Below are 50,611 nucleotides of genomic sequence, written 5' to 3'. Positions count from 1 at the left end.
CTGATAAAAACATATAAGGAGTGTTTCAGCTTGGACTGCTTTCTGAAACTACGCTACACTATGCTACACCAAAAAAATGCTGGTTCTTGTGACATAAAAAAAAAAAAAACAACACAACCCACACACAGTGAACTCAGTGTGAACTGAATTTTGATCATACACACTGTAGAGGGGATAGTGTTTTATGTCCTATTTATGAGTGTTTCAGTTTGGACTTCTTTCTGAAACTACTACAGACTCTTAGGTTTTTACAGAACTGTACAGCCATTTTCTAATCTGTTTTCCTCTTGTTCCAGCTTATCACCCCATCTTCTCCACAAACAATAAACACAGACGAAATGAAACAAAAGAACACAAGAATTTAATAATTCTGGAGTGAAAAATAGAGGTTTAGTGTCAGTGAAAGATTTTTAAGCTCGGTGGATGAAAATGTCGAAGAGAAACTGCTGAAGTTCTATCCCTCATACACAGCCTGCTTTGTTTTCCTTGCAGTCAGCCTCGAGTAGAAAGTCCCAGAAACGCACAGGGTGCTGTTTGCTTGCGCTCGCTCTCTCTCTCTCTCTGTGCGAGCGGCTCTCAGCGTCGAGGGGTGGACGTGATATTTCAAACATCAGATCAGCGCGTTTATGTATTGGGTGCCCGGAAATTTTTCCAAATAAACACAGCTTGATTCGACTTGGGTGGGCAAGACTTATCAACAGCCTAATTCTGTAAACAAATGAGCGGAATAAGAGAGCACGCCATTGGCTGCCTGCGAGGGGACACGAGGGCTGAGAGCTCAGCTTTACGCCCGTTTTCAGACAAGCCCCGCCCTTCCGCGCTGTGATTGGATAGAAGTTCATACACCACGTAGCTCTATATGAAGCCAAAGAATTCCGGTTTCTTTTGAGTGTGTGAGTGACTGCATGAGTGTGCGAAAATGTCCACAGGTGTGAATGTGTGAAAGGCGTGAGTGACATTCCTAGTAAACGTTTAAGCCGTTGATTCAACTTTGAAATAACCCAATGATTGCCGTCTAATCAACGTTTTCTTAAGGTTGAAAATGAAAGTTGAAAAGACGCCCAAACACAGACGTTGAAATGACGACTATCAGACGTATTGTGGACGTCCATTGACGTTATTAATTGGTACTGAAATAAATTACTTGTTTAAAACGCATTTTGGACGCCCATTGACGTTATTCATTTGTCGCCACTTAACTGACTTATTAAGATGAATTTTGGACGTCCATGTTTAAAATATGTCCTTGACGGACTGACTACATTTAGACCTATTATGAACGTCCAGGGACGTTCCTTGTTTACTGGGTTGGTGAGTGTGTGAAATTGTCCATAGGTGTGAGTGACTGGGTGAGTGTGTGCGTGACTGTGTGAGTGAATTGACCATAGGTGTGAGTGACTGGGTGAGTGTGTGCGTGACTGTGTGAGTGAATTGGCCATAGGTGAGAGTGACTGGGTGAGTGTGTGAAATTGACCATAGGTGTGAGTGTGTGAAATTTTGTCCAAATGTGATTATGTGAGTGACTGGACCAGTGTGTGGAATTATACTGAGGTCTGTGTGTGTGAAATTATCTACAACTGTGAGAGTGTGTGACTGAGTGAACGTTGATGCCTTGTGATAAAGTGACACCCTGTTCAGTAAATTACGGTAGCTTTACAGCCAGTCTAATTGGGAATTGCCTGAAAACGGGTGGGGAAAAGAGTGAATACAGGTGGAAAGGAGCAGCTTTGCGTTGTGTTTACACTCGTAACCAATCAGAGCGCAAGAAGTGAGTCGCTGTCTACGGAGGGCGGGGCCTAGCGGAATACGGGTGGGAAAGAACAAAACAAACCGACCCGGTGCTTTCCCCAATGAAACTCTAATTAATGTGGGTGGGCTTGAGAACGCAGCGCGTGTTTATCATGAGCCGATTTATTTTCCAGCGCTGAGTCAACATAAGACAGAAATCTGGCGGAGCGGCGAGCGCCTCCTCTACGGGCTTGAGGCTCGCGCTGTGTCGGAGCGGCGGGTCATGAGTCTGTACCAGCAGCGGTCCGCGCTGGAGCTTAGTCTCGGCGGCGCGCCGCTTGTGTGCGTGTACGGCGGCGTGTTCCCTGCGCTCGTACGTCGCGCGGAGCCGCCGCAGAAGCCGCCTTACAGCTACATTGCCTTGATTGCCATGGCCATCAGGAGCGCTCCCGGGGAGCGCGCCACGCTCAGCGGCATCTACCAGTTCATCATGGACAACTTCCCCTTCTACCATGACAACAAACAGGGCTGGCAGAACAGCATCCGCCACAACCTCAGCCTCAACGACTGCTTCGTCAAAGTGCCGCGCGAGAAGGGGCGCCCGGGCAAAGGCAGCTACTGGACCCTCGACCCCCAATGCATGGACATGTTCGAGAACGGCAACTACCGACGGAGGAAGAGGAAGAAGGGCCACGACAAGGCTCCGAAAAGGGCCCGAGGCCAGGGACCCATGGAGAAGAAAGAGAAAGAGGGTCTCGCGGCGGACGCCAAGTGGGAGAGCAGAGAAAAGGAGGGCGAGGAGATTCCCAAACTAGTTTCCCACGACAGTGACCCTGGCCGGGGCACGCTCCCGTCGGACGCGCGCTCCAGCAGCTCCATCGCTCACGCAAACCTTAGTGTTCTGGAAAGTCCAAAGACAGAGCAAGGGAGTCCCGCTGCACGTGAGCGCGCCCCGCAGGCCGGGAGCGCGCACGAGCCTCGGAAAGCCACGGACAGAGCTAAGGCGTTCAGCATTGAGAGCATCTTAGCGCGCAAAGTCCAGCGGAGCTGTGGGTGCACGCGCTCGGAGGGTGTTTGCGCGCCACCGTTACATCAACCGCCGCCGCCGCTCGTGCTCGAGCCGTTGCGCTCGTACGCGAGAGTGACGTGGCCCCACAGTGAGGAGGCTGCAGTGAAACTATACTGAAGCGACACAGACATTCACAGGCTGGACTCAGGTGATAGGGAACATCAGGTAGAGGACACTTCATAGAACACTTGCTTATTGCCCAGATGAGATATGACTGTGTGAATATTAACGCCTAGTGTAAACGAGAACATATCCACTGTGTGAAAGCTGGGTTCCACAGGGATCATTAAGTATTATTTTACAGAAACCTCTAATGATTCAAGAACCCTTTAAAGGCATATGGGTTCTTCCAAGAACCTTTAATAAAGCACTTAAAGCGTTTTGGTGGGGCTCAAATGTTCAGAGAGTACAACAATCAGAAGAACATCTGAAGGATCTTCTAAGCGGCAGTTTTTAGAGGGTTAAAGTATTCCTTACACTCATCTTTAAAAGACTTGGCCTTAATGGAACCTTCTTTAAGAGTGTTGATGTCTGCTGTCTCTCTGTAGTCTGTGGTACAATTTGTTCATTTCAGTGTCTTCAATGGTACAGAAGTGTCCCAGATGTGTGCCTTAAATTATCTTTAAATGTGACCTAATTTCAATAACATTAACTAGAAAAAGAGAATAATTTGTGCTGTTTCATTATTCAACTTTTATTTTTTATTTTTATATTAAAGAAAAGTCCAATACGCAGCTTTACTTTTAAAAGGAAACATCCACATGTCCAAGGCGCTGAAGATGTCCTCTATTAATGACAGTTCAATACGCTTTTCTTGAGAGGGAACCTTCTCTATATTATTAAATGAGCTAAAGGAAGTACTGTCAATAAAACGTCTCTGTAAGGTACTCAAATATAAGACAAATGGAATAAAATGGACTTCCCACATTCCCACCCACTCTGCCTTGTTTATAATGGCCCTGGCTGCAGTTAAAGGGAATAAGAGGACAATTCACAGTGTCAGTTAGCGTTATAATCAGCTTAGTACTTTATTACCAAATATCTGTCCTGTCTTGATGGCTCCAAATCTCTGAATCCACCTCTTATTGCAGCCTCAGAATTAAGTTGGCATTTGAACTTACGTTTAGTCTAGAGATTTATTATAAAAACCAGAAGGGATTCTGTAATATTAATATTTTGACGAGCACACAGAAATGCTTGAAAAAGCCTGTCTGTTTTTAAAATCTTGCCTATTATTGTTATTATATTGCATTAGTATTATGAATATTATTATAAGGCCGTGGCTCACTCAGCCTGGGTGGCCTGATGGCTGTCAGACAGCAGTGACTGTGTTGATGAATGACCAGTGGAGAGCCGCCGACGCAAGCCCTTGCGGATGTTGCTGTGTAAATGTAAATGTTTATTTGAACTATGGGTTTATTATGCTTTTTTCTGTGCTTGTAATAGGAATACAAGACAAATTACAAATTGTATAATGCCGTCGCTTCTCTCCTCTCTCCTCTCCTCTGCTCTCTTTAAGTACCTCATGGATGAAAACAGCTGTTAACATTTTTGGACAATAAAAAAACCATAACAAGTTAAGGGATGAAAGACTGGGATGCAAACACAACTGCTTTAAACAATGCGTACTTTACAAATAAACTGGTTTTCACACAAGCAAACAGATCTCTGTGTTAACACCTGGAAAAGGATTCTTTATGTTTTCGCTTGTTTTGGAGAAGGACAGAACCAGACCCTTGAGAACGGGTCTCATGGCTATGTCTGAAAAGGTGCACAGTGTGACTGTTGAGGGGATGTCTTTGTTATTATAGTTAGTGGACGGTGCTCCATCACTCCAGAAAATGCATTTTGACCACTCCACAGCCCAGTGCTGCAGGGTTTTATTAACAATAAAACACACACTTGTTAATAGACTTGATGGCATTAGCTTCATGTGCACAGCTCAGCAATTCATTTAATTCCTTTTTGAGGAGAGGTTGAATTCATAAATTCTCTACTTGTTAATTACTCAGTAATTGAATGTAATTTGTCGCAATAAAAACGAAAAAAGTTTTTCAAAAGTGGTTGTTTTGGAGAAACTTGTTTGACATTGTACAGCAATAAAAGATAGTTTGGTCACAGTTCTGACCTAAAATGAGTTGCCCTTGACCTGAAGTTGCCCTGGGTCCAGTGTCGGGTTTCCAAAATAGTCCAAAATAACTAAAAATGCTCCAAACTTTTAGAGCTGAAATGATTTTCAAAGAGACCCCAAGGTCTAATGAACTTTATCTTTAGGACAAAGTCTAATCTCAAAGTGAGGAAGCAGCCCCCAGTTACCCGCCATGTTCACTGCCTCTATATATAGCCATGATTCTCACTGAGAGCAGTGGCCTCACACTGCAGCCTCAGAGAGTGCGAATCAGGAATGCTCATGGAAATAAATAAACTTCCCCACGTTTGAGCAAGGGGAACTCACATTCACAAGCATTTCCTGTGTATAGGATTCTTTTGGTCAGAAGTGTAAATAGAACGACATCCACCCCAAAGGTTTAGAGAGGAGGGGGTGGGGGGGGGGCAGCGTCTCTCAATCTGCGGCTCTCATCTGTCCTCCTCCTCCTCACAGATGGGCTCCTTAGATGGTGCAGTGTGACGCTGTTGCTCTCTAGGCCCAGGCCACTAAGCCCACTCCAAAGTCCTCCAGGACAGTCCCATAAGACCGTAATGAAAGGAAAATTATGGTCATTTCAGTTCATTAGGACTTGAAGTCCACATTTACACCCTAAACCCTCGACTACAAATCGTACAAATTGCTCTTGACTTCTCAAGTCTAATAAACAGGGACCTGAGTTAATGACTGAGCCTGATTTCATTGGACACGCTTAATTAGAAAGGTGTGTTGTTCCCTTTGGGGTGACACTAAAGAAGAGCCACTTCTATAGAAGTTCCCAGAAGAACCTTACAATGAATAAGAATGTGTGAAGAACCAACATGAATCTTCCACATGATGTAAAGATTTTATACAGTTTATGAGAACTGTACGTGCAAGACACAGACCTTTAGTTACATGAAGAAGCAGTTGTAGGACTAAGAAGCTTAATGATCCAATGAATCCATTAAAGGTTCAGTGTGTAAGATTTAGGGGCCTCTAGTGGTAAGGTTGTAGATTACAAACAACTGAATACCTCTCTCTTTCCATACTGCAGCTATGTAAAAACTCATTAGGCAGAGTCTCCAGAGCCAATGTTTGCTTTGTCCATTCAAGGCTAATGTAAAAACCTGGTGACACAATATGGTGGCCTCTGTTGTGATGCCTTGGGATGAACTGGTCCAGGGTGTGTCCTTGCCTTCTGTTCAGTGATACCAGGTAGGTGCTGGATCAACTGCCTTTATCATTGTCTTTAAGCAAGTAGGAATGGTCTTGGAATCACAGTCAATCTGTACCATCCTGTGAATGACACTTCAATGAGTTGTATTTACCAACTCAGTTAAAACCACGGGTTGTCAACGGAATTTAAAGGGTTTCTTTTTATGGCATAAATTCTAATGATCTTAAACTGCCATGAAACTAAACTCAATGGCTTTAACTTTAAGGTGGAACTGAGTGTCCATTACTACTTTGGGAAAACGCTAAATCTGGCACTCATATAAACATGCGGGCAGGACATTTTGCCAAAAGTCCAGAAGCACCACTGTTTCTAGGCCACAGTGCTCTTATCTGGTCTTTCTTGGAATGGGTTTTCCACAGCAAAAGCCTATGCACCCGTTTTACTTTATTACACAAGTGTGAACTTTGTATTAAAATAGTGGCTGTACTTGAACCAAGAAGAAACTACTGAAAATATTAAGCTTCTAGACTGGCCAACAACTAAATTAATTTATTAAATTATTATAAAAATACAGTCAAAACTGGATTAAACTGAATGTGGATTATCTTCACCATCTGGCCACATCCAAAATGTCTTCTGAAATGGTGGGTATTAGTTTTAGGTATAAAAGTCCCACCCAAACCTGGGCAGTTGTACACTCCTCTTGCTAACTCTTAGCATTGAGTATCTTGACCTTAGCCTCATGCATCTTTTCTGAAGATTATACAAACTGTGCATGAATAATTGAAAATCTGTGTCAAAACAGCTGCAAATAAAGTAGCAAAATTCACTAATTACAATGAGTGTCTCAAAACATTTGGACAAAGGTTGTATCCACCTTTCTGTGTGGCTTCTCTGCTAGGATTATATCTGTGTCTCAGATTTTAGATTACACAGAAATCTCCCTCTTCATCAAACAGGTCCAGCAAAGCAAACAGAATGGAGTCTAATCAATAACATTGCTGTTTTATGAGTGGACGCAGCTTTATACAGCCACAGGAAAAGGGCTTTCTGAGCCATGCCTCAGCCTTCCTTTACTTTCCACAAATGCAATATTGCACTCAGCAAATGTTTTCTCAACAACTCAAAGTTGATGGGCCACAGATTATAGGGGAGAACTGGAGAAACAACATTTTCAGTTTGGGTTCACTCTTTCTGCAGCTTCATATTAAAATAAACACGAAAGGGAAAGATGATCCTCGTAAGTGTTTAAACTGTACAAGATCCACGGTTAAGTCTCGGAGAGGGTCGTCCCCTTGTTCTCATTTATTTTGATGAGAAACAGAGCGCTCTCGCTCTTTCTGTGCTCAGAACCACAAGTGGTTTAGTGTGAGAAACGTCAAATACAAGCGTGAGGTTCCTGTTGTTTCTGCTCAAAGAGCTGCTAACAGAGAGTGCACCACTGAGGATTTCTGAGGCAATGGTATTGCTGTATTCTAAAGATAAATAATGTTTTTTTTTAGTTTTTTTTTTTTTTTTTTTTAGAAAAGAACCATTGACCTTAACTTAATCTAAAAAAAAGAAAAGAAAAGAAAAAAAAACCCAAAAACAAAGGCCTTTGTTAGTTCTGTGTCTTTTCAGTAGAGACTCAAATAGAAATTTGGAAAAAGTAGCTTGATTAGCTTGACTGTACCTATGTGTGTGATTGGATGTATCTGGATGTTGTGATAACACAGAGCATAAACACAAGTCTAAGTCTCTGTTGAACACACCCTGCCCATTATCTCATCTCCAGCTCCTACTCCCCTCACATCTAGAGTCATGAGCCCGTGAAGAAGGGCAGAGACACATAGGATACCCAACTGAAATCTGCCTCTCACCGTGAGTGACTGGTGTGTCAAACTGACCAACGGCCACTTATGAGAGATAAAGAGTTTGTCAAAACTGACTTCAGGAACGAACAATCTCTGTCCTCAGCTCTCTGGTTCAAACGGGGCTCTGTCCACAGAGAGGAGAGACTGCTCTTAACAGTCTGATACAATGGCGTAGATTTGCTCTTGACATTGGTGGGGACATTTGAATCTGCATGCCCACCCCACCCTCCTCACACACACCCCCACCTCCCAATAGCTTGCCTTTTATTTATTTATTTATTTTTAATATATATTTATAATGTAAGAGAACTGACAATTGGCAGTTTGCTGTGTTATTTATAGCTACATATGATATTAGCAGGGCAGCACGGTGGCGCAGCAGGTAGTGTCGCAGTCACACAGCTCCAGAGGCCTGGAGATTGTGGGTTCGATTCCCGCTCCGGGTGACTGTCTGTGAGGAGTTGGTGTGTTCTCCCCGTGTCCGCGTGGGTTTCCTCCAGGTGCTCCGGTTTCCTCCCACAGTCCAAAAACACACATTGGTAGGTGGATTGGCGACTTAAACGTGTCCATAGGTGTGAGTGAATGTGTGTGTGTCACCCTGTGAAGGACTGGCGCCCCCTCCAGGGTGTATTCCTGCCTTGCGCCCAATGATTCCAGGTAGGCTCTGGACCCACTGTGACCCTGAATTGGATAAGCGGTTACAGATAATGAATGAATGATATTAGCATGCTGTTATTATGACGGGCTCATTTCATTAGCGAATTTGGCTTTAAGTGACTTACACGTTTCTTTGAAATATAGCCACCTTCTTTTTTTGCTGCCATCCTCACTTGCTTTTGACACCCATGTGTCACCCACGATGCACCTGAGTCTTGCACAGTAAGCCTCGCTTATGACTGGAAAGTTTTCCTTCCAGTTGTGGCGCTGCTAACTACAAACTACAAAGACTCACGTGACAGAAGGGAAAGGCACAGACAATCACACTGGCCATATGCGTTACATGAAGGTAGGACTCGAGTACAGAACCTGATTTAACCCTTTCTGCACCTCTAGACTAATGAGACATTGACAGACCATTTTTTTTTGTTTATTTTGAAGAGGATCAAATTATTGGTGGGGACAAATCAATAATCACTGGATATTGGTGGGGACAGGTTAATGTACTTGTTCTGTATCATTGGAGATCACTGATTTGATCCCAGGTGTTCCTGGAGAAACATAGAGAGCTCAGCTGACCTTACTCTTTGGCTGAGCAGGATGGTCCTCCTTCTCCTCTCATCACTAACACACTCCTAAGCAGCACATGCATCTCTTAACTTACGATAGATCTGGGTAGTTAGTGTTCTCCTTGAAGCACATTGAGCTCTCAAGTGGTGTTGTGTTTGCATCTACATTTCTTGAATTTTGAACATGATGTGACATTTCTTATGTAACAGTGAACATCCTCTGGACCTGCTGGAGTTGCAGTTTCCTCTGTATTTCTGCAGAGAAGTGATCTTCCTTCATGTCATGTTTTTAATTATGACTAAACATACAAATACACATTTTCCTTATTGTGTCTCAAGGCAAAAATATAACTATCAGAGCCAGAAAATTACACAAGCCAGACGTCTACAACCCTCAGATCTCTTCATTTAACAGGTCTGCTTGGACTGGGCCTGATAGATAGCACTGGGCCAGTCACAGAGGGAGAGCAATGAGGCCGGATGCTTGAAGTGTCATCACCCTCATCTGGTGTGCAATCACAGCTCTGCTCAGCATTAAATCACACCGTTTAAAAGAACGGCCTTCAAAAGGGTTTTAATCTTGCTGTTTGTTATATATTTTCACTCTCTACATAAACGGAGCTCACTTGTCCAAATACGAGCTCTCTGCAGTGGGAGGGTGGAGCTGTGATGAAGATTGATGGCATGGCTGTGAGGAACGCTTTCTGCTAATCAACTTATGCTTCCTGGCACATAGTTTTATACATCATTATCTGCATCAGGAGAACACTGTACCAACGCATGCAGATAAACTTCTCTGAGGGACACACACGGTCATGTGACTTTATATGTAATATATGTATGGACTGATATACGTATGTATTTGTTTCTGCGTCAACTAATCCCTCCTGTTCTGTGTCACGAATCAGAGGACGATTTTTACCACAGCACTGATTTAAACTTAAATATGCTTTCTTGCTTTAATATTCAAGTTTCTAAAAAGCTAGAATATGTCGAATTATTCAAAATATACTATAGTGTGCACAATAAATCATGAAGCACCTTTTACTTATTTAATTTCCAGTCATAAATGTTTTTCATTTTTCAGGGGATATTTTTGATGAACTATAAATTCACTTGTGCAGTGAAGGGGAAAAACTCAAGACAAAACCATAATTCAAACCAGATGAAGTGATGTAGAGAAACAGGAAATGACGTAGAGAAAACACCTAGCTGAGCACTACAACTGCCCCATTTGAAAAAGAAGACAAAAAAGTTAAGATTTCATCTTTGAGAAACAGAAACAGGAGGTCTGTAAAAATCCACAGAGGTCTTGTGTCCATCCATCCCCTGTTAGAACAAAGAAGAGCACAAACTGATGAAAATGTAATACTGGTTAACCTGACTGATCAGTGTGTGTGTGTGTGTGTCTTTATATGTACAGTAGTGTGCAAAAGCCTTAGCCACCTAAAATCATTATTAATATTATTATTTAAAATAATTTATATTCTCAATACTGGTGCTTACATGATGATATGATAAGTAATTGAAATAAATACAAAAACAAATACAGTAAATGTACATTTTCTTTTAAGAAGTTCCAGATGTTCTCTCCATGATTGTATGGTTTTGATAAGGCAGCAAATAATACAGCAGGAGGGGAGGGGATAAAAATCAACCCATATATATATATATATATATATATATATATATATTGCAAATAAACCCTTACTGCTCAGATAAATGGCTTTTTAAATCTCATTTTCACAGGTGCCTAAAACTTTTCACCAGTACTGTTTATATATGTAGGTGTATAAATAAATAAATAAATATAGTAATGGTTACCAGAGGCCGGGCAGTGCTGGGAATCCCAGGGGAGCTCCCAGCATGCACTGTGGCTCCCCCTGTTTACAGTTTAGGGGGTTATTTTAGGGGTTTGTGCTGTGTTTAGTGGTTGTACATGTTGGGGAGAGCTTTTATTTATATTTTGGGGTGTTTCTGTGTGTGTGTCTGGTGTGTGATGACTGATTTGTGCAGAGCAGTATTCACAGGAAGATGCGTGGTGGTGGATAAGGCTCTGCCCGTTATTGTCATACACCAAGCACAAATACTGCCAGATTCCTTGCTTAATTGTTTGCACCGTGTCTTTTTTAATTCACCAGGCCATTTTATATATATATATATATAAAACAATTCTGTAGCTATATTATTATGAGTCCTGTATTCTTACCCTTAAATAATCTCCTTAAGAAGGCAAATGCATATATTGAAAAGCCCTTTTGTCACAGCGGACTGACTGCAGATTGAATGTTTACATACCTTTTAAGATTTCTTGACGGGAAAGCTGTAACATGAGGTTAGCACAATAAATATTCGTTCAGCTCACACATATGGCCATACAAAGTAATGGCCCTGCTTGGATCAGACCGTGAAAATATAAATGTCCAGCATGTAACAGAGAACTATTTAGAAATAAACTTTCAAGTGTTGTTGCATGGGGCCAAACAAACTCTTACACAAATAACCAGTATCTTAGTGGATTATGCAGCAGCTGGAATGGAAATGGCCACCTTTGGAGAGCTCACACAGGCCAGAAAAGTCAAGAGCGTATAACAGCTGCTGGACGAGCAGCTCTCAGAATGTGTCTCTGTAGCAAAGGGATCACCATCAGCTTAACGCAGGACTTAAACATACCCATCCAGCGTTTATCATGGTGTAAATGAGAGTGCATATTGTGTTGGTGAAGACACTGGTTATCCATAGTGCAGCTGTTGCTGAGTTTGGTTTAGAGATCTGTTTGCTGAAGGGCTTTTTGACCCATCCCCCCCACCCCGAATACAAAGACATTGGGTCATTGGCCTTGAGGCAACTGTGACACCCTGGTTGCATCATGTTTATCTACAAGTGTGGCCACCCATGCACTCTGGGGCTTTTACTTTGCCTTTTATCTGTCTATCTCTCTTACAGGCTGCACATGTCCACTCTGTGGAAGCTCATCCACAGACTTAAGCGCTCGTCTCAGTCTCAGAACTGTAGCAATGCATATGTACTGTACATTACACTGCAAATTATTTTAGCATTAAGTGTGGTTTTGGAGGTAAACCTTCTATGTGACAAAGATTATATATATATATATATATATATATATATATATATATATATATATATATATATACACGTAAATACAACAAAATAGTACTACATAAAAATAGTCAATAAAAAAATACCATAATAATAATGAATATTTAACAAATAAAAATGACTGCCTAAATAACATTGGAATATTATTTAATGCAATAAGCATTCATTTGAAGTCAGTCCAGAGCATTTCTATTCCTTCACTTGTTTAGAAATGTGTAATCCACAGCTGGTATTTTTAAATTATATGAATATGAATTTACCTTGTACATTTTAGGAATAATTAAACCTCATATATTAAATATACCATAGCAGATAAACTGCCATTTATTTAGAAATTTTGACATAGTGTAAACATCTTGTATTATCTAACTGTGTATAGAATTTTGTATTATGTAGCTTTTAGGTAATATTAAAACTCTGATATTAAATATGACATTGCAAATAAAATTCCATGATCCATTACAAAATCTGCAGACGTTTGCAGAGGATGTGTACAAATTTTACCTGCCTTTGCACTTGCCGTGTGTCACTGACACTTGCAGAGCGGTCATAGCAAGGTCAGGAAGTCAGAGGCTAACTTTCTTCATTTGTTCAAGGCCAAGGTCCACCTGATTCCTACATTACAGGGAACATTGAAAATGTATTTTTTACTGTACTCTCAGTATGAACTCACAACACTGTTGACATAATAAACACCCATCCCACACACAGATATGGAAATATACTGTAATGGACATGCCTAGACTGAGCAGTGGAAATATTTCTTACCCCCCTTGTAGCCAATGTAAATAGCAAATTTACATTTCTATAATGTTAGTTTCAACATCCAGTACAAAGAGTGGTGTGTAATGATTCTCCTACATGAAACTGCACAGCACAAAAGCGTTAAAGCGCAGTATTATTTAGAATACATTCTGATGTGATTACAATGTAAACACACATGTATTGCACACACTTCCCATAAAGTGGAGCCTCTTTTATGCAACTTAAGCTCAAAACAATCATGTCCATTGTAAAAGCCAGATGTGTCTGTGATGTATATGAGTGGAAGCAAATCTACATGTACTTTCACACGTGTGTGTTGTGTGTACCATGTATTCATTACTACAGACGTGTTACCCCCTGTCAGAGACCACCCAGCTCACTGCTTCACACATAATCCTGGGGGAAATTTGAACCAATCTAAGTGGGATCAAGACGTGCAGGAACCTAGGAAATCCCCTTTCAATAGCCCGACTTCACTGACCACAGCCAGCTAACTAAATGTTTTAGTTGTATGTATGTAGGTGGGATTTCGTAATTTTCGAGTTTCATTGTATTTGGGAACTTCTGTGCATAATACATGGTTATTGAAAATTTGATATCTGGTGTATTTGTTGCAGACATATTTTGATGTGGCACTGTAAACAAGTAGTACAAGTAGTACAAATAATTTAGTAAATGAACACAAAACAGTGGTTAGTTTCTCAATAAAGGAATCAATACTTTCAATGGAGAGTATTAATTTAGATTACATAGTGCAGGACTAGACCTATTCCCTCTTCCAAAGCTTTCTTTATGTGATTACATTTGAAAATAGCCTTAGTTTAATGAATGTAATTTTATTATGTTCTATTATGAGCCATGCTAATTTCAGCATTGTTTCACCAATTCACTTAAAAAGATGCCAAGAAGACACACAGTAAAAAGGACGAGGCAAAGAAGGAGGAGAACACTTAAGTGTGTTTGTGTGTGTGAGATGACAAATCACAGGGTGTGATTAGTGAGGAGTGATGTACGAGATAAGAAGCGTTTGCTGAGCTTGGGGTCTGGCACTAATTAGCAGGAGTGGAGCTCTCGTTGTGTGACACCAGTGTCTGGCCCTTCACAGCTCATTACTGTGTGTCCAATCAGAGTGGGCCAGCGTGACCGCTGTTTGTTTACTCACTCAGCCAGCCATGGCAGCCATTTGGCAGCTCCCTCAACCAGGGAGTCTTAAATGCTCCCACATTGAGCTGCATCGGCCTGGTCATACTCAGGGACACATGAACACATGCACACACTGAGGCAGAAAGTACCATCACATGTCTGTACATTACTAAAAAATAGTGACAAATGCCTGGACTTTTGATGGAGCTATAAGACAAATTGCTGAAAGGAATTGTGATCATGGAAAGTGGGGAACCCCTGGGGCCTTCACAGAAAATATTGTAAAACATAATAATTAACATTTTTCATAATAATTCATTTTGACTGGCTGAGTGTTGAAAGGCTCTGTAATGGACTGTTGACCTGTCCAGGGTATGTTCTTGTCTTGCTCCCAGTGGTACTGTGTAGACTTACAATGACCATGATCATAATTCAGTGAATAAAAGAGATCATTTAATAATTTTTCAATTTTATAAAATGTAATTTTGATGCCGGTTTTATTTCAGCTCTGAAAGCAGTGCAAAACCACATTCTTGTCATTATCTGGATGGATTTACAAGGGTTAAAAGTATGTTTTAATTCCCAAACTAATTCAATCTGAATTTTTTCCTCTCTATATAAAAACATAGTGTCAAGTGAGCTCTCCCAGAGGTTAAGACTGCCCTGTATAATTAGGGACTGACCGTGGAATCAACAAAATTTTATATTTCCAATAGGATAAATTTAAGGTACATTTAAGAGAATAATTCCAAGTGGGATAAAAAAAAATAATAATAACAAATAAAAAAAAACCCCATAATGTATACTGAAACTAAGAGTCTAACCAATGGCTTTCATTTAGTTGATGAAAATAGGCAGCTCTACCCTAGGACTCTCATAAAAGTACTAAGATATAATATTCGTACATTGGGAAAACACAATATCAAATTCATGTTAAAATACAAAGTTACAAGTCTTTAATATTATATGTTGCCACTTCTGCAAACTTCAAATGTCCCTCTAAACATAGGACAGTCAGACATTTGAAATGATCTGTTGTTAGCTTAAAGATTTTAAAAAAAGGTCCCTGGAGTCCCTCTGGAAGAATGTAATGCTACTGTGGATTTACAGACAGAAGAGAAGGCCTAGCTCTAATAGTCATGGTTCATAATATAAGGTTTGTTTTATTACAAACACAATATACACATTATGACATTTGGGTACATGTTCTGAGTGGTACATTCCAGTAGGGAATTTGAGGGCACTTAGGGGAAATTTAACTCAGATAGCACATGAAATCCATTCACAATGAAATTCACTACATTAAGAATTACATCATGATTTGCAAAGCACATATTTTACCAGTAAAATAAATGCATCACATCCTTATGTCCATGCACATCATGTAACGACACAAACACTGTACAACTTAAACAGTTAATAATCCATGATCCCTTTTGAAGCAGCCATCATTAAAACTGCATCAGATGCAATACAAACGACCATGGTGATACAAGCTCTGTATTTACAAACTGTATATATTAACTCTGCTTTTCCTCACGCGAGGAGACTTCAATAAATCCATAAATCTTCCAGAATATCCCACTTTGTGGTTAACACTCCTCCACAGCTTGGTAGTCAAAGTGGAGTAGCACGATCGCCCTCTGTTGGCTCAAAATGTAACTACACTACGATTAGCAATGTTACTTACCATGCTGATAGGACAACATTAACACACATGCGCTCTGAACACCAGAACACAACATTGTGCGACACTAATAGCCGCTATTTCAGGAGGTCACTGATACCTAGATCACTACAACATGGCCTGACCTAATCGAACACAAATGATAACCACAATATGTAAACACTGCAAACACAGAGCTGGAGTGCACATACAGTATAGAGAGAAATGCTGATGTTACTACACTACTTCCTGTCTCTGAAATCTTAAGCAGCCATACGGTAAACGGGAGGGTATCATGGGAACGTGAGGGTCTGCATCTTCAACACTGAACAAAAAAGAGGAACTCATTAAAGGCACTTTAAACAGACTGGATTTACAATGTTCTCTTTGGAGGCTTTCAGCACACCATATGTAGGAGACACAAAACACAAAAAAATATTAATACTGCTTCACACATGCTAGATATAGGGTCACATTTTGTAAAATGACAGGCTTAGAACTGTTTAGATGGGCTAACCACTCTCACGATACGGTAGACTTCATTATGCTGTGACAATATCAAGAGAGCTACTTAAAATTTTAAATGACTAAAACAGCTGAAAAGTATATATTCAGCTCTTGAAAAATGTGTAAAACACAGCATGCAGCAAATCAGTAAATCAGCAGGGTGAGGACGAATGGGAAAATCAGTTAAACTGCACTCTGAACATGAAAGGTGAGCTGGGGGGTTTTACAGCTTCGTTTCACTCAGGTAAAGGACACTTTCTGCATATTATCTGAACTGCGATATGTAGGTTATATTATATACTGTACATTTATTGCATGAGACAGAACCATCAAGAATATGGCTGATCCATCAGATACTGATATATAAGTTCTGAATCATATAATCTCTGTGACATGGCACCAGAGTAGGTGTATACTCATATCATATTTCACAGCACTGGAATTAGGTGAGGCAGTGGAACATTTTACAAGTCATTACTGTTAAATAGTGTATTGTGGAAAAAGCAGGCCTGCAGCTGGACTCGCTGATGCCGAGTGCTGTTAGTTATTATGCAACTGACAAGGGAGACTGGACTGAATGTGGAAGTACATTAGAACAGGTGTGATCTGCTGCTCACTCCACAGCCATCTGTTCAATGTGGTCACTCAGCAGCTTGTATTGCTCTAAAGAGGAGGAAAGAATAAGAACAAAAATGAGGAGCAGCTCTTTAAATTTTATTCTAGAGAGATAGACCTAATACATCGATAGAGGGATCGATTTATTGATCCCAGAAGAAAAATCAATAGAGAAAACCAAGAGCAAGGTAACCTAATTAGAAATGTATTCATGAAATAGAAGATATATAAATAAGATAGCTAAAATAAAACCAACTACAATAATAATGACAATAAATTGACCTGCAATATATATGGAACTACAGTAAAAATAAATGTATAAACAAACTGTAAGTGTAGATAAAAATGGTACTGTAAACAGGACCAATATGACAGTTACATACACTGAATAAACAATAACCAAGTTAAATTAGAATATACATAAGAGCACATTGTAAGCATAGCAGTGAGTATAGAAAAAGGTATAGATAAATAGGCTGTGCACTGAAAAGTGTACCATATACATCTATTACTACATGTGTAATATGTATAGAAACATAGTCAATGTGGCAGTGCATATTGATATTACAATATCCTGATAGTGCTCAGTGAGCCTATAGTGGTTCAGTACACAATAATGTATAAAATGATTTGTAAAGTGTGGTGGCTGTTGAAGGAAATGATCTCCTGTACCGTTCCTTGTGACAGTGGAGCTAAATGAGTCAGTTGCTGAAGGTTCTCCACTGTCTGATCAGTATATAGTGGAGGGGGTGTGAGGTGTTACTGAAAAAAGCAGTGAATTTAGTAAGTGTTCCCTTTTTTCCACCACAAACTTAAGGCCATCAAAAACACCTTCTCCTAATACGATATCTGTACAGTCTGAAAGAGTGCATTATACTGGCCTTTATATTAAAGGGGAATTCCACCAGTTTTCAAAAATACTTATCTCAAAGATTTCAGAGTGGTTTGATGTGAAATGGTCCATTCTAGAGAAATTTACTGGGTCCAAATTCTTTAAAGCAATGATTTGTGTTTCATGTCACTAAAATATGGTCTGCACTGTAACAACAGTTTTTAGAATAGTTACTGAGCCAAAACATAAAGAACAAAACATGGGGGAAAGAGATGCAGAGAAATGATGAGGCAAATCAATACCCAAGGAAAATTTATTTTTTATGATATGTTAATTTCAGTTTGACTACAATATTATACACTCAGTTTTATGATGCCTGATTTCTGTCACCAGCTTTGAAAAAAAAAGTATACTATTTGAATGTGTGTTTATTTGTAATGTATAGAATATAAGGGACAATTTTTAATTACCTTCATTTAAATTTCCAATAACTGCCTGCTTCTTCAGGAAGTCATTGCAGAGTTTCTTACTCAAGCCAAATGCCAGCATATTATGGGTGAATGTCCTGTAAAACACATTAGCAGCATCAAAATCAAAACCCTGACACCAATATTCACACTTCGTATTAACACATCTTGGGTGATAAGTAGACAGCAGTAAGCACAGGTGTGAGCATGATCCAATAAATCTCAGAGAGTAATCCAAACCCACAAACCATCCACAGTGTTCCATGTGGTCTAAATCGCTATAACATCCTTGAACTTACAAAAATATCCCCAAATTCCTTTTTCAGGATTGGTACAGTTAATATCTGTCGTATCACTGCTCAAATCACAAAATCCAATTATAAAAAATGCCAGATATAAAGAAATAACTCTCCCTTTTTACATGTGAAGAGATCATTCAAGATTAGTGTTTATATAACGTCTCGACACGTATCAACAGTTAATTTGTAAAGCAAGACAATCATTAGAATGTACCCATATGTACAATTTGCGTTTTACAATGTTTTATATTTAAATGTGACAACACTCACCCCAGCTGTCCAAAGGTAATATTTTCATCAATCCTGGAGCTGTCGTCTTTTTCTTCCTGAGTCATGTGACACCACTTTTCCCTGAGGAAGTCAAAGCTCAGTGTTGGAGACCATTCACAAATTCACTGTTTTTATAGAAGCCCACAGTAAGTAGGAGACTAAAAAAAAGCACAGGGACATGGCTGCCATGGGCTTTTCTTCATTTAAAAACCCAATTCAGTTGTAAGGTAAGCTCTAAAGAAAGCACAGGGTAGGTGTATTGAAACGAATAGCATCATGAAAATGGGCAGCAATGCATAAGGGCAGACAAAAGACATGCTAATGTAGCATGACATTAGCACTCATGCATACACAATTCAGCAGAGCATGTTACACCAGTTGAACCCAACAATTTGAGTAGTATTGCTAGTGCAGAGCTATGGTTAAGAGTAAAAATGAAGATAAAACTAAAAAAGAAAACAATAATAACGCCACATAACCATAGCAGAGTTCCTCTGCTGTATATCATGCTGTTCCTCATGTGATGTCAAATATCCTGAAATAAAACTATGCATTATGCGTCTCTGTGTTAGCAATGGAATACCAACCAACATGCTACAACATTTCTTCTCTGGATCTTGTAAATGATTATGTTAAAATTAGTTAAAAATCTTTTTTATCCATTTAAATATAATGTTAAATTTTTTTTTTAAATCAGCACCTGCTAGCTGATCTAAAAACAGCATTTATCTATGTCTCATAATAATTAGTCAGTACTGATAAGACTCATGTTGGTTTGGTGTATGGCATAAGGAAGATGGTTTTCCAGGTTTAGGGATAATCTCAGCCAAGTGCTTGAATAGTAACAGAATATAGAAGGAATATTCTTACAAAGAGAGAGGACACTTAGCATGCAAATGGCCTGCACAGTGCATGCAGTGATAAGTGAGTGCATGATCCACATAAAAAAATACCTAGCATACAAAGACTTCAGCACACTGAGAGCAGTTTGGCCCAAGGGAAAAACCTAGACACTACTACCCAGAAACCATGGCCTTAAGACCAAGGGAAACTACCAGTGAGTTAGCAAAAAACAGTTTGCTGGCTTGGCACAGTCATCAAACAACACCATGTGTGCAAAAGCTATGCACTGTAAATGAGACACTTAATGGGCCATGACATATTTCAAAAGAATATAATATACTCTGTGAGACTCACAGATGTTTGAAAAATAGGCTCAACATGTAGAAGTTTACAGAAGCTGTCTTATGTACTAATACACTACATATGCCTAATAAACTAATGAACAGTCAGGGCATGCTCAGCTCTTTGATCACTGGCCTTGAAATTGGTTTCGTATGAGCTCCATAATGAAGAAGGCTGTAGTCTAAAATTAAAAATTGTAACATTTTGAGAAATCCTTTAGAAACCTCATTTTTTCATTATAGCAAAAATGATTATCAATGTGTCTATATTGAAATGCTATTCAAATGTCATATTCAGTAGAATTTGACCATATTCATATATACTGACCACAGTTTAGACAGGCAAAATATACACAGTTGCAGGCAGTGTGACATTTCAAGCACTATACTACAATATAAAACCAACCCACAGCATGTTATTATGAGGCCATTCTGGGTATGGTTTCCTCTGTTTTTAAAAGCTCAGCAAATATGTTATCAACTTCTTACGCAACTTCCTGCCAGACTCTCATTCTGCAGACTACGGAGGATGACTTTGCAGCTGTAAACTCCCCAGCATTATTCTGCAATACTGATGAAGTGTGTAATGTGGTGCCTTTCTAAAAGGTAGATCTAGCTGTGATATTACATTTCGTCAGTATGTACACAATATAATTCTGACTATAAAATTATGCACTTATCTCACTAGTTGTTTTAATTACACACACTAATTTTGTTTTTCAAGCATAACAACTCTTTGATATCTTAAAACAACATTATCTGCTAATATAGTATGTGAATTTTACTAGATTAATTACTTGAACAAATATGGCATAAGATTATTTATTTTAATATGGTATGGATGCAGGCCAGTCAAGCACATGCACATCTACGAAGCCATGTTGTTGTAGCATGTACAGAATTAGGCCTGATGATCCTCTCCCAGTAAAAGAAGTCAATTTGATGGCAGGTCTTTTATGTTTATGTCTTTTAATAAAGTATAATCTTGCATTAAGAAAAATGTTGAACTCTTCAGAATTCACTCATGAAATCTTGCAAAACCTGCTGAGACACACCCCACTTTAAATAAAAAAGACTAAATCCATGGTGGACACTCCTTTATTTTCATTTATGATACCCTCATTAGTTAATAATGTACTTGTTTCTATATATTACTGTAATTTGAGTATAACGGTCCCAACCTTTTTTTTTTTTTTTTAGAATTTATTGCAGGAATCAAATTAAAAATATGTTATTCATTTATTAAATGCAATCATGCTGGTCAAAGACTGAAATTGGAAAGATTTACTGTATTTTTCTCATGTATATAAAGGTTCCAGCTAACTAACACTAACAGGATCTTGTTTATTAACGCCTTGAACAAATTTTCCTAACTTTGCTTGAAATGTGGGTTGTAGGTAAAATGAGTTAAAACAAGTTAAAATAATTGAATTTCAAATTTTGCTTAAAAAATCACTTGAATGAAAAATATTTGCTATATTGACTTGATTTAAGATTTTTTCACTTGCAAGGAGGTCATTTTGTTGCAGTTTAAAACCTGCTTCCTACAAGGCCAAAGGACACTAAACTGTTCCTCTTTTACAATGTTTTTCAGCTTGGAGCCTGACTGTGTTCTGTAGCTTTATGATTTTATAATTTCCCCCTGGCCCCTTTCTGTCTAGTGGTGTCCAGGCCAGCAGACACAATGAAGGACAGACCTCTTGTCTTCCTCCTCCCCAGCTGTCCGGCTGTGTGAGGCAGTGAGGCACAAGGAGACAAAGGGTTAGAATAGCATGGAGAGAAAGAGAGAAAGAGAGGCTGATAAGCAGATTGGTGCAGCAGTGTCTATCACAGGGCACATAAGGTGAGCTTGGAAAGCATGGTAAATATCCGAGCATATTGCAAAATTCTGAAGTATGAGGTACACACACACACACACACACACACACAAATCTTTCTCACCTAGGCAGTCTACATGACTAAGCAGAGCTTGCTAAACAGTTATAACAAAAGTGACTTCACGCCCTTCTACTTTCACACTCTTTCACAAACAGCTTGATTCACATGACTTGAAATGCGTACAGAGTTACACCCAGCTGTCACACACAGTTCCAGCTCTGGAGGGTCACTTGAGGTTTTAAGCCAACGAAGATGAGGTTGGCTTCTTATTCAAATTCATATGTCACTTTTTCTCAGGTGTTTTTCACAGAAACGACCTCTGTGCACAATGCTGCATTTTGGGGCACATGATAACAAGCCTAGACGTGGACCAAATGTGCATGTTTTGTTTTTTTGCATGCAGATAATAAAATGACATAAATGATAATACAATCCCTAATCCATGAACACCAGCAAGAACTTATAAACCATTTAAAAAAAAAAAAAGTAAAAAGCAAAATTTAAGTTCAGGACTGCTCTCCAACTAAACACCATTTAAAAATTTCATGCTGCAGACATATATTTTAATAGGTCTGCTAGCCTAAAAAACTGTAGCCCGCCCATGGATAACCAATAGTATTGTGTTTTTTATATAAACATAGCACAAAAAGTAAGGAACTTTGTGTTTGGTAGATTATTACTTTATTGTAACAATGATACTTGACAATAAATCTTATAACGTTGTAAAGCCTGTTAATTTCCCTTTTAAATGGTGCCACATTTGTAAGGAACATGCATTTGTGTGATGAGCAGTAGAGCTGAGTATGTGGGTTGCGCCCATGAAAATTTGCCAAATCCTCTCTGCCAATGCCAAACAGCTTATTTTGTGTGATGGTGTGGGGTGGCATTTCCCTCACTGGAAAAACAAGGCTTGTCATCATCGAAGACAATATCAATGCAGAGAGATATCGAGATGAAATTCTGTAACCAGTGGCAATCCCATATCTCCACAGTCTGGGACCGAATTTTATCCTCCAAGATGACAATGCTCGCCCCACAGAGCAGGGCTTATCAGAGACTACCTCCAGAATTTGGGAGTGGAGAGGAACGGTCTGCCAACTCCTGACCTCAACCCCAATGAACACTTGTGGGATCAGCATGGGCGTGCTGTTGGTGCCAGAGTGACCAACAAAACCACGATGGTGGACTTGTGAAAAAATGCTGGTTGAAGAATGGGATGCCACCCCACAGCAGTGTGTGACCAGCATGAGGAGAAGGTGCCAGGCTGTTGTGGCTGTGTATGGTTTTTCCACACGCTACTGAGGATCCTGTTTGTTAAATGAATAAATTGTTAAATTGCCAATACGTCTTGTTTCTTCAAACTTCAATCACCCAGTCCATCAAACACAAAACGAGTCAAAGGCAGAATAATCTGTTTGGCACTGGCAGAGAGGATTTGGCACATTTTTCATGGGCGCAACCCACACACTCAGCTCTACTGCTCATCCCACAAATACATGTTCCTTACAAAAGTAGCACTATTTAAAAGGGAAATTAACAGACTTTCCAATGGTATAAAATGTATTGCCAAGAAGCATTGTTACAAAAAAGAAATAATCTACCAAACACAAATTTGCTTACTTTTTGTGCTATGTTTAGATATCTTCTGAAAAAAGTAACATTTGACTGCATAATCCCTTCAGAAAAATATATTGGAAGGGTAATCCCAAATGAATAGTATGTCAAAGGCCAATGCGTGTGAAACAAATTGATCAGAATTGTTGTTTCTTACAGAAAGTGCAGCTTGTGTGAAACACTCCGTGTGTGAAACCTCAGATGCCAGAATGTAAATGTTCCATCATTAAAAGTAGTATGAATAAGATATGGACAAATAAAAAGACAACTTCAGGACTGTCAAATCTGGTCAGCAGTGGTCACTTTTCACTGTTGGATGAAAAAATGTGCAGCAATATATGGCCTACAATCACAATCCTACAAGTTTGACCTCCTATATAAAGCTAACCTGTGTAAAGACAGAGTAGATTTAACAGCTGATGACATACTGGTTAAGCAGTGTGCAATCAACAAACAATATTTCACTCAAAGATACAACTTTTTTTAACCATGCTCACCTTGTTGTAGGTGATCTTTTGTTCCTCTCACAGTGCACAGCGTCAAAGAATGCAGCATTCCAAAACCTCAAGGTGTGCCTTGGAAAAAAAAGAGAAGGGATAAATTACAAAGGTGACAGTGATAAATTTTGACCATATGACTATGACCTACTACTTTACAGAACTGATCAAGTATTGTTTGCGCTGGACAAATTATAGTATGATTTATCATATGCCCTCTTTTGATGATCACATACACCACAACTGTGTGGCAATACTGGAATTCAGCAATTTAAGACACCAATACAACAGCTTAAAAAACCTGCTATTATTATGGACCACCCACCAGATTGGCTGCTGCTTGAGGTGTGTGTACAAGTAAATCTTCTCTCCTTCCTTTTTATCTGGTGATGCAGGTGGAGATGCTGTAATGTATAAACACACACACACATTCATACACATACTCAAACACCCATCAGAGCCCGAACAGTTCTGAAGAGGTCTCAGAAACATGTGCAGACATGATTATAGCTCAGGGCAAGCAATGACAAACACTCAACATTGCTCCTGAAAAAAGGACAGACTGGAGTTCAGTCAAGCAAGGGAGGCACTGCTAAAGAGCAGTCATTAAGCATCTAAAACATTCAAAACACAGGGATTACTGTGGATTAAAGGACCAGAAACCTGAAGATTTTTGGTTCAACCTCTGACATGTACTCCCACATATAAAGGTATGTGGAAATAGAAATGAAGAGTACAGTTCTAATGGTCTTGCCACAATTGCTGCTGTTGTTGCAGATAACTTCCTAACAAGTTAACAAATAAATCAATGAAAAATGGTGTACCTGGTGTTTTGTGCTTTCCTTCTCCTGGGTTCTCTGCCTCACTGTGGGCAAAAAAAAAGAGTCTGGCTAACAGTATAACTCACCACTGTAGTTCAGTAATAATTAACTGTGGATGACTTTTTGTAAAACTATACTCTGAGAAGATTCTCTAAATCAGCCAAGACACGTAGGTTTTTTCAAGGTTTTTTTTTTTTTTTTCATGTTTCAACTGTACACTAGAATCACAAGGGTAAGCAAAGCTACGAATCTGGTTTGACAAGTGACAATGATAAAATATATATATATATATATATATTATTATCATGTGTAACAAGCATTTTTTAAAATTAGTAGAAACCTTGCATAGATGCATACTACATTTGCATTGCACTTTGTCGTTCGGATTTGGATTTTGATTATTCTTTACTAGGTAAATTCACTGCATGCTTTGATCTACATGGACAGAATTTGGAAAGATTTTTAAATGCCCTAAGCTAAGCAAAGCCTTTATTTTGCACTTTGAAATCTAATTTACCAAAATAAACCCAGATAAATATATGCCTGATAAGCTTGAACAGGAACTCACTGATGTACAACATTTATACAGATAGATATAAGTGCTATTGGTAAATTAAAGTACAGTAAAATACTCTGAGCTATCTCCTAACATGTCAGCATGTCACTTCCATGTTCTGTTCATATTTTAGTATAATAGCACACTGCACCAATATTTTCAGCATTTAAGTAGCTAGCTAGTTTTAAACAGAGAGCTTTGGTCTTCAAAGGGTAAGTAAAGTCTGAGGGACAAGCTTGATTCCTCACTCATTTTTGCGAAAGGAGGGGCCCCTCAGCTTGCTCTCCAGACCTCCAAAGAAGCTCTTCATATCTGTCTTAGCAGTTGTATTTTTCAGCATTCTTTCAGCAATGTCCTTCTTGCCAGAGAGCCAAACTTTCCCACTGCGCAGGTATGAATCAATACCTGCACCCGGCTTTTCCAGGAGCTCTGTAGGTGACAGGTGTGACTTTCCTGAAAGATGGATGATTAACATGCAGAGCCATACACACACACACACACACACACACAAAATAATTTGTAATATACTTTAAATATTTGCCAAAATAAACAAGCAAGTATATTTAATATGTTCAGTAAATGTTCACTGGTAGAGGGCAGTAAAATAAACCTGAATTTTGCCCAGTCCAAATAATCAGAGCCTAGTAAACGGAAGAGGAGCTAAAGCAGGGCTGAAAAAGGGTGATGCCTTTAACTATCTTTTTTCATGTATTAGCAAAATAAACCTATAATTTCAGTTCATATTTTATATTTTTATATTTTCATTACTGTTACAAAAGAAATTCAGGTCCAGAACAATAAGCCAAGGATGATACTGAAATGAAAAAAAAATCCCTATAAACAAATGGAAGATACAGGGCCACATTGGAGAGTGGAATCAAGACAGTAAATTTACAAAACTAGGATTAGATAAAAGGCACAGGTTCCAATGTATTAGGCTAGTGACCAATTTTAGAATGCTTGTGGAAATGTATTTTTATTCAATAACATTTGAATGTTTAATGATATCTCATGTCTTACCGATGTAATAGTATGTGAAGCACATGGTCATTATGTGCTTGGCAGGGCTATAATCATCCATCTGGTAGCATCTGTCAAGCAGTAAAAACTGAGGTAAACTGGGGTTCATGCCACACTAACAGCACCAATTCACAATTTAAACTGCACTGTACACACACAGACACACACACACACACACACACACACACACACACACATATATATATATATATATATATATATATATATATATATATATATATATATATATATGTGTGTGTGTGTGTGTGTGTGTGTGTGTGTCTGTCTGTGTGTTTAGAGAGAGAGAGAATGAGAGAGACATTCTACAGGAAGTCTTCAGGAAATTCAGTTGCAGTATGACTTCCAAGAAAGCTACACATGTATAAGCCTACATCCCAATAAAACACAAATAAAGCCTCCCTCCATTCAGCTAGATCAACAGACTGAGACCCAAGGCAAACTCCCTGAGGGGTGGCAGCAATGTCATGTTTCCTTTAGATGCAGAATCAGACGCTACACAAAAATGTGTAGTCAAATGGCCTCATTAAAGAAGCTGCTGGAGGGCCATTTATAGTGCCTGACATTTCAAAATGACACAGTTCACTGCCATGAATCATATTACAGAGGCAGGGGTTAACAGGAGGATGTGGGCTTGGCATTCAGGTAATGAGCTCTGAATGCAAATGTCTTGTGAAATTATATTCTCTCACAATTTCTTTTTCACTGTAAGGAAATTTCTAATGATGACATTCCATGACGTTTGATCATTTACGCCATAATCTCAACAAAAGGGAGGGACTTTGAAAGCTGGAAAGGTCAAATTATTTTCCAGTATTATATTTGACTAGATTTTCAGATTTTGATTTTACACTTACTCAAACAGAACGACTGCAAAAGACTGCACTAGCCTATAGAACGTCTGTTCACTCACACACTTGGAGTTGCAGCGCTGTAAAACAAGAAAATTTCATCATATTAATGTATTCCATATGTCTGTAGTACTATCGTATATCATTGAGTTGCACTGAAGCCAAAGAGTTGCTTTTAATAAGGACAATGTACACCCTGCTGGCCCCAGTTTACTTGTGGAGTGTTCTGATGTACTATGTGTATACTCTGAGGATAAACCTCCAAACACTGACTCTGGTTAAAAAGCTATTTCTCCTCTCATACCTGGACACTGACGTATTTTGCGAACCACTCCCTGCCTTTGCCATTTTCTCCACTGCACAACTCGCCAAAGCGGGCTTTCTCCTCCTGGTCAAAGTCCTCCCTGAGAGAGAGAGAAATTAGGTCAAGATCAGTTCACAAACAATGCTGATGAACACAACCTTATATTTTAACTAAATACACTCTAGCTAAGTACAATATTGTTCTCAGGGATGGAAACTTAAACTAGAAGCAGTTCCCCTTCTGCATGTTATCACAGTCCTAAATGCAAACACTAGCTCTAGATGAGCTCTCATATTCTTATACTTAAAAATAAACACTTTCATTTTGCAGACGTGCAGTTCCTAGAAAAACCTTGGTAACATTTAGAGTGTCTACTGCAGAAGGTTTGTTGATGCTTAGCTTGTTTAAATGTCTTTAAAATGTAACTAAACTTTAGGTTTAACGTTACAAAATTTGTTAAATGTAAATCTAAACTGAACTCTATCCTTAATTTTAAACTGAAATCTAAACTTGAACTTATATTTAACCCTAAAATCATAGATGCTAGCTCATAGATTATCCAAAGAGTATCAAGATAATGACCGGCAGCTAACAAAAATAATAATAATAATAACAATAATAATAATTAATTATGTATATATATTTTTCCTGCATTCATTAGATTAGATTAATTAACTGATTAATTAGATCACAGTATGACAGCATGAAAACTGTTTGCTTAGGACTAGAGCTAGTTACCACTACTTAGCTAGAGGTGTCTACCCACTCATTTGTCTTGCGGTTTTGTCTTGTCTTGTCAGTGATGTGATGTGTCTTTCTTCTCCCACACATTTACTGTCATTTGGGTTTATTATCTGGTGTATTATTTGCATATTATGCACTCATTACACATGTAGTATATATATCGGCATTTTACATAGCCCTGTGTAATGGGCTGTAAATGATTTGCACAATGTGTCTGAAGAACCACACTGTTCTAAAGTTAACTATGTTAACTTTATTGTATATTATACTAAAGACTGAAAACAAAAACCACTTGACTTGAAAGCGCAAGGTTCTCGCTGCCTCACCTTCCATGAAATAACTTCTCTACATAGGCTTTCATGAATTCTCGTCGTTCTGTCACATCTGGGTCCTCGGCACTGTGACTGGATGAGGAAGATGACCGGCGGGATTCTGAAAGGTGGGAGGGCGAGTCTGTGCCCTCGTTCTCACTGTCTGCAGACTCTGTGGCATCACTGTCTGCATCCTGTGAATCCTCACGTATAGCTGGCGTCGGGGCAATGGGCTCTGGGAGTTTCATAGGGGCTGCACTTGCTGGCTCGGGGATGAGAGGCTCAGCTGAGAAAAAGTCAGCCCCAGTGGGTAGGCCAGCAGCAGAGGGTGCGGCCCCTTCAGTGCACGAAGGCATGTCAAAGTCTATGAGGTTTTCCACTGCAGCACCCTCCATGGTGAGCCAAGAGGGCAGTACAGTGGAGACACTAATGCAGTTGGGCACACCTCAACTAATAGTCTGAGAGGAGTGTTGCACGTTGGCCTCCCACAACGCAGCTGAACCTGAAATGCAGGGAGAAAATAGGCAAAGGTGTTAACGTAAAAGAATAATAATAATAAAAAAGACTTGTTTTTCTTCACGCTATTTTCCTTTCCTCCTTTTTCTTCCCTGCAAACCCACAACTGTGCTTTTGCAGGATGACTAATGCATGAGGCAACACTGAGCATTATTGCAAACAAGCCCTTCTAAAGATATTCCCTTAGTATCTCTTTACTATGAGTGCCGCACATAACCAGACAACAAGGTTTGTACCACAATGTTTTTCCAAACAAACTTCCAGATGATTTCATAACTACACTGAATGATTACTGGGTTAGTATCACATGGCATGTGGCATATGATCTCTATAAATTGCTCCTGATTGGTGGTTATGTCAAGATCAAGGTGTTGATCTGTCCACTGCACAACCAAAGACAACCTTTTGCAGCTAGGGGTAAACGGAGCGACTCGAGCGACTTTGACCGCAGACAGATAGTTGGAGCCTGGAGGTATAGTGCCAGTGTTTCAGAAATAGCTGCATGTGTGGGCTGTACCTGTACCAGTGTATCATGTCTATACCAAGAGCCAAAGAACCATCAACAAGCATCCTGCCAAAGATCACACAACAGCCGACCAAATGTGGTTGATCTGAGAATGTCGTATGATGTGATGTGCTCATGGAAGCCATGTAGTGTTCTGTGTCTGCTTCTCGAAATACAATGGTATGCATAGTGAAAATTTTGCATATAATGAAACGTTATTTTTCCATACTGCCCACCCCTAACAACAAGCATTCTAACATGACATTAGTGCTGTTCTACAGCTATAGCATACTACAGGAGTCTTTAAAAGAGACACGTTTTCACAGGCTAATGCATATTGATAAGAGGTTCTGAATAACATTCGGGAAGTTAGTTCATCTCGTCCATGAGAGAATGCCATCTGTTTCCTGTAAGGCTAATCTGGAACATATGATTACAGCATCTGTTTCACTCTCATGCAAAGTCGATCACACAGTAATTGAGCTTGAAAAGGTTCTGGCTCATATATTCAGAAAAGCAAATCCCTGTTGATTTAATGACACACAAGCCATTTTATAAAAAAAAAAAAAATGTATTCATCCTTTCAGAGTGAAGCTGGAAAAGCACATCCCATGCACAGCCGGGGGATACTGAGGATGGTATTAGGACAGATGATTATGTAACACAGTATTGCAGAAGCGTGACTTGGCTCACACACACACACACACAAGGAATGTATTGGGGCAAAAGGCACTTGGAAGGCAATATCTACTTCATTTTGGACGATTGCAGAGAACATGTCTTCATTTTCCTCTGTGGATCAAATTAGTCAGTGTTCATTGAAATGTGACCTCTTCAATGAACTCACCCATGACAGTGAACACACATTCACACTAGTCTTTAGAGGCAGTGAAAACACACACCCAGGGCAGCGGGCAGCCATCCTTCATGGTTAGGTGCCTTGCTTAAGGCCACTTCAGCCATGGATGTTCCTGCCGATCACAAGGACCGAACCAGCAACGTTCCGGTAACAAGCCCCGTCCTCTCACCATTGGGCAGGTGAATCACTACCACAAAGCAACAATAAATATCTTCAACGTGGCCAGAACCCTTGTATGTTGTATGGCTGTTACATATTCTGCTCCCTAAGCACTCCATGGTTTTGTTTTCCCAGCAAGTGAGAGGCATGTTTCTGCTGATTCTGAGTAACGAAATCACTTCTCTGAGATTCACGATGCCCACGCATGAACACCACCCCAGAGCAAAACACCTTCACTTGCCCTTCATAAACAGCACTGCTCAGAACTCGGAGGTGACTGGGAGTACAGCATCATTAAAATGAATACATTACATAAAGATTAAAAACAAATCACAGCACATACTCTTATTTTTTGTTACTGTTGTGTATACTATATAGTACTGGGTGATGAGAGCGTAAATCAATACCATTGTACATTTTACCACGATTACGAATAATTAATTATTATTTTGTTTTTGAATTTTTGACCCTCATATTTTGACAAGGCTTGTACTGTAAATATGTTGCTGGGAGCTTGTTCCTCTCTTGTTTTTTGAAAACTGTCGTCTTAATCATAGTCAAAACACAGCACGTCCAAACCACAAAGGCTGTATTTTTCTTTGGTAATAGCTGCTCGAGTCTCTTGGTCAACCATGGTATTTTTAGGTTCTTCCATGTGGCAGATAGGGGCAGAATCACATAACTACAACTTGGTAGCATGGTTGTAAAGGGACAGTACATGAACACACAACAAGGACATAACAGAATAAAAATAATTGATATAATCGATATAGACAAAATTATGTTGATTAGAAGTTCTGAATGTCAATGTCAATTAATTTTTGATTAATTGCCCAGCCCTAACACTATATAATGTCATTACAGTCTATTTTAATTTATTCTAACAAAATGGTATAGGTGAATCATCAACTGGTATATTTATTATCAGCATTATTAGACCTAATATTTCTCATTACACAACATAACATTTGGTATGATTCAGAATTATTAAACTTATAAACATAAAAATTCTGCATAGACAACCTATTCAAACGGCAACAGACAGCTTGCTCAAAATAGCCAAATACTTTGATAAATAGCGGCAAAAAAGCATAACCTTAAATTTCATTATAGCTGAATCGTTTATTCCAAAATCAACCACCAGCCTTCATATCAAGACATCAAGAATCACCGATGCATTTCTAAAGCTTTAATTATTATTATTCAGAGGCTGAACAACTACACGGCTTGCAGTATTTCTGCTTCCTTGAACTGGAAAACAGCCTCTGTGTATCCCCTATATTCTCCCCACCCCCCTTGCTCCCTGTCCGTCAAAACGCCCCCGTGTTCCTCGCCCCAAGGCCCTGAGCTAGCTCTGGTGCTGTCAGCCCCTGTGATAAGAGGCTACAGAGGACGAGTGACTATGCACTGGATCTGTAGGTTTTAGGCAAGAAAGATCAAAGTGAAGAGGTAGATGGAGAATTAGCGCTGTGTAGAAAAAGAGAATAAATGGGAGGGAAAAACACAATGGCCCTGGGGGGAAAAGTGGGTGGAGGGGGTGAGTTTAATTTGGCCTTTGTGTACCACTGAACAAGGTCAGGGTGGTCAGAAGGGCATAAAAATAAGCGATGCACTCAAACATGAGATTCAAACATACTGCATATCAGGCTTTCTGCAGCTGTTTCATTCATTTATCATTTGAATTTAATTTCACCACATAGAAATGGGCGAATAATATGTAATTAGCATAGAGACAATGATGCCACCAACGCTGAAGCCTATAAAAGAAAAGCTAGATCATTTTTAACTCAACAAAAACCTTACAAGAACTGACATCAGGTGCAAGTAACTTCACTGTGGATTTGAACGACAGCAGAGAATATGCTTATCTTGTGAAAAAGAAAAAAAAACACAGAGAGGTTTATCTGAGAGTGATACATGCGCAACTGTTATGCAACGTGTTCGTTCATTTTCCCCGAGGAAATAAAACCCATCTTCCATCATCACAGATTCAGAATAGTGAGACATTTCTGAGAGGCTTTGTGTGCTGCATACTGTAAAGATCACATTATGCTTTGCAGTGCAGTCGGTGTAAGCTATAATGAGATGCATAACTGCCTAAAATGTTCTACCAAGCCATTACTCTTGTGTGCAGAGGTGTTCTTTATTTGAACACAGAGCTCTGCATCACTGTCTTACTACTGAATGTGCAGAGGAAACAGATCTACTGCTTGGTTGAGAATGAAAGGACTCTAATCTCCAGGCTCTGGAGTCTGAAGCATTCTGCCAAATCTGAGAGAGCTGCTGTCCAGCCAGAATTCCAGTTCTATCTGCACCTCCCGATTCCTCACGCATTCCAAATGGGCTTAAGCTATCATCTTTTTGCAGGATGGGCCAAGAGCAACTATAACAAAGGTTGGCCTTTTACCAGGCCTTGAATTTGTAATTTTGAATGGGCTTTAATAGCTATTAATGGCTGTTATAGTTAATCTCCTGATATCAGAGTATTCCTCCAACATTCCTTTCATCAATAACCCATTCCGACTAAGAAGTCTGAAACAGGCTGATAAAGACAAAGGCTAAATCTAGAACTGGGCCAGATTGCTGGATATGGATTTAGTCTAGTTAATCCAAACGCAATGCTAATGGTGCTTTACTATGATTAATGATATATTCTGGGAGTGAAATTGAGAAAACTCCACTATATTTACAGTTTAGTATTGAATCCAGGTCTGAAAATCAGGCACAAGTTTCTTTTTTGCTTATAAAAGTCACTTTACACTGCACATCCTGTAGGGCAAGCTTCCAGCACAGAATGGTAATGCACAATTTTAATCATTACTTCACTAAACAGGTGATTCAAATCATTAGTTACTGACTAGGTGTTGTAGGTCTTGCACCAAACTGTGCAGTTTGTTTTCTCTGGAGTCTGTGGGTAGAATGACACTCTTCATCACTTGGGGTTTTAAAAAATGCTAAATAATTTTCTGTACAATTTAAGCTAATTTTCTTGTTTTGCTTATTTGTCACAGCATGCATGAACAAAGAAAAAAGATGTTAAGCAGGAGTCTTTGGCTTTGGACGTTGAGGACTTTGAGACAGAGGCCACATTGATGTTTAGATTACCTATCGGTCACTTAGTTTATCAACTTACAGCCTTGAAAAAGAAACCCCCTTAGCAACAGAGCTCATGATAAGCTAATCACTGCTGCAGCTGGCCACACTAGCAAGGAAACAGAGAGCAAGATTCACAAATAAACATTAAGAAGATTTTTTATTTATTTATTATTATTTGTTTTAAAGAATATAGTTAAAAAAATCAGGTGTGGTTCCGGAACCTTGACTCCAGCTATTGCATGGACTTGCTAAATTAAATCAACAGCAGTTGATATTAAGGCTGGGCAATTCATCCAATGTGAATCAAAATTAATTCAGAATATCTAACTGAATACGTTGAAATTTAAAATTTCTAATCTTGCCTATATATATATATATATATATATATATATATATATATATATATATATATATTAATGTGTGCTTATATACTCTCCCCTTAAAACCATACCATGTGTAGTCACGTGAGTCTGCCCCATCCAATCTGCCATATGGAAACAACATGGAGGAGAACCTAAACACTGAGGCCAGCCAAGCAACTTGAGCAGTTGCACCAAAGAAAAATGCTGCATCTTCACTGACTTTAGTGAAGATGACACTGAACATAAACTCAAATGTAAACACTGACAAAAAAGGTTCAGCGACCAAAATTAATACCACCAGTCTGTTTCAACACTTGACACATTTGAGGATGTTTCACTATTTGTTAGCTCTCCAGTCTTTTTGCGTGCTTGATATCAGTCTAATGTGTTTACTAATGTGTAAATGGCTAAAAAATGTCTCCAAATTCAAGAAACGGCTAACTGCATGAAGGTATACACACACAAAATTGCTACTGAGCTAAACAACTTGAGTTACAAATGAGACTCTGTGGTAATTCAAGCGGTGAATAAAAACGTACAGAAAAGTTCAACTTCATCAACGTTCAACCAGCAGTCATTTTATTCCACTCAAATATATTGCTCCACATTAAAAAGACAGCGCTTCTGAACATAAACAAACCAGAGAAATGTGTTTCCCCACAATCGTAGATGTTAGCTTTAAAACACAATCACATCCCTGAATATAAATGGTACATGGCTCATAAAAGAAAGCTCCTAGCAACATTAGAAAAAATATCCCAGCTTTAACACCTGAGCGTATATACAGCACAAGCTTTGAGGGCAAAAAACAAAAACAAAATGATCATTAACCATAATCAAGGCATAATGGAAATTCATTAGCAGGCATACTACCCAGCACTACTTTATATCATTTTCTCAGATGCTGAAGAAGAATGTGTAGTGCTGTATGTAGGGCTGAGGTCCACGTATATTTAAGACAGAAATCTATCTGCCTCAATCTAGGGCTAGACTCTTAAAGCAATTCATCCAACCCTGCCCTCCTCCTCCACTGATGATGAAACCAAGGCATTCAAAGAGACTCCACACAGAACAAAGAGAAGGGTGTTTAAAGGATTAATAAAATTACTACAGTCAGTCTACACCTATCTGCTCAGGTTTAACCACAAGAAGGCAGCGCTAGCAGTACTTATGCAATATCTCGTACAAATGTCTGCAGGCATAAAAGCCCTTGTGTACCTGGTGACTATGAATAAGACCGTTCGCTGATCTAGGATCACACTGTGACGTTTGAAGCATACTATTGCAGGATTATCATAGGAAGGATGTGAAAATGACAGCACACACAGGTCTTGTCGCAGAACAGGCCCCCCTCCCAAAGCTCTCTACATCCTCAATTCTTGCACAAATATTACACATAGCTGTGCTTCCCTATCAAGATCTACCTGATGGCAGGAGCAATGATATACCCACATAATCCACAAGAAATGGTATTTATATAATGCTCCCAGGCAGGAAGACATGGTGCATTCCAAATCTAACAAAAATGTAGAAAAGAGGATTTGATTGAAACAGCTGTTTCTTGGTCAATGAGAAATTTTATAAAACACAGACAAAATTAGAAACTGACATGGGGTCTGTATTCTTAACGTTTCCCTGAGTAAAAGTAGGACCTCCTCCCAACTAGAAATTTCCTTGAGAATACGAGAGGAACCAGATCTAAGATCAACACTCCTTTATTGAGATGTTTTATGAATAATGTTCTAGAAATATTTTAAACCATTTGATGCCTGTCATAATAACACTTAGCAGTACTATACTTTTACCTCTCTCATCTAATCTAACAGCTCACTCAGAAGAGTAAATCAAGTGGAAATATGGATCTGTGGGAAGGAGTGGGAGAGTAAAAGCAATGTGACAGAGCACAGAGTCTAAGAAGTGGCTTCACCAGGTCAGCATTTCGTGACTAAGGCTGGGGAGACTGTGAGCGTTCTTACTGACCACAGCAATTGCACACGGTGCACTACATTCTCTGACGAGTAGCATAAATTCAAACACCATCCATACACATTCATTCATTTAATTCTCTCAACTGAAGCTGAAATGCGGGGTTCTGTAATTTGGGTGCCATTAGACTGTGTCACTCTTGAAACTTCCATGAGGGTTGTTGTTGACAGTATCTCAGCATGTATTACTATCCCTGTCCAAGGACATTAAAGACATTCAATCATTCATTTTCCATAACCCTTTCATCCTGGGCAGGGAGACTGGTGCCTACCCAGAATCACTGGTTACAAGGTAGGAATGCACACACTCACCCAGTCACTCTCAGACTCACACCTGGGGACAGTTTTGTACAGCCAATGCACCTACCAACATGTGTTTCTGGATTGTGAGAGCACACAGAGGAAACCTGTGAAGTCACTGTGAGAACACAATACAAACACGCTCCACACGGACAGAGACCTGAGGCGAGGATCGAACCCAGGACCCTGAGAAACAGGGTGTTTCAATCTATTTCAGGATAATGAAATATGTTCTAAGTGTGCAGATGTGAAGGACAATTTTGCTGTATTTAAAATGCAATTTATACTGAACTGACATAAAGCATGTCCATATACACCGATCAGCCAAAACTTTAAAACTCTCTTTGGCTCTACGCTCAATGTCCATTTTTTCAGTTTCACTGACCATATAGGTGCACCCTGTAGTTCTAAAATTACAGACTGTAGTCCATCTGTTCCTCTGAATACTCTGTAAACTGATCTTTGCAGGGTCAGGACTTCCACAAAAACACAACAGAGCATTTATTATTAAGGTGCAGTTACAATGATACAGTTGTAATGTGTTAGTCTTGTGCTGCTGGAATTTTTAAACCCCTCAGTGTCACTGCTAGACTGAACAGCCAACAGCTTTCAGTGGACAGCATCCTGTGTCCTTTGATGAAGGGTGATAATCTGATGCTCTGTTGAGGTCTGGTTGGGGTCCTGACCACTGAAGAACAGAGTTAAGCGAAGCAAACAAAGTATGCAGAGCAACAGAGACTACAGCATGTTATTGTAGAACTACAAATAGTGAAAAAAATGTATGTTATAGCTGATCGCTGTAATTATAACATAATCAACTGAGAGGCTGAAAAGAGGAACGGAGGCAGCTACCACATTTAAGTGGTTTATGAAGTCAACTGTGGTCTATTTACGTTTTTTATACGAGAAGTCGTTTGTCGAAATAGGTTTTAACCTCTATAAAATACCCCTAAGCTGCCGTCTTAGCTTTATTCAGCTCGTGCTCCATAGAGGTTTTCTAAAATGAAACCTCTCTCACTCCCTCCCACTTTCACAGTGTAAACAACACACGCTGCGCGGACGACTGGTGGCTGACGGGCTCCAGAGACAAGCTGAGGAGACACGGCCACCACGGAGAGAATGAATGAAAGCGAGAGAGACAGAGCCTAGGCCTGAAGTGACCGAGTGAGTGGACGCAGCGCAGTGTATCGGATGATAAATGACTTCTGAGGACCGAAATGAAACACAACGAAATGAGGTGAGGAGGGAGCCACCACCGCGTTCAGTCAAACCCTACAGAGAAATACCCAGAAACTGCAGACTGACACAAGCACACAAACACCCCTGCGCCCTCTGGGAGTCTGTAGACGCTGCACCCCGTGTTCACGGCAGGTGTTACCCGCTTTAACTCACCGAAGATGAGTCTCACTCCGGACGAGGATATGTGTGCCCACTCCGCGCGCGCTCCCGATTCTCACTCTCAGCAGACAGCGGGAGCGCGCACGCACACAGGACCAGGCGGGGGAGACTCCGATGACGTCGATAGAAGGCACGTGACCACTGCGTGCAAACTGCGCAAGTCTGACACGAGCGGCTGAAAGAAATGAGCTGGTGGTTCCCATCATCATCATCATCCTCTCTCTCTCTCTCTCTCTCTCTCTCTCTCTTTATTTAGCTCACTTCCCGGGCAGATGAATGCACTGCTTTTACAGCATGAGAAATGAAAAGTCACAGATGCGGACATCCAGAAAGGTCAATTTATAATTACAGACATAGAAAGCCAGCTTTTCAAAAACAGACATTTCTATTTTCATTGGATCAGAAAAACAACAACACTGGTAACAGAACAGTTCTTCAGGTTGTGTGAGGTGCACTGAGATTCTGAGGCAGTTCAGTGGTTAAGAAGCGCAGTTTGTCCTGTTTCAGACCTTCTCCTGCTGTCTGCTGCAGTCCTAGGTTCAAGTATTTTTTGGACTGGTCGAAGGGAGGCCAGTTTACCAAGCCAGGTCCATTTGGTGAGCTGCAGGTAAAATGGAGTATTGTATTAAATATGAAATGCATACAATTCTTTATTTCTGGCACAACATGTCTCTAATAGAAGAAGAAATCGTATATCCCATATAATATTATTTTATACACCAATGAACCATACCATCAGAACTACTTGTTTTTGGTTAAAGATAATTACAGACTATCCTGTTTTACTGCATATATTTTTTAGCACTTTATCACCTTGTTCTTCGGTGGTAAGAACCTTCACAAGACCAGCACAGAGCAGCTTGTTTGTTTTATTTATTTATTTATTTTTATTCTGTGGTGGTGGTGGTGGTGGCATATACTGCATGTTCAGTATTGACGTGACATCGACATGTGGCACTGAGTGTTTGTTCTGGTATGAGTGGATCAGACACAACAATGCTGCTGGGGTTTTAAACACTGTGCCCACCCACTGAGCACTGTATTATACACATCTTTCTTGTTGGTCCTCCTTGTAGATGCAAAGACAGACAGTAGGTCATCTGTTGCTGCAGTTTGTGTTAGTCTACAGTGGTCACATGACACTGCCCATCCAACACTGCTAGCTGGACTTTGTATTTAGTGTTTACAAAAATCCAGCTGCACTGTTGTGTCTGATCCCCTCATAGCAGCACAACCCACACGAACACACCACCATCAGTCCAAAAATATACAGTTCTGTAGTGATTTTGTTAGTTTCCCTTTGAAAACCAAGGTGAAAGAAGGCTTACAGGGTATGCAGAGCAACAGATGGACTACAGTCTGCAATCATAGAACTACATAGTGCATCCAAGGAGAATAGAAAAAGGTGGTAATTTCAGTTTTGACTGATCGGTGTTGCTGTAAACAAGCTTGCCCTATTTGGAGCTGGTGGTAGAGAAAGATTTCATCTGTAATATAATAGTTCTATTCTTCAGAGATTACTGTGACCTAACTGGCAGTGGATCTGGGGCTGAAACTGGAAGCAGATTGTGAAACAGATGGCTAACCCTTCTTGTCTTTGGGATTAATAAGAGTAATTTTCTAACTTGGATTATTTAATGAGTCAATGGCCCTTTGATAGATCAATATATATATATATATAACACACACACACACACACACAGACACATTCTGAGCATTCTGTGGTGGTAAATTGACCTCAACTTTGTTCTTGTTTTGGAGTTATATGCTCACCCTGTGCGAATGAAGTTGCCCCAGTATCCCATCATGGTTTTACACAGTTGATTTTCTTCTTCAGTGAAAGTGCCTGGAGAGAAAAGGAAGAACCATTCTCATCTTCAACATTACTGAATAGCCATAGACTGCCTCATCATCATCATCACTTTGCTACCATCTCTATCACATGCAAATACTTGTCATTTTCAAATGATATATTCAGAGAAATTAGCTTTCTTTTAGGAAGTTGTTGTTTAGGCTACAATTAGCTCCTCTGCTGGAATGCTACATTGCACAGACCCTCCATCATTTATTTGAACCGAACCATGATTGCATTTTCTTACCGGAAAGTTTGACTTGGTCACTCCAAAAACAAGCTCCGAACATAAAACAAACATCATCAGCATGGTCAGCCTTCACAAAGCTGGGTCGGATGTCTTTATAAAGACTGGGTCCATGCTGAAACTCGTACATGTACACTGGTGCTCCAGCATCTGTGGAACAAGACACAGTAATAAAGGCCTGGCCTTGTCAAACAGCATGCTGGGAAATCGTCTCTTTTATGAACTTACCTCTATGATACCCAGCAACTTTTATGATAGGGTACACCATAAAGAGGTCCCCCATCAGCTCAGTAAAGCTGTCTCTTATATCCTCTGGGGTTTTTGCATTTTTTAGATATTCATCAGTGATGAGGTTGTTGGCTCCTGAATCCTAGAAAATATTTCCACTTATTTTTAAAAATGAAATATATTCTATAATAAAATCTGTATATCACTGCTATGTGAGCAAAACTTCTAATTTTAACAAGATCATTCAACAGCAATTTAATAATTTTAGATCATTTTTTCCCTTCTTAATACAGTTTTGAAACAGGAAAACATTTATTAGAATTGTATTAAAAATAAGCATTTCATTTTCATAATAATAGGCCAGATTCATATTTTAATATATTAATTCTTTCATTTTCATTCCTTCATCAATCACTGGGCTCGGTGCGGAAACACACCCTGGACCGGGTGCCAGTCCATCACGTGGTGAGTTTTCCCTCTTATAATTATTTGATATTTTTTCTTTTTTTTTGCCTTTCTAGTGAGAATTTTGTTGATAGTATAGGGAGTTTTATGCCCAGCAGAGGGAGACATTTAGTAACATATTAACAGCTTCTGAGTGGATAAGAAGACAATTTATTTAGTACAAATTCTAAGCAGGACATTACCCATTCTGGGAAAAACTGCTTCATAACTGCAACCATGCTCTGTCTGTCCATTCCTTTGACCCACCCTGGAGGAGCAAATGTCTGAAACAAATACATACAGCTTCTTTCTAAGGACAGAGCAACTGCTACCAACGCCACACACAACAGTAAGGCTGCATTTGCTGAGTTTGTTGTTTAATCATATTTGCTCACCAATGGGAGAATCCAACCAAATTCATGGTTTGTCACACCTAGAAGCACAGGAACCTTTAGGAAATCTTTGCTCTTCAATATTTCCTCTGCTGCATCTTTCAAGAAGACTCCATCTACTGTGGCTCCAAGGAAGATGTTTTGCTGTTGGAGCTGTTGAAAAACAATGATGATGACAACAAGGTTATTGTCATTGCTGTTGTTATTATTATATTAGAATTAAGTAATGTGATATTTGAAGGCCTCATGATTATTTCATATAATTCATTCATTCATTCATTGTTTGTAACCACTTATCCAGTTCAGGGTCGCGGTGGGTCCGGAGCAAACCCGGAATCACTGGGTGCAAGGCAGGAACACACCCTGGAGGGGTTGCCAGTCCTTCACAGGGTGACACCCATCACACCTACGGACACTTTTGAGTTGCCAATCCACCTACCAACGTGTGTTTTTAGACCGTGGGAGGAAACCCACGCGTACATGGGGAGAACACACCTGGAGACACCCAGACAGACAGTCACTTGGAGTGGGACTCGAACCCACAACCTCCAGGTCCCTGGAGCTGCGTGACTGCATCACTACCTGCTGCTCCACCGTGCCAATTATTTCATATATTACTCACACTAATGTTTATGCTTCAATATTACATAAAATATATCGGCACTGTCCAATTAAAAACATATATCTCTATTTTTGTGGATTTTTACTTCTCTGTTTCTTTTTATTTTTATTTCAAAAGAAATGCACCACAATTAAATAGAACAAAAGCGTTTTACATCGACTTCCATTGAAAATTAAGAAAGTTTTCATTCTCCTGTAAAGTTTTGTGAGATAAATTTTTTTATTGGACAAAGACGGTGTGCTATAATTCCTCACCTTTTTGCTTGAATTCATTAATTGTTCTTCTGTCTTTCCTCTCATACACTGCACCAGCAGATCTGTGGAACTGTCATCACATTCTGTAACATTTGCCACTACCTAAAAACACACACACACACACACACACTGCAGTTATGCACAATATACATAAAGTCTTAACAACAGCAATTGTCATTCAGTGAAATATGTGGTAGTCAAAAAAACTGTACACACTGTGTGGTACATAATATGTTAAAACACTAAAGCCGCAGGCTTTGGAAATATTCACAGCAAAGCCTTGTGGCCTTGGAAAGTTTTAATCTTCTCTAATTTCGTTTTAACTGAATACCTTGGCAAAGACCATAGGGTGTTTTGTTGAGTAAGATCCCAGGATTGCTGCTCCGCTCTGAAAGATGGTTCGGTGAAACAGACCTTTGGCCAGTTCGGAGAGAGTCTAGAAAGAGAGATATTGACGTATATATGAAGTGATACCAACTGTGAGACAACAACAAAAATATTTAAAAAATACATTAAAAATATTTCATGTTTAAGAAAATTTTCAGAGCTATTCAGAGAGGTGTGGCTGTCTCAGAGGTTTTGGATTCAAACCCTGCCTTGGTTCACTGTCTGTGAGGAGTTGGAGTGTTCTTGCTGTGTCTGTGTGGGTTTCCTCCAGGTGCTCAGTCCAAAAACACATGCTGTTAGGTGGATGGAATGTGTCAGTGTCCACAGAGTGTGTGAGAGTGTGTGATGCCCTGTAATGGATCAGTGCCCTGTCGAGGTTGTGTTTGTGCCATGTGCTCAATGATTACTGGTGGGATCCGGACCCTCTGCGACCCAGTCATCAAACATGATAAAGAGGTTAAAGGAAATTAATAAATGAATCATTATTAAAGGAAAATTGTTATTTGAGAATGGCCGTCTCCCATTAATCCTGAAGATTAGAGGAATTCACTATATTCTCTGTATGTGTGGGATACTTTTGTAGGGTCTACAAACCAGCTTGAGTCTTCATGTCAGTAGTGCTTAAAAAAAAGTAAGGACAATAAATATTCATTTTTATGTTAAATACTTCTTGGTGGTAAAATGAGTTATTGCTTCTATGTGTCAATAAAGCATCTGTTCTATCAACATTTTAACTAATGGTAGACCTGCATTAAATCTAAACCTTCATTGTAACCTAAATCATATTACAATGAATACAATGAAGACAAATACTGAGGTTTTAAATGGGACACACCATCATTGAAGTACTAATGCCCCCTGCTGATTCTCCAGCAATTGTCACAGAATTAGGGTCTCCTCCAAAACTCTCAATGTTCTGCTGCACCCACTGCAGTGCTGCAATCTGGTCCAGGAAGCCCCAGTTTCCTCTGGCATGTTCATCTCCGGTGCTGAATTATAAATTATAAAACACATACATATTAGCTATACCCTTTATTTTAGTGCAGTTCAGCAGATTAGTAGAGGTGGTCGTAAGTTGCACTTTGTGACTAAGCAGGTCACAAATATTCACTTTTTGCTGTCATTATTCGGCTCTCTAATCCAGGCAGTAGAGTATATTACCTAAAACTAATCATGCATCACACATATTGGCGACAACACCAGCTACCTGGAAATACATATGATTAATAATGTTATTTATAGATTTAATACAGGACATTTATATACCTCAAAACAACACACAGAAACCTTGTTGTATCTGTATTTCCTGATAATTGAAGGTAATATAACAAGCTCCTTTTTTGGAAATTGTAGGATAATTTGGAGGATAATTCATACTCAACACAATTAAAATATTTCCAATTGTTTATAGAATATACAACAGATAGGTACTACTAAGATATTAGCAACCATGTTCATCAAACTATTATTTATTACCATAATATGGAATATATAAGTGTCCCGTATGATCCATTTTTGCTGAATGACATCAACATTCAATGCATCATACCTGAAGTATCCCAGTATACCCAGCCTGTACTGAATCACAACCACAACAATGTTTTCATAGGCTGCCAACACTGATCCGTCGTACTGGACAGCACCCCCCATGTACAGGCCTCCTCCATGGATCCAGAACATGACCTGTGATTATATAACAGTTACACCTGTTAGATGTTAGACCTTTGTCACTTAACTGGGAGTTTAGAGCTGGTGGTAAATCTCTACAGGTACAGGTTAACAGAAATCGCTTCCTTTTGATATATTTCAGTAAATAGAATGCATTCTTGAAAGCTGAATGTAACGTTGGTATTCAAAGAACAAGGATTGTGAATGAATCCCCACTGACTTCCATTGAAATTCCACTTGAGCGCTGCATTTGAAACAATTTTCGGAGAGGCTTATCTTCTTCTGCGAACATGACAACCTCAAATAGCCTGTCCACCGTCTATTGTATTTCACTCTTCTTGTGTTCATGAATAATAAGAAAAGTTTGGAGACAATTATCACAGATCAGTGATCAGTGTGCAATTCACAGCTCTTCCTATCTCTGCTGAGCTCACTGTCTTCATCACTAAGGCCTGGGAGTACATTGGTGCATGTTTTGAAGTGAATTTCTTAAAGTTGCATTGAAGAAGTGAGTTGTTTTGTGAAATAATTCATCTGTCTATTTCTCTGGTGACTGATGGTACTTCTGAGATGAGGTGGGTGAAGAAGAAAGCACAGCTGAATGCATACAGTGCATTGCACTCTTGAAATAGATCCATACACCAATAGACTCTTGGCTGAATTGCGGCGCAAAGGGCAAGGCTGCAGACAGTGTAAACAGCTATTATCTACTGTGTGAGTTCAGAACATCTTATGCCTTTTCACCATTTTTGTTCCTAATCCAGCATGCTGCATTTGGACTGGATGGGTCTATATGAAGAGCATTATCATAAGTGATCATTATACTCACAGGTAGTTTCTCTGTGGCAGAGCGCTGAGAGGGAGTGTACACATTAAGATACAGACAGTCTTCAGAGACGGCAGGGGATGTGAAGTTTAAGGCCATAATTTTTGACACAGCTTTCAAAAGGTTAAGGTCTTGAAGACACCTGCCATATCAAGAGATGTGAAAAAAACTTGAATTGAAAGAGTCAGAGTTAGGAGTGGCCAAAATTAAGCCAGTCCTTTGCTTCGCTGATTTAGAAAAACAGATTCCTTGTTTCCCAAAAATGTTGCAACACATCAAGTATAATGCCAGCTGGTAGAGCGAGTACTGATTTGAACCCCTTGGGAAAGTGGGTTAGAAATGATACTGCAAATGCGCTTGGCTCGTGCTGAATTAAATCTATTGAACAAAGTATCAAGACCCAAAACAACAACATTTCTCCCATGATTAAAACCAAATACTGTTGCTTTGATCAGATTCTTCAGATATATATACAGTCTGTTACTCAGATGAACTATTCATTAACACAGGGAAGCTGCCATATTCCAATGATGTCAAAATGGAGATATTAGATTTACACAGGGCAGTGACAGCATACATCAGAATCATGTATTCCAAGGCCTGTGAAACTGACAGAAGCTGCACTCACAGTGGAGGGTGCTGAGTTGCAGCTCTCTCCCCCTCCCAGGGCTCGGAAGGTTTAGGGGCAGCCATACGGAGAGGACCCACGGGTGGCTGAGCAAAAGGAATGCCCAGGTACTTCTCCACTGTTTTCTCAGAGCCTTTCACTGTCACATACTGACCACGCAGACTGCCATGCTTCAGAAACACCACAGGTCCAGAATCTGCACACAGCGGGAAAAGCATTAATCACTTTAGAGGCTTAAGATTGCACCATACTTACCCACAAGGGTCTTGTTAAAACAGATGCTGTGAATTTATACAAATTGTGAAAAAAGAGGGGTGAACTAAAAAAAAAATTGCCAAATGCCTATGCAGTATGTGACATCTGACTACTGTTTGTAATATTCCATAGTCACTATTTCTCCCTGCTAAATATGCAGTAAATTAGTTTTTTTAAATATCTGTGTGCATTTTCATCTGGAAATCATTACAGGAAAATTTTAGGGATTTAAAAAAATAAATAAAAATGGGAAAATTTAAACCACATATTCCTTAAACTCTCAAAATGCCAGAAAGAGAACTGAGTCAAGTCAACCCGAACTACACATCAACAATTAATGATCAATTCTTATACATTTAAACAATTTATATTCCTAAAATGACAGAAATAGACAAATGCACGTTGTCTTGCCTGACTGCGTGGGTGCTGTCCAAACAGAGGCAATGGTCAGCCACAGGGTGAGCAATACTCCTCTCAACATAGCTGCTCTTGAGTGAAAGACTGTGAGAGACTCACCACTCCACCTTATAAATACCCCACTAAATCACACACACACATGCACCCACACGCACACACACACACACACATGTTCAGGCATTAGCAAATACACACATTCACACATGTACACACATGTACTAGACAATACCCTTTAACCCAGTCCTCCCCCACTCAAAAAATAAACCAGTAACATCTGTGTATACAGTGAATGTCCTCTTCAACACAGGCAGGGTGAAATCCAATCCAATCAAACATGTCTGTGCGGTATTTATCTTCTCAGAACAGCAGGTACATGCCGATGAATTTGTACATTCTTTTCATTTTCAAGTACTTTTAGTTTTAATTGAGTTTATAGCTGAATAAATTATTCTCCTTTTTACTCAGTAACGTTTAAGCAATTAGCATTTACTTGAATTTACTGGGATTGATTTCAGTCTGTTTTGCTGGAGTCCTTCTTCCTGACTGATCATATCATTGACTATGGAGGGCACTGTATATTAGACCAATAGGATTTAAAAATGAGAAGATTACAATCTCCAGTTCCTGTGCTAAAGCTGACTACTCAGAGCAGTTCCTCTGCTGTTCTAGAAGTTGGAGCTAGTATGTTTATATGTTTACTCAATTTTATTTATTTATTTATTTTTTTTTAAGGAAGGTACATTAATTTTGCAAAGTAACAATACTTTTACTCAGGTATGGATACTCTGCATAACTCTGAGTATTAATTTAAGACTCCATTATCTTGCTTACAATTCTAAGACAGATATTAACTTATGCTAATACAGAATTTTCACTTAAATGTACAACAGAGGTTCAGTTGTGTTCACTAAAAGTACATTACATTCTGTTCTCAAGAAGCCCTGGGTTGAATGAAATCAATGCTAATAAAAAATCTGCTATTAATGTAGAATATGTTACTAACATATTCCCTATCTAAACATACTGGATATGAACCATTGAGGGTATACTGCAGTGCCAGTTTTATCAAGATTGTATGTCTTATCCTGTTTTGATCTCCGGTGATGCCTCAGCCATCCAAGGTGTAGAGTCCTAAGACAGCACAAATGGTTTTGCGCTCTCTGTTGATAGCAGTCAGCACAGGCCTTTGTTGTCTAATATGACACACCTGGTCACTTAGCGCTCTCCTTTGGAACATTGGGATGTCAAGGAGACTTGCATTAGTGGCAATATGAAAAATAAGAGTTTAAATGTGCTTATCCTCACCCTGCTACTGAAGGTAGCATATTGAGCTAACAGCTAACAAAGTAGAATTGGTGATAACTAATAATTAGGTGAGAAATCTGGGGAATAAATGAAAAACAAGGTATAGAAAAGGCAAACAATAACTAAAACGGGCACACATGTAGGTTTAAGTCTGAGAGATAAGAGTTGGATGAAGACGTAGCATGAAAAGACCATGGTGGCAGTGAAGGTTTTGTAAGTTTGCTGCAGTCATGTCTTGTTTACAAAAACTGGAAAAATCATACTATGAAAACAGGACTTGCTGCCACGAATCTTACTGTAGGACGAATAAAAGTCTAACGGTGCAGGGCAGGGGGGTCACAGCTGCTGAAACACATGGTAAACCCACAGAAAGAATGCAAATGTGAAGAACTCTGCTCGGGCTGCTTCTACATTTAAGTGGAGAACTCCTTACTGTCCTCACAGGCAACAGTGGGCTTCTTTGTATGTGTTTCTGTGGCTGACTGGTTGAATATGAGTCATCCATTTCTCTCAGTGTCTTATCTCACAACCTAGAGGACTGAAACATCAAAGTGAAACAATGAACTAGAAGCTTCATAAAGATTTTCAAATGCAATTTACTTTGTGAAAATATATTTATTTTGTGCCTCTTTTTGTATTTTTAGCCAAATGCAATACTACTGATTTCCTAACTAAAACATAAGGATTATTAATCTATTTATTCTAAATTGTCTCTCAGCTGAATCGTGAGATTGCTGAAGTGCCACATAACCATCATATTAGAGGCACATCTCAGGCAGAAGCCACAATGGGCCACTTTAGTTTCTCATGCAGTATGCCAAGTTAAACCAGCATCAACCAACAAGTTTCATCAAGCTTTAACCAGTTTACCCTTACAAAAATTACCATGGTAAGATTGTATCTCAGGGTATTACAATGGTACATTAAAGTATGTCACTGTATTTGATATGGTATTTGATAGTACTGCATAAATACCATGATAATTTTATGCATTTTCTACCAAATGACATGGTACCCTTGAATTATACTATACATTTTCAGAATTCTGAACTCTATGGTACTTCCCTAGTTACTTCAATAGAAACTTAGTTCTGACATTTTATAATAAGGAACTTTAGAAGACAGCTCTCAGTATGTTAAGAAATTGCTTTAAAGAATACAAAGCATGTAAAGGCATGCACTGTAGAGAATACAATTGAAAATGAAATTATTATTGTGTTAAAGTGGAATTGCTGGATCAAAGCCATGTTGTAAAATTCTGCTCATGTCTTTATCTCAACTTCATGTTCTGCTTATCAGTATTGCCACACCCAGAGTTATGGTTAACTGATGTCTCAAGTTCACACTGGTAGTATGGTGGGACGTCCAGTACACAGACAGAAGTACACAAATCCTCCAACTCAGTAAAAAGAGGAATAATAAAAAAGAAGTGCTGCATCAAATGTTGTAGCTGTAATATATATATATATATATATATATATATATATATATATATATATATATATATATATAATTATAGCCTGTGGCTATTATGTATAATACATTTTTATATATGTAAAAATGTATATGTTTTTAAATTCAGCAGACATTTAAATACACTTAAATACACGTTTCTCTTTAAAATTATCCTAAACAATTAAACTTATACTATATCAGATCAAAATAAGAACAGTATGAAGAGATATATTTTCCACCAGAGAAAATATTCCACAGTTTAGCATTTCATCTCTCCGTGTTCTTGTCTTAAGTACCATGATCACCCACACAAAAACATGACCTCATTATTTCAACATTAATTTTCCATTTGATCAACTCCACTGACCATATTTGTGAACTTTGTAGTTCTACGGGTACAAACTATAGTCCATCCGTTGCTCTGCATACTTCACCCCACAGGACCACCATGGAGCAGGTATTATTTTTGTCAGCACTGCACTGACAATGACGTGGCCCTGTGGGTGGTCGTTTTAATGTTTTGGCTGATTATATATATACCGCGCTATTATTTTTTCTCTCTGGCCTGTTTCATGTGACATAATTGCCTGTGTTTAATCCGTACCTTAGTAAATTAGAGGCAGAACGCCTTCTAGTGGCATCCCAATGTAATACAGAATTTATGTGGTTATCACATCATTTATACATTTACAGTCTATGGTACGCACAGACCTACATATTTATTTAGGTCTGCAATTTAAAATACTGCTTTAAAATATCAAAATGCTGGCTTCCAGTTGTTGTAGTTATAGAACAGTACTTTGCAAATAATGTGAAAACATGTCTACTGACCTGTCTGCTTCATGATCAAGGCTCCCAAATATAAACACAACCAGAGTACACGTATAGCCAAAATTACTGATGGACTATACAAGTGGCTTATACTTATATTTTTAAAATGTATAATATTTATACTGTAAGCTTTACCATACACACTTATTTGTGTGATGTATTTACAATGTAGGATAAGAGAAAGCAATATATGGCCCATTATATAATACATAGGCCTAACCTGAAGAAATACAAGAGAATGAATCACCCCATTTATATGGCAGAGCAAAAAAGGAAGACTGATTTCAATTCCAAGGACCATAGACTAAAAATGGCACGAACTATCAGACAGCAATACTATATGAAACTTACATTAACTTGTCTTATTGTAAAAAGGCAAGTCTTAGTCAGCTGATTCTGGCCTGTTTAATCAAGGGAAGAACAGGATGTATGTGTGATATGTCCTCTGTGAACAGTATCAGCAATCAAGCAATCAGTGTGTGATTAAACTGCCTTTACTAGGTACAAAGCATTAGAATTAGTTCATGATAATTTTGCCTAAAAAACAGTTTTACAGCCCAATATCTGTTTATGTGACCCCTATTAACCTCACGAAGATATCACATTTTTTGTGATAGGAATGATTTTATGGTTCAGTGCTGGTCACTAGATGGAAGCAGTGAGTTTATGTTTTGGGCTAAAAGGTTAATGTAGTCACCAAATCACCCTTAACAGCTTAATATACCGTTTGTTAGTAACACCACTGGCGTCAACTCGTTTCTATGTGAATGTTGTCTATGTAAACAGACTTTATTGGTTAAAAGGAATGGTCAGATTCTCACTGCTGGTAATAATTATGAAAATGCTAAGAGCTGTAGTGAGTTCTTAAGAGCTCCATGATAATTACAAGTTATTACTGAATTGTATTTATCACAAAACTTGATATATTACTTCACATTAAGTTGCAGTATGCTTTCA

At 39.1% G+C, this 50,611-nt stretch overlaps 3 protein-coding genes and 1 long non-coding RNA gene across 5 annotated transcripts; 2 read left to right on the top strand and 2 right to left on the bottom strand.

Moving 5' to 3' along the window:
• The first annotated feature begins 1,927 nt into the window (after positions 1-1,927).
• Positions 1,928-4,783, top strand: foxl1 (forkhead box L1). Its single transcript, XM_066685398.1, has one exon. The coding sequence runs from the start codon at positions 2,012-2,014 to the stop codon at positions 2,912-2,914; it is 903 nt and encodes a 300-aa protein (XP_066541495.1). The 5' UTR covers positions 1,928-2,011; the 3' UTR covers positions 2,915-4,783.
• A 10,130-nt stretch (positions 4,784-14,913) lies between these two features.
• Positions 14,914-37,956, bottom strand: kiaa0513 (KIAA0513 ortholog). Of its 2 annotated transcripts, XM_066684753.1 has the most exons (13): positions 37,838-37,956; positions 28,679-29,165; positions 27,609-27,708; positions 27,311-27,384; positions 26,436-26,506; positions 25,664-25,868; positions 24,863-24,903; positions 24,364-24,442; positions 24,039-24,116; positions 21,747-21,776; positions 18,866-18,946; positions 18,300-18,394; positions 14,915-17,045 (listed from the first exon to the last, which is right to left on the bottom strand). In XM_066684753.1, the coding sequence occupies exons 2-13, from the start codon at positions 29,056-29,058 to the stop codon at positions 16,996-16,998; spliced, it is 1,284 nt and encodes a 427-aa protein (XP_066540850.1). In that variant the 5' UTR covers positions 29,059-29,165; positions 37,838-37,956; the 3' UTR covers positions 14,915-16,995. The 2 variants fall into 2 exon arrangements, with proteins under 2 accessions (XP_066540851.1, XP_066540850.1); XM_066684754.1 differs by lacking the exon at positions 21,747-21,776 and having other exon boundaries at positions 14,914-17,045.
• Positions 37,957-38,245: 289 nt separating this feature from the next.
• On the bottom strand, positions 38,246-46,184 carry ces3 (carboxylesterase 3). Its single transcript, XM_066684752.1, has 13 exons — positions 46,058-46,184; positions 45,392-45,587; positions 44,767-44,905; positions 43,819-43,952; positions 43,105-43,258; positions 42,214-42,318; positions 41,883-41,984; positions 41,010-41,159; positions 40,818-40,898; positions 40,171-40,312; positions 39,943-40,092; positions 39,617-39,689; positions 38,246-38,444 (listed from the first exon to the last, which is right to left on the bottom strand). Exons 1-13 carry the CDS (start codon positions 46,125-46,127, stop codon positions 38,279-38,281), a joined length of 1,662 nt encoding a protein of 553 aa, XP_066540849.1. The 5' UTR covers positions 46,128-46,184; the 3' UTR covers positions 38,246-38,278.
• Positions 40,332-41,874, top strand: LOC136709484 (uncharacterized). The gene is made up of 4 exons (XR_010804496.1): positions 40,332-40,635; positions 40,889-40,963; positions 41,052-41,189; positions 41,308-41,874. It is a non-coding gene; the product is annotated as an uncharacterized lncRNA (long non-coding RNA).
• Positions 46,185-50,611: the final 4,427 nt, after the last annotated feature.

Source organism: Hoplias malabaricus, chromosome 11 (genome assembly GCF_029633855.1).
Source record: "Hoplias malabaricus isolate fHopMal1 chromosome 11, fHopMal1.hap1, whole genome shotgun sequence".
NCBI classification, from domain to species: domain Eukaryota; kingdom Metazoa; phylum Chordata; class Actinopteri; order Characiformes; family Erythrinidae; genus Hoplias; species Hoplias malabaricus.
Note: the sequence above shows the minus strand (reverse complement) of the source record. Positions and strands in the feature narration are given on the sequence as shown.

Excerpts from the sequence above, each read along its gene's own strand:
- kiaa0513 (XM_066684753.1), bottom strand. The coding sequence starts at position 29,058 with ATGGAGGGTGCTGCAGTGGAAAACCTCATAGACTTTGACATGCCTTCG. Across the intron at positions 25,869-26,435 it reads CTTCACATACTATTACATCG|GAAAGTCACACCTGTCACCT; the intron begins GTAAGACATGAG and ends TCCATCTTTCAG. Across the intron at positions 24,904-25,663 it reads CCCTCCTTTCGCAAAAATGA|TGAGGCAGAGAACCCAGGAG; the intron begins GTGAGGAATCAA and ends TTTTGCCCACAG.
- ces3 (XM_066684752.1), bottom strand. The coding sequence starts at position 46,127 with ATGTTGAGAGGAGTATTGCTCACCCTGTGGCTGACCATTGCCTCTGTT. Across the intron at positions 43,953-44,766 it reads CTGCCACAGAGAAACTACCT|GTCATGTTCTGGATCCATGG; the intron begins GTGAGTATAATG and ends ATATAATCACAG. Across the intron at positions 40,093-40,170 it reads AGTTGCTGGGTATCATAGAG|ATGCTGGAGCACCAGTGTAC; the intron begins GTAAGTTCATAA and ends CTTGTTCCACAG.
- foxl1 (XM_066685398.1), top strand. The coding sequence starts at position 2,012 with ATGAGTCTGTACCAGCAGCGGTCCGCGCTGGAGCTTAGTCTCGGCGGC.